Below are 72,089 nucleotides of genomic sequence, written 5' to 3'. Positions count from 1 at the left end.
CGAGGCACTCTGCATGCATTCGCGGTCTTCTTTCACGCTCGAAAAAACAGTTTTATGTACCACGTATTGAGGAACAGTAAGTCGTATTGGAAGCTTTTCATGTAGCTACAATTTTCTCATTAACACTTTTCATCTTATTTGAGAAGTTGATTCATTAATTAAGAATGATTATGTAATTAGGCAGAATGCAAAAAATAGTTTGAGTATTTCCAAGCGACTACAAAAAATTACCTTTGTTCTGTCCAGCAACGTGGCATTTGCATATTTTTAAACTCTGGCTAAAGTTAGCTGGTTCACCCTGTATATACATGATGTTTCGGTTACCACACGTAAGCAGACTGCCAATTAGTCTAATTGTTACTACGGTTGCTGTACATGTTCAAAACTATATAGCATATGCATTTCAACGAAGTTCCGTGAAATGGCCCTAGTGCACTTTGCCCTTTCAGTACCTAACCAGCGGATAATGGGCTGTCATCCTTAACCGTAACTTTTCCGCAGTGCCGGTTTTCGTTATTCCCTCTAATATTCTTAAAATTACGTGCAATCATGTCAAGCTTCCCTTTCCCTTCTTTTGTCAAACCTTCATCGCAGTCTCCCTGTATGGAACATAACTCTTACAAACTCACGGGACAGTCGCCAGATGAGTGAATCTATTTGCAGCGAGTCTCCGTCAAAGGGTTTCGAAATGCTGTGTCTTGGCTCGGGAAGAGCACGTGAGACCACGCCCCGATCTCAAGCATTGCAGGGCACACAGGTTTTTGAGTACAAAAAACATGATACACGAGTCAACTATTATCGTAAAAGAATACACTGAATTCATTACCATTATTAATACTCAATAAGACTTGTGGAAAGCCTGGAGATCGCCATACGCACGTAGTAGGGCTACATCAAGAGCGATAAGTTGTATAATGTTTAATTGTTTATTAATATTTATCACGTGTATGATTATGTTATGATTCTGTTTATCAATGGTTACTCGTTTTGTTTCACCTTTAAGTAACAAAAAATGAAAATGTTTGTTCTTTTCTATGCTTCGCCGACCCGTCGCGACGGCACAGTTGTTACGGCGTTTTCTTTTTAAGCACGAGGTCGCCGGTTCCATTTCTGTCACGGAGGCAGCATCAATGGGAATCGACGCAAAGCCGCTCATGTACGAGATTAGGGTGCCCGAAGAAGAGGCACAAGCGGTCAAAATCATGTTAGAGTCCTCCGCTGCGGCGTCTCTCGTAGACCCTTGTATTGCTTTAATGCCTTAACCTCATCATTTTAATCAACCTCTTTTATTAATTTTTGCGCTATGTAAACAAGATCATATGAAGCAAGATATGAGGCTGAAGTCGGCATTCGAAGCGATTTCTTCAGAACAGTGATTGCTTTGACAGCTTTTGTCCATGTACAGGCCCATTGACAGGCATAGGCCGCAAAAACATCCAGAAACTGCTATCTTCCTTGTCTGATTACCATTGTCTTTAATTCGTAGCGCGGTTGAGTAATTTGCACTCACTTTCCCGAAATTGTGAAAATTCCAGCCCTTAGAGCTCCATTGTCGTTCCAAAGAACAGTGACCGTTTTTTTTCTTCTTTTTTCTCTCTCGCCTTAAAGTAATAGCTTTTCTCCATTGCGGTAGACCCAGAATGTCGCCACAGGAGCAAACAGTTCTGCTTATAGGCCGATAAACATTCACCGAAGATAAATTTTGTTTCCCCACTCAAAGCTGTCTTTCATCCGAGTTGGAGTATTTTGGGTTTTCAGGCAATTAGGTATGCAGGAACATTCGGCCTGCTAACTATGTCTCTGAAGTTTTTTCAGGAATGGAAGAGTACATGTCCCAGATATGCTTGGTAGATGAGATAGGGGAGGTTTTGATGTGAGCGAGTCATTTTTTCTGATGCCATTGTAAATGTTGGCAACTTGTTTCGCCGGCTTCTCCACAAACATTAAATTGTCCAATGAGCAAAGGATGATAACATCAGTTAGAGAGAAAGGATGCCTAGAAAGGCACTGAAGCTAACCAGAGTTGGTTCCGGTTGGCTACCCTGCACGGTGGAAGGAGTAGGGGGATACAAAGACAAAGAGAGCGGAAGGGGGAGGGCGGTTGAATTACGGGGTTATACGCGCCAAAGCCACGATTTGATTGAGGCACGCCGTAGTGGGGTACTCCGAATTAATCTCGACCACCTGGGGTTCTTTAACGTGGACCTCAATCTAAGTACACGGGTGTTTTCGCATTTTGCACCAATCTAAATGCAGCCTCCATGGCAGGCGCGGAGTAGGGAGGCAGAGAAAAAGAGAGACGAGCACAAACAAACCGCGTACACTATAGAGCTTACGTGTAGTGGGCGGGGTCTTTAAAGTCTATCGTGAAACACTGTAGACCGTAGGAATCTTAGAAACGCGAACAAGGCCTTCTGCGCGGAGGTTCTTTGGGAGCAATGGCCTAGAGCCTTTAGTTTTGATAGTGCACGATTGTCCAATTGGTTCAGCACTCTGCACATCACCTCTCGGCGCTGTAGCGCGGGCAGATACAGATAATGTGTGCGAGCGTCTCATCACAGTGGCATGTGTCGCACGTGGCGCTGTTGGCCATTCCAATAAAGAAAGCATAAGAGTTTGTAAATGCTAAGCCCAAGCGGTAGATGTATCTATACCCGCAGGCAAAGTACGTAAACGACACATGGTGAGAACATTCGAGTTCCACTGGGGCAAAGTATATTCAAGGGACATCAATCGCAGCTCAGCCGCAGTGCCTGTTCGGGAAAGCAGAATCAAGACACATTGACCACTTTCATGCGCAGATCCGGTGTATTCGTCGGCGTGGTCCTTACCGCACATGTTGCACTGCCCTGGAAGCCATTGAAAGATTATGTTGTGTCCTTCGTCACGGCTGCGACGGTATACCTGTCGAGTTTCTGAGGCCAGTTGTTCATTGGGTCCGTGGCGCATTGGGCTTCGTATGCACTGAAGGGCTGCCTTGAAATCACTAAAGGCTGTCCATTGTTGCGGTGGTTCCTGATTAATGAAATCAAGTGCAGCACGGAGTGCCGCAAGTTCTGCACCCGTCGATGTGGTCACACACGAAGTTTTTAAATTGATTTCTTCAGATTTCGCCGGGACGATGACTGCAGCAACAGTGCTGTTGAGTTTTACCGAACCATCTGGGTAGACATGTTGCCGGAATCTGTGCACGTTGTGAATGTGCTCCAAAGTTGCTTGCTTCAAAGCTTGCATGGCGCTCCAGCGTTCTTTCTGATCCCTGGAATTTTCAATTGCACTTGCGGCCGGTGCAGACACTACAATGGGTCTGATAATCGTGTAGCAGGCGTGAATTGGTACGGCGAGTAGGACTGTCTTACAATACTTTTGGCAAATGTTGAATGTGGCCTCCTTGCTGGCAAGCGAGCAAGATGGTGTGAGGGAGTCTGAGTCAGGTGTCAGATGTGTGCTCTCAAGACATATGTAGATATATGTAGACTGTGAAAGCAGCGTATCTGGTAATGGCCACTGTCGCAATCGATGACATAGTTTTTGAGAGACCAAGACAGATTCTCAGTGCTTGTGCTTGCACACTCAGGAGTTTGCGGATATTTGCAGTGCAAGTATTTCCTAGTATGGGTAAGCTGTACCGCAGGAAGCCCCAAAACGGGGCTTTATACAGTTGCAACATTGATGGTACTATAAGCACCCCAGGACTTCCAACGAGAAACGCGAGAAACGCTTTGTCATCTACTAGACGTGAGGGCTCCAAGACACGTCTCTATCAATGATGACGCCGAGGAATCGGTGCGTTCACCTGTTTGGTACATTTTGGCCATTAATCCGCAAAGCATACGTGGCCGTAGCTTTGCGAGTAAAAGCAACGAGTGCACACTTCTCAGACAGGTGAAAGCTCCAGGCCTTGCCTTCTTATGTTTGTTGACACGGCGTTGAAGCCTACTGAAGTCGTGCGCGGACTTGTACACGTGTCACTCCTGAATATGATAATGGGAAGGGATATGAAAAACAAACAAGTGGTCCGTCAATAAAGCACATTTCGGAAACATGCTTAGACAGCAAGAACCAATATAGAAAAGAAAATATAGAACAAATCAATGTATAATCCAGGCAGAATGCTGCGACATAATAATAACGCACAAGAACGTACAAAGCGTTAATATATAGATACACTGTAACTTTTAGTACAGAAGAATATTATAGGTTTCAGCGCTGATAGCTGTAATGATCCGTTATTCCATGGCCATGAAGGTCACGGCCTGTGTGAGATGATACAGGTATTAGGGCGCTATCTGGTGAACGTCCCGCAAAGTTGCAAAAGATGTGGCCGGAATTCTTTCCGCCAGTGTTTCCCGTATATTACGTAAGGACCAGTTTACAAGGAACTTTCTACTGAATGACGTGCTTTATTACCCTACCGTGTTTCAATTGCGTAATTGAAGGATAGTCTTATCTACTTCATAAGATCATAAGCTATAAGACTAGCGCCACTTTCCACATGTCCGTTTCCAAAATCTCCTTAAAACTTCATTTGCGTCCCAGTGGTGATCATCCTGAACAACTTGATTCATGCTTTTTAAAAATGGTTAGCTGTACTGCCAATGTATCCCTTAGCATACTTTAAGGTCTGACTGTACCTCAAAAGGCAGGGCACAACGCTTTGTGACAAAAGCAATTTTTAAAGGGTAAAAAAAATAACAGAAATAAAGGCTGGGAAAAGGAGACGTATGCTAAAGGATACTGGGCCACAGACAAAAAAGGCTCCGGCCGAATTTAATAGCTGAATTACGATTAGGCGATGCTGTGGTGGCGATCAAGAGGAATAAAACGAGTTGAGTAGGTAATATAGCGCTTAGGAAAGAGTAACTACCGATCGACTGTGTGAGAAAAATGAATTTCAGAGTAATATAAAAATGCAATCGACGGCGCAGAGAGTCAGAAACTGTGGTGCGCTCTACTGCTGCTGCTGCTGCTTTAATGCTAGGGAAAACGATGTAAGTAGTTTATGAAGTGAAACAGTTTAGCTAATCGGAAGGTTACAGTTTGAGAGTGAATAATAATAATAATAATAATAATAATAATAATAATAATAATAATAATAATAATAATAATAAATTTATTCCCATCCCTGGTTTACATCGTTGATGGAGGAGGAGAGGTTAAAAGTCTTGAAAACCGATTGACTAGCCATCTCCACCTTCTGGATACAAATGAAACAGGAATGTGAAAAAAAAATATTTACAACGCACTCCTAAAATGTACAAAAATAGGTGGGGTAGGTGTAAACGAAAACATAAATGTAGGAACATTCAGGCAATGTATAAACATAATCATATTCTTCGCAGTAATAGGTAGCTGAAGCATTGAAAACATTCAACATCATCATGTAACATGAACATCACGCTGTCCATCATACATCATGTCAAATTTACTATGCTCTCGCTATAAAAAAACAGCAAGGTCACATATTTCGTAGCCATGGAGGCGGGACATGGAGCACAGGTTTCGACAAAAATTAACTGGAAACTAGACGAAAACTTCTTGCATCGGCTTAACAGTTACGCCGCGGTGCTCATAGGTCATATTTATTATATGACCTATGAGTGCCTCTAGGCCGCTGAAAGGTAACCCTAGAGGCACTTGCGGCCCGTGTACACACGCTCACGAGTTTACATAAGCAGAATGAAAACGAAATAGGAGCTTCGGCTGAAATAAATCGCTGGATCACTTTCCGAAAAAAATGAGATATGTAAATTCTTTTGGCAGCCTCGTACACGAAGTCTTCGGAAAATCCAGAATATCGGTGGGTTTTCCAGTATTCTAGCACTCTTTTGTTGTGTTGTGTAGGTTTTTTTCTTTAGTTAATTGACTGAGTCATGCGACAAAATAAGTTGTGTAAAGAATCTTTGGTTATAGAGTTATAATTGTCCTTTACGCACCCCAGTTTTGCTAGCACAGGTCCTACGGGGTAATCGGTTGGGGAGCGGGTAATTATAGGAAGAATTATTTTTTGCGGCCTACTCACCATATGTCAATATTACCCGCTGTTGTCGTACCTCAAGATAGCAGACAATACTTTAATTGTGATAGAAATAGGGAGTCGTAAAGTAACTGCATAACCTTCTTCGGAAGGTACTCTTTATCTCTGTAAAAGATACCAACAACTGACGCAAGCTTTGACCAAATACTATCGAAGTGTTTTTCCCACGACGAACTTTCTACAAAAATTTCGCCGACAGTTTTGAACTCACTCACTAACTAGTTCTACATCGGAGCCACATAACACCACAAAACGCCGTTTTATGCATTCAAGCAAACAGGTAAATGGAACGCCAATGCATTTCCCTGCAAAGTTCGATAATTAATATCCAGAAACTGGTGTCATCATGAGAATTCGTTCCAAGCGGATCCGCCTTGCAAAGTTCACGGCTAGAATTCGTAAATTGCAATATGGGCCCCAGGGTAGTTACTTTAAAAGGTAATTAGTGATTATTTGTTAATTAGTCGATTATGCACTTCCTTTTTTTGTGGAAGTAGTGTCGGCCGCCTCGAGTACGCCACCTCATGAACTGGAATTGTGCTATTTGCCCCAGGCAACCTTTAAGAATTTTTGAAACCGTTCGCTGAAACATCCTGTTGTATGTACTGGTGTCATCTGCGTACATGACTAATTTTGCCTGTTTATCTATATTAATCATGTGATTCAAATATAGTATACTAAATAGAAGTGGCGCCACAATGCCATCCTAAGGCACTCCTGTTTTTATTTTATCTATTTATTTATTTTATTTTATTTTACGCTCTAGGTTTGTACATTACAGAGGGGAAGGGCATATCACATACCGAAATTGTAAAAGAACAGTTCATAAAATAATAATGAGCATGAACAATCTACAAATTAATACAACAATGTACAGCTGCATCTAAGAAAGAGCAGAATAATTTCGCGATCTAAAAGTAAAAACAAACAAACCGTCTAAACAGAAGAACAAAGTCAATAAAAATAATTAAGCAATGTTATGCATGTTATTAACTTAACTCTTAAAGCGCGCTGTACCTGTGATAGCGGTAGCTGCTTCTGACAGCTGATTCCATTCGGAGCTGGTTCGAGGTAAAAATGCATTTGAATAGGTCCCAGTTCTACAACGAGGAATATCAACTTTTTGGAGGTGGTCAATTCTAGATGATCTGAAGGGAGGGGATTTAAGGAACTGCTTACGAAGATGGTTGTTGTGGCAGTAAATTTTATGAAAAAGAGTGAGCCGGGCTGTTTTACGCCGAATGGTAAGTTCTGGAAGGTTAAGCAGTGACTTCCTCATAGTAACGGTGGCTCTGCGGCGATAAGTCGATAAGATGAAGCGAATGGAACGATTCTGCATTCTGCACTCTTTCAAGTTCGTTTATCAGTGTAGTGCCACGGGGATCCTAGATAGATGATGCGTATTCAAATGACGGACGAATGTAAGTGGCGTAGAGTAGCTTTTAAAGTGATGGGAGTGTCATATAGAAGTTTCTTCGAAGGTACCCAAATGAACGGTTAGCTTTGGCGATGAAGTACCTTACATGATTGTTCCATGATATGTTACTGCAAATACGAGCACCTAGATATTTGTAAGATTAAACAGACTCAAGAGACATATTATCAAGACGATAGTGTGGACATGTTAATGAGGTGCGAGATAAGCGCATTGATTTACATTTTGAAATGTTTAATTCCATGTCCCGCGCTTCACACCAGGCTATTATGTTATTTAAATCAATCGGGAGTAAAGCAACGTCGTCTTGGTTAACTATTTTCCTGTGAATTACACAGTCATCCGCCGATAGGCAAACCTTTGATAAATTGTTGTTGGGTAGGTCATTCATGAAAATTAAGAAACGTAAAGGTCCCAATACAGACCCTTGGGGAATACCCAGTAGCACTAGCTGGACTGGGGAATGGACAGTGCAGCCAGAATTAGCAGAAACAAAGTCAATTGATATACTCATGACGCGGCGCCACCTCCTCCCCATTGGCTGCCCCCACACGTGCCCAATGACGCACGCACTAGGCCACACTCAGCCAGTGCCGTGGAGTCGTCGCGGCGTCGGCGAAGCGTGCTCGTGTCGCAACTCGGAGGCCCGGATTCGATCTTCACCGAGACTGAAATCTACAGAATTTTCTTTCGGAAATTATTCATTTGTTTACAGGAACCTCCCTGAGAAATTTGACGCCATTCCGAGCATTTTTATTGCGATTATATGAACACTCCAGGTGCATTTCTACCGTCGCCGTGAGGTTCCGTATAAAGTACAAGGGTGATAAAACTGACGCAGCACGCTGCGTGCTGCATGTTCGAGTGAAAGCGTGCACATACAGCGTCTTGCACATACAGCACATCTCGCGCGCGCAAGCGAGGAAGGCGGGCCGGAAGCGCGCCCTCTTCTGTCGCGCGCAAGGCACGGGGGTTAAGCGAGGAAGCGAGGGCGTTCTTCTCCTGTGGTTGCTGCTCACGACGTGGCCGTTCGTGTGCCCTATCTTGAAAGCGATCTGCGACGTTGCCAAAGTGTGCGCCCGCGTGGACCTTATCTGTAAAGCGACTTGCAATGCATGCAGAGTGCGCGTGGTGCCAGTAGCTTCGTATCCGCTGTGCACTCGACGTTTCGTTCGCGCTGGAGAGATACACGAAGGTGAATTCCATCGCTGCTGCTGCCGCGATTCCTGACTCCACCATTTTGACAACGAGTTTCCGCGCTCATCGAGCGAGATAGTTCATGTTTACCTGTGCGCGCGAGACACCGTGCTTGTTAATTTAAAAGATGTTGGCGGGCTAGTTGGTTTGAATCCATGACAGAATGTGTAAGCGCGACTGTACGAGTACGTATACACAGAGAGCGCTGTGTGTCTGTTTCTTTAGACGGCATCGTTCAGTCGCGCTTACATTTCTATCAGTGTTAATTTATATAGTAAGCGAATCTTTACAAGTTTATATGGCTGATAAAACAACTATCCTTACTTCGTATACATATCTACTCATTTTATATCGCAATCGGTACGTGCTCCGCCTTTCGGGCGAAAGTGCCACTGTTTGTGACGTGTTATTACTCTTCGCACCATTAGCCATTTTTCATACCATCTTTCGGTAACGCCGACGACGCCGACAGATTTTCGCGTAATGGGGCATATAATGCTTTCGCAACTCGATTTGACGACGGCTAGCTAAGCGTCTGGCGCCGTTTTCTGCTTATTATTGTTTTTAATACTTCCGCTATCTCCCGAGTTTTTCGCGGTGCCTAAATATTGCCGAGGTATCCGATAATAATGGGCCATGTCCCCAATCGCGGCAGCGCAATGCATTCGCAATAGCGGCACTGCCACGATTGCGGACGTAAGCTATTATTACCAGTCGGTCGTCTTCAGGCACCGCGAACTAACTCGGGAGATAGTGGAAGTGGTGGAAACTTTTAAAATCCGAAAAGAAAGGTGGCGACGAATGCGTTAGCCATCCATCGTTAAATCTGCTGAAAAATAAAGTTACTTCTACTGAAAAATTAGGATCTTCATCACCGTGATGCTTTTGTGCGCGCCGTGCACAGGCGTCTTATTCCTATTTTGTTTCCTTTTTCGTCATTCTTGTCTATAGTAAGTTTCAGTTCGAAGTCATCGCTCGTCCTGTTTTCACACTGGCTTGTGTCTACGTTGATTCGCACCGTAGCTGCCGTACAGTCCGACAAGTTCACCCAAGTTTACAGAGCACCAATTAAACCGTGAAATTTTTTCCTGAACTGAACCTATTCAGGCTTTCTTGCCATAAACATTAAGGCAGAAAGCGATTATATGAATGGAGAGCTGCTTGAAGTTGTGTTGAACTGCTTTTTGTTTTTTTCTCTCCCTCTCTTTTCTTTCGCAGACGTCCTCCATGCTGCTCCTTGTGACGCTCCTGCCAATTCCTTCAGCCGCAGCCTTGCCGTTTGCTCATGCCGTTAATGGCTTCGCAGCGTTGCCCTGGCCGAAAATGTTGTTCTCGGGATTTGACTACCTGCAAGACTACTCCGAGCTCGTAGATCCGGATGATCACCACCACCTTTCGCCAAGCGCCGCTTACGCTAGTGTTTTACCACTTGGTGTGGACTTCGACTACGAATCCTACGGATTCACCATCCCCCATAGCGACTCCGTGTTATACGACAACTCGTACGTCGCTTTGAACGCTCAGCGTACCAGTGGTGGCCTTGTAAGCCTTGACCCTCTTCGTAGCCCCATGACAGCCAAAAAGGTTGGCTTCACTTCTGATGGAAACCGCAGCAGACCATCTAAAATTTATCGGATAACAAAGCCGGTTAATCAGTACAACAGAGATCGCGTTAATCCTTCATGGAGCATTAGTCATGTAAACCGCGCTTCCTATTCTCATTTAGGCACGCCGGATAAAGCCCCTCACCGACGCAGCAAGGACGACAGCTCGAGCGTAGCGACAAGCGGCCAATCACTTCACGGTTACGGTCCCGTAAAAACGAGGCGTAGAATTCCCGAAGCCATAAATCTACTGCCGGTTACCCAACGTGAATTCGTGTCGGAGCCAACACAGAGGCCTGCAGTACTCCCGTCTAAAGACAAACCAAGTTCCTACGTGAAGCTCACATCCGCGGAAAGCCTTTCGCATCGTCGCTACGGTCAACGGAAACACCGGCAGCGACAGCTGCGTCAACCGCGACCACAAGTTCCAGTGCAGATGCAACGCACAGGAGAGCTTGTTGGCAATCAAACCTCCGAGAGTCGAGCGGTCCTGAAGAGACATGAGCGCGACAGCGGCGAGCAGGATGAAGACTTCATGCCCTCGCAATACGTGATCGACCTCAAGTTTCGCAAGTCAACGAATGGTTTGGCGCCGGATTCGATGCGAAGCAAGGGTTTCACAGAAACCCACCACAGGCTCGTGGAACGTTTCGAAGAGATTCATCATCATGGTGACACCAAGCACGACATGGGCCACAGTGGCAAGAACGAGCGCTACAGCAAACATGGCTATCACGGCTCCAGCGACGACTCACTGGAGGCCGCTAGCAGCAGTGGGAAGCTCTCCAAGATTGCCGACAACGCTGCAGTCACGAATCAAGGCCAGAAGCTACACAGTGATGCCAGTAACCCGAGAGTTGTTGAAACTGCGGCCCCATCTCGCAGAGCCGACAGCGAATTGGTTGAGGAAACTGTACAACCAATAACTCTGGGGAAACCTCCCATTACAGTGCGCACTTTACTAGACGGTACGGGTAGCAGTCGCGGACCACCTCTCACAATTGCGTACAGAGGCCCTCACAGCTCCGATGTCCACCCGCCAATACCTAGCAAATCTTTCAGAGTAAACGATGCTTTTCGACGCTGGGCCACGTCAAAAGTTAGATGGTGAGGAAAGACACACGGAAGTGATATGGATAGCTATTTTTATGCACTCTTGTAGCCAATTTTCATACTCATTTTATGCTCGCGTTCAGGCCGGTACTGGCGTGATCATTACTAAAATCAGAGGGAGAAGTTACCTACAAATGCACTAAACACAGCTCTTGTGTTGTCCAGTGCTGTCCTCGCACCCGTGTGTGTTTTGTTATTATTATTCTTTCCTCTGTCTTTGTTATAACTACGACAAATCTCAAGAGGCAAGGAAACGTCCTTTTTTGCCTTTACTTGTCAAGGGTTCTACAAAATATACCCAGTCTACACCCCGCTTAAAACAAGCTACCGAGAGGGACCACGAGTTTTCTATGTACGAGGTAACCTTTACTTTCATGCTTCTGCAAGATGTCTTTCGCAGAACATTTGGCAGCTACAGACACTATGATCCGCTGGTAGAGAAATCACGAGATACCATGAGCGGTGCTCGGTGGCATACTGTATGCTAGTAACTTCGAAACTGGCACACAGTCCCGGATTCGGTGTCCGGTCTTCGGCGTATTGTATGCTGCGCCGCCTAAAGAATATAAATGCAGTGAAGCAAACTTCACTTCAATGTGCCTTACCACAAGAACAGGTCAGTTCGTCTTTTTTTTTTTTTTTTCAAATGACGTCCTAGCTACGGAAGTGTTGCTGGTAGTAAGACGCTCGTACCATCACGAGGCTGAGCACTTTGTTACTCTAACCAGGGTGAAATCAGAGATGTTACTCTTGTGATCCGCAATGGTTAACTGGCTTCGCCACAATGATATACGTTCTGCGGCATAGTTAATAGCGGGCCAAGAGGCCCTTCTGTACCTGCTGAGAAAGTTCGAAGAGACCTGCGTCAAGCAATGCAGAAAACACCGGACGCGTGCATTCAGGCCTTTCTTTTTACTGTAAACACAATAAACAGTAGAACAGGATGCTTGGAACTGAAGTGCACATAGTGCTTTTAAACGTACAAGCTTCCCGAATTATTTTAACTTAAAGCAAAACATTTAACTCATTATCGTTCCGGCTACTTACACAATCTGAATACACTTGTGTTTACACAATTCCCAGTGAGGTATTAATTTTGCACTCACACCATAAACCTAGGGAAAAAATGGCATACAACAGCGGCAAAGGTGTAACCTATTGTGGCATTAACGAATATAAGCTTCCCCCGAGGTGTTAACGGGTATTGCTACATACAAAATAGAAAATTCTAGGGTTCGACAGACGATAACGTAGCAAGGGGAACAGAAAGTAACTGCAATCATTGCCACTTTTCCACGACCTTTTTTTGTGAAGATTCTGCAGAGAATATGAGAATATTAGCCCCTGCATTGTTATATCAAACCATGAGAATAGTTGTCAGGAAGTTTTGTAGGTACGTGCGCGCAACGAAAAGACAAGCGTGCGTCCCGCTATCTCAGCGACAACTGACTTTATTTTCTTACTGCTGGCGCCTTCTCTGGATGCTGGTTTCTCTTTCCCTCGATCATCGCGCTGGCAGCGCCCCGACTGACTCACAGTGCATTCCGAATTTGGCACAACACTCCCCCCGTAGTGCGAGCACGAACGAAATGAAACGAAGGGCGGCTAGAGAACGAGGCGATTTGGTGGCTTCGTACGTCTGCCACTGCATGTGTGGTAGCTGTCAGTCGCATGAGTTTTTTTCAGACTGGCGAATAATAATGCCGACTCAAATTGTCTTCCTGTGTCCGTTGTGATGATGGACGGCACGCCGGAGCGGTATAGCCAGTGGCTGACGAAATCACCGGGCAACAGTTTCGGCTGTAATGTCGGGAATCTGAATAGCCTCCGCCGAAGACGTAAAACGCTCAACACAGGTCCACACGTATGTTTCGCCTTGGCAGGGTGGTCACGGCCCAACGACGTACACGTGTATGTCGTCGAATCGAGCATCTGGCCCTGAAAACGTATCCAATGGTGTCGCAGTGTGGCGCTGAACCTTGGAGCGCTGGCACGCAAGACACTAATGAGTCCACGGTCGGGCGTTGCGGCTGATACCAGGCCATACAAAACGTGTCGTGAGAAGCTTTTGGGTTGCCCGTATTCCAGAGTGTGAAAGCTCATGTAGCGATGCAAATACTTCACGACGGAGACAAGCGGGCACGAATGGTCAAGGCTTACTGGTAGACGTGCCACAACAAACATCTCCTGTCCCTAGTAAAGGGAACCACTGCAGGTCTAGTGACGTCGATACTTCCTGTAGGTGGTACAATTCGTTATCACCGCGCTGAGCAGCCGTCACCTTTTTTTAGGTATATTTCGGAGGGACAACGGATGACATTGATTGGGTTGCGTGACAGAGCACCGGTGACAGCGTTGCCGACTCCCTTGATGTGGCGAATGTCCGTGGTGAATTCCGAAACGTACGACATCAGCCGAAGTTCGCGGGCAGTGTGGAAGCCACCCTAGGAATTGTGGAAGCGTATGGCGTACGTGAGGGGCTTGTGGTCCGCCATGGCGAAGAATTCAGTTCCTTCCAAGTAGCGACGAAAGTGGCGTATTGCCGCGTATACGTACGGCCAACAGTCCGCGCCCGAAAGTGTTGTAGCGCTGCTCGGTGGGTGTCAGTTTCCGAGAAAAGAAAGAATTGGCCGCCATATACTCCTTTGCTGAGCTGTTAAAGGACGACACCCACAGCTGCATCTGAGGCGTCGACCATGACGCACTGCGGAACTCTCGGTTGCAGGTAGGCGAGGAATGTGACGTCGACAAGGTGTCGTTCGATGGCCTGAAACGTCGCTTGGGCGCTTTCCGTCCAGTGGAGCTCGCTAGCACTATCGTGTATCAACAGCAGAAGGTGGAGAGGCTGTACAATGGCCGTGCACTGGGTACGAAACGGCGGTAGTAGTTCACCCTGGAACTCGCGGAGCTAACGTTTCGTGTTGGGTGAGGTTGAATATCGGAGCTTGAGATGGCATGGCCAAGAAAAGTCAGCTTATAGACACCAAACTCAGACTTCAGCAATATTCCATACTCAGCCAGGCGCTGAAACACGGAGCGCAGATGCGTCTTGTGCTCATTCGGTGAACTGCTTGCGATGAGTAGGTCGTCAAGGTATGCATGACAGAAGTCGAGGTCGTGAAAAACACCGTTGATAAAGCACTGGAATGTCTATCCGGAGTTTTTCAGGCCGAACGGCATGCGAAAGAACTCAAACAGGCTGAAGGACGTCGTTATCGTCGCCTTCGGGATGTTTTCTGGGGCCGTGGGAACAAGGTCAATTTTGGAAAGAGTTGTCGCACTATGTAGGTTTGCTGCGACATCATGAATGTGGGGTACCGGATAACTGTCGGGCACGGTTGCTCGGTTGAGGGCTCGATAGTCGCCGCAGGATCTCCAGTCTCTTGGTGTACACTTATTCACCATGTGCAGTGGAGACGCCCAAGGACTAGCGGACGGGAGGATTATGCCAAGCTCGAGCATGTGGTCGAACTCCTGTTGTGCTACTTGCAGCTTCTAGGGGAAAAGGCGGCATGGGCGTGCGTAAACTGGTGGGCTTGTGGTGATGATGTGGTGGCAGACGTTGTGTTTGACGACACCTCCTGTCTGTGGTGGCCGCACCAGCTGGGGGAACTCGCGGAGGATGGCGGTGAAGCGGGCGGTGCCCGGCGGTGCCACAAGCGTAGGACTGAGGGCGGATGTTTACACGGCTTCACGCGTACTTCTTGTGAGGAGATACTGCACACGCCGGTTGCGTACATCGACAAGGGGTCCGAAGTCGCGTAAAAAGACCGCTCGGAGGATAGCAAATGTCACGTCAACCATGACAAATATCCACCGAAACGTCTTCTTGAGGCCCAGGTCAAGCGAGAGAGAGCGGTGCCCGTGCGTCGGTATTTCCGTGTTGTTGACAGCGTGCAACGGTGATGCACACGGTCGTTTGCGATCAGCTGGCGACGCCGTCACTACGCTGGCTTCTGCCCCAGTGTCGACCAAGAAACGAGTGCCTCTCTAGCGTTCGGTCAGAAAGAACACCGATGGGCGACCTTTTCGTGAGGCGGTAGCACTGGTCGCCTTCAATGCTGGCTCAAGGCGTTTCCCGACTTTTCGCAAGACGGCACACAATTCCGTGCAGCATCGCGAAGCTTGCGGTGGTACCAGCATTTCCACCGCTGTGACGGGGTGCCGCGCTGCCATGTGCGTTGATGCAGCTTGATTGGAGCACCGCGACAGTGTCGGCGAGGCGAGAAGTTTCTTCTCTCACCTCGAGCAGGGCGTGAGCGGCCGGCGTACAACGATGCGACTGTCGTCGCGACAGCGATGAATTTATCAGCAAGCTTCGCCATCTTGGGCAGGTCCGTCTCCCAGGACGCGGGGATACCTATTCCCACATTGACGGGGAATTATTTGCAGAAAAAGTTCCCGTACTAGGCGGCTGTCGACACTTGCTGTGCTGCCGGCCAGTTGCTTCATGTGGCGCAAAAGTTGGCTATGTCGTCGGTCGGCCAGTTTGGCCTCGCGTAGCAGCTGCTGGTAGCACCTACTGGCTCTGAAAAGGTGACCCGTCGAATAAGCGTCTCCTTGAGCATCTGGTAGGCTTTTCTGCGGGGTTCAAGCAGTAGTTCCCGCACCTCGCTGAGTGTCGCGGGCGGAATGCTGGCGACCACGGGATGGTATTTGGTGTTGTCAGCGGTGATGCGGCGAACGGTGACTCGACTTGTAGGAACCAAAGTTGCGGGTCACCAGCCTACAAGGAGGCAGTTTGACGTCCAGCATGGATACCGTAGGCCTGGTGACATCGTCATTTTGCTCAATGTCCGGTCACCAATTGTAGGTACGTACCCTGAACGAAGAGACAAGTGTGCGTACCGGTATCTCGATGACAACTGACTTTATTTTCTTATGCTGGCGCGTTCTCGGGACGCTGGTTTTCCTATCCCTCCATTCTCGCGCTGGCAGCGCTACGGTTGACTCATGGTACGTTCCGAGTTTACCCCAGTTTTCAGAATAGCGATATAAAAAAAGCTAGTGTATTACCCGTACGAAGGTTCATAAATGAAAGTGTCAAAATAAAAAATAATAAGATAAAAGAGGGATTGCGAAGTGGAAGGGATAAAGAAAATAGTGGAAGAAGGAAACCGCCCTGCGATTGGAATTCAGTCATAGGATTCAATATTGAAATGTAAGGTCACTGCACCTGAATGCACAAATAACATCAAAGCCACTGCAAACGGACATTTCACCAGCACATCCATCTCGAGAACCAACGTTACAGTTGCCGCATGGCACTGCCTAACTGCGCAATGATATGCGCGGCGCAACTCTTTAGTGCGCTTTAGTGTCGATGTTACTGGGGGATGCCGAGTGCTTTATGCGGGGGTCACATATCTGCCCAGTGCACGGGAACTATTGGTGGCTTAATTTTCAGCCAGTAATAAAAAGAAACAATGAAGCGGAATGCTCCACCGTCGCTTGACCACGCTTTTGTCAAACCAAGGATGGCTGTCATGGATCTATGTTTTAAATCAATTAGTGAAAAATTCTATAGATCTCCAAGGGTCCTACGAAATGAAAATGAGCCATTTTGAGCGACCAGTCTTCGCCGACCGAATTCTCGACCTGTTGTGACTTGTCGGCCCCGAAGCGACTGATTTCGTTGAGTTTTGGTTGCAAGTTTTACGTGGGCCAATAAGTAAACATGTTGCTATGTGTCTTTTATGTTATCTTACTCATCTATTATACAGTGGGTGCAGGATGCCTCAGAAATGTTGTTGATATTATACTCAGCCAAAGGTAACCACACAAACACCAAGGTATAGTCTATACCTCTCCTTTTTTTACAAAGAAATGACGGCGGCGTCATTTAAGAATGCTGAACTGAACTTTTTTTTTTGCAATGCAGATACGAAAATGTGTCATTTAGTTGACAAATTACTGCATAATTACACTACCTCCATACAAATGTAAAGGTGTTCAGTGTCCTCCAGGAAGAAAACGCCACCTCATCTCTCGCAAAGAAAACTTGTGTTGAGAAGAAGCACTTCAATAAATAAAAATCGCACTATGTGTTCGCGTATAACAGTGTTTTGTACGCCTTAGTACACTGATAACGAATACTCTGCTTAATTAACAGAGTGCTCATACTTCTAAGGATGGAACCGGGCACGGAAAAGAAGCACGAATCGTTTATTCCGCGTTACTGTCGCTCACACTCGTCTGATACGTAAGCAATCCGCTAGAAAATGAAAATATTTCTGCAACATCTTCGAGCTATTGCAGGTTCTGTCGAACTCCAAGGACGTAGCCTAACTGAGGTTCCTCCAAAGCCTCACATCCTAATGAATTGGAGAGCGCTCCTGACCTTCCTGAACTTCGAAGAACCAGGCATGCTACATTAGAAGATTCCTGCTGCAGAACCCGGAGCTCAGATCGGGTGACTCGCTGATCGGCTTAGAAACTACTGACAATGAATTTACGCAAGTTATTTGTATCAGGAAAGCCAACAGAAAACGTAAATGACATACACAATTCCCAATAGAAATAGGAAAAACGGGGCAAGATTTGTACTGATGTCCTGCGTTGTTTGCTAAAAGAAAAGCAATAAAGGCATTTTTTTTTACCTCCTGACGTGCGTGTGTTTTTTTTTTCGCACTTCCCAAGAAATTGCTGGAATAGCAGAAAGGAAACCAGACACAATGGGCTTTGGGCTAGCAGAACCTCACTACAGATGACAATGCAATAAATGAAAAAATGTATGCAATTTGGATTTTCCGGTTACCGGTATAGCAACTCAAGATTACCTTAAAGCTTCAAAGCAAACTAAGAAAGGATGCCACCCAGTAATTGATACGCGAAACCTGCAAGTGCACTTCTCCACACACCTCTTTTGACCTAACCAAGATGGCGTACCTCGGGCTAGAATCGTATCAACATACGGGCCGGTGAAACCATTTCTGCCGTCATCCGTATCCTGCACCGTCCAAGCGTTCAAAACGCGTGTCTCAGCTTTAACAGTGCTACAAGCGGGAACGCGGCCATATTGGCTAGGGAAACTTTGGTATATATGTGTGAAAGCCTGCTCGCATACTTTCGCATATCGTCTATTAGCCTCGATAACGAACTACAGGGGCGCTGCGAGAGCCGCTCGCGTGACGTCAAGGCACGGACTCGTGCCTGTCGTCTGCTGTAGTTCGGGCTGTGTCCGGGCACCTTCTTCAGTCTTACCATTATTTTGCGCTCGTTCCCTCTGCTTGTATACTTATGGCAGTCGTCTCAAACATATTTTTGTGACGTCTCCGATCGCGAAAATTTATTCAAAGAGCTTATTTCTTAGACGACAACACAGTTCTCAAAGGCAACACTACAGTGCCAGCCGAAGGAGCGCAAACCATCCCATTGCGGGGTTTTCGTGTGCGGATTGACAACCGCAAAAACATAGCATATAAGAATCGAGTTATGATATCATACCTGCCGCTGTGCAACAGGTAAGTCACAAACGCTGGCTATATATGACTTCTACAATTTACCTTGATTTTAATCGGCTTAAACAGGTTTGCTGACGACGAGTAGTTCATGGTATAACATTTTTGCATTTCTTCACATAATTGCTTGGCAGTAACAGGAGGACTTAATCAAAACTGCAGTTTAGGTTCTATCAGCACCAGTTGCTTCTTTAACTGCTTCTCAAAATTAGGCGGTTCTTCACGTGTTTAAAGGGACACTAAAGGTTACTATTAAGTCAACGTGGACTGTTGAAATACCATCACAGAAACCTCGAAACGCTTGTTTCGTGCCAAGGAGAGACTTATTTTAAGAGAAAATGCGTTCTGAAGCGTCCGCGTACCTCTAGCGCAGTTCAAATCGCCCGCCCTCCGATCGAGGAGTACTGACATCATGGTCTCATAGTGACGTTGCGCCATCGGTGAGTAGAACGGCGTCCGCAGACGGCGCTACGGCTTTTCTGCGCAAAACGCGAACGCGCGGCCAGAAACAGAGCCAAGACAGAGCCGACAGCAGAGCGAAAGCGGGAGTATGGTGGCTAGCGGAAGGAGAAACGAATTACGTCCCACATTACGTCCCACGGCGCACGGAGAGTCCGTTTTCGTTAAACTATAGGCTGCGGCGAGCTCGCAGCGTGGTCGGCGTGGTCTATGAGAAGCGACGAGCCTTTTCGCACTCGCAACAGGGCATAAAAATGTGCGAATCGACGCAAAACTCGGCCTAGAAACGTGCTTCGCCACAGCCAGGGCTCAATACGACCCAAGCTGGCACGACCCAGATGTCGTTTCCCGCACCGCCACCAGGCGCCGCTACTATACCTCAAACTCCAGCGCAAGACGCCCATAAGCTGGTACTTCATTCTATGACGCTAACTTCGACGCTCGTCGCAATGGACCCTGACACCGACAGATTGGCTCGCGATGGTGGGCTCAACTTCAGCGATTTGAGCAGCGACGAGCGCGACCTGCTGCTGAGGGCTCGCACTGCCGGCGTCGTTGCGTACTACGACGGCGGCCTCGACACCGGCTCTCCGGAGCGGGAAAGCAACGAGGGCTTCCCACGACATCACATGGACATGGCATTCTCGCTGCTTGTTCCGAATGAAAGTTTCGCGAGCCAGCAGAACCCTCACAGCACGACGCGATAACGAAACTACTGAAACTCGAAAGCGTGCGCGGCGCAGAGTCGAGCGCGCAGAGTCGAGCGAAAACGAAACCTTTCGAACACCCATATTACTGAAGGGTAACGTCAAAATGTTATTTTTTCTTAGAAGCGAATAGACGTAGACAAGTAGCATTTTTTTCCGCCTTATAATCGAATGAAATGATATTTTTAATACGAGTAGTTGAGTATTAGTAACACAAATTATGAGGAGTCCTTTCGTCATCGGGCTAGTACCGGAATGTCGCTGGGGGGTCTCAAATCGTGTCATGCATTTACCTCAATTTCTCGGTTACTAAAGCTCTGTTCGCGATTATATTGACGCTTTAGACGTTCTAGAACATTGCTCTACCACTTTAACTTGAGTTTCTGGTAACCTTTAGTGTCCCTTTAATTTAAGTGGCAGTAATTTTAAATAAAGCTAATTGAGGCTAACAGCTGTTTGAACAATACCAAAAGGAATGTATCAATATATACTCCCTTCCTCGTGCTACGCGGAATCACGCGTAGTGCCAAATCAGCGATTCGGAATTACACCAAAGGTTGGGTGTCCGCGGATGTGGCACGCATGCTCAACGCCCGGGCCGGGGACTTCGGATCCGGCACGATTACAAACAAGTCCCTCAAGTGGTTCCCCGCGCACGTCGGGGAGCTTGGCAGTACCAACAACAGCCACGACAATAATGACACCAACAATGCTAACGGCCGAAGACGCAACGACACTCCACCCAACCACAACGAGCGCGCCCACCTCGTCGCGAGGCAGCTTACCCGCCGCGACGCGGTCACCCAGAGGGCAGCCGCTGCCGTTGTTGTGCGGGACCCCAGCGGAGGAGTGACGGCGACGGCGGCTGCCACCCCGTCTGGCGCGGCCGCTATTGTTACCAATACAACACAAGTCGCGGCGGACGGAGCTGGGGATCACGAGGACGCCGACTGCGCTGTCAAGGAGTTTCCGGCAACGTACCGGGAGGTGCTTGGCCACTACAGGAAAGAACGTAGAAAATATCCACAACCCCACGGGCGCCTAGACAGGTCCCAGGCGGTCGACCTGAGACGGTTGCAGACGGGCACTTTCACCAACCCCTACCACCTGCACCGCCTGTGGCCCGCGCTGCACCCGTCGCCCGGCTGCCCGTGGTGCGAGCACGAACGGGCCGATATGGCCCATGTGCTTTGGGAATGCCGACGCCACGTGGAACAAGGACAAAGAGGAAGGGGGAATACAACAGCAGAACCCTCTGAAGCGGGGCGCCTCGCTGAGAGATGGCAAGCCGCCCTCCTCAGCGAGGCACCCGAAGACTAGGAGTGGGCCGTCCAGCGGGCCAGGGCCGTTGCCGAGGATCTCGAAAGATTTTCCTCGGGCGATGGAACTCTGGCAGCCTAGCCCCGGGCACCAACATCAACAACCGTTGGACAAATAAAGTTTATTCCTATCCTTGTTGCTTGAGTAATATACACGACGTATCTCTTTGGCGAACTGACACAGGCTGCTCGGCCCAAATTTTCAGCGATATATGCCTTTTGGACAGTATATCTGCAGCCAGAAAGAAGCTGTCAATCATTAGTAGTATGTGACATATTAAACATATAATTCCCCGATGCAGGGTGAAAAATCAAGTAAATATGTAAAGCTTGTGGTGCCTTCCTTATGAAGGTTTGTGAGGTTCTCCTTTATGTACTGATGACGCGGATAGTTCTCCGTTTGTTTAATTAAACAACGCTGGATCGAGACATGGTGAGGCGGAAGGTGCTTGAATTTTCCTTTTCTAGGCGCCGTAAGCTGCGCTGTAGTACCTAGAGTATACTTTAGGCATTGCAATTGGCACTGTAAAAAACTGCTTCATGGTTTGAAATCGAAGTTGTAGTGAACTAATGTATTTCGCGAATAATGTATGCCTCGTCATAACGACAGCCGGCTACCGTTGCGTGAGGGGTGTGCCATATTGTCGATAAAAGCTACTCAGGGCCACCATGAAACATTTTATCGCTTGCAATTGATTGACTCTCGATCTTAATCATGAAACTTTTGTTTCGGGTGATTGCTACTATGGTATTTGTGAATTAACTATGTAAATACTCTACATGACGCGCCGTCTTGTTAGCAGCCATGAACAATTCGTTTTATGGGGAGCTTGTTTCAGAGAGCAGTGAAAGTAGCAGCAAACTTATTCATACGAAATGCGCGCCGCCTAACTCTTTATTTTGCGCTTTAATAAAGTGGCCATATTTGACTGGAACAACTCACCAGAGTAATAAGAATCATGATGACAGCTTCTCTGGGCAGTGTCTTTTTAACACGGATAACATGTTCGCACCAAATACCAAGATTTCCACGTAAGATGCAATGTAGCTCATAGCTAAGTACTAAGGGAATGGCAAGTGTTTAGCAAAGGAGCATACACAACTTCGCGTCATGAATTCGCAGACATTCCTTTTATGCAAAATTTAGGGGCAGGCACGGCGCATATACGCATTGCAAAACCAGTAGACCCCTTCGATGCTACATAGCTTGCTATATCCAAGCCGCAAATTTTCTCAACTCACGCACTTTTGAAGAAGGCACTGCCGTTGAGGCATGACAGCAGAAACAATCCAAAATACCGTTCAGTAAGTACGCTTCGAGCCGCCAATACCCCAAGCATACACGAAGGGAACGAGCGCAGCCGAGCGAGCTAGAGCGAGCGGCGTCCTGGCCGTGACGTCACTCGCGAGAGGGCGCCACTCCAAGTTCTCGCCGCTAATTACACGGGTGCTGCGTACATGCGGCCAGCGCAAGCTAACCAACATCATTTGCGTCTTGGTACGCAGCCCAGCAAAGTTACTCTGGGCTTAATCCGCCGCAGTGGCTCACGGCGAGGGCATTCTGCTGCTCAGCCCGAAGTTGAGCGTTCGCTCGCTGACCGCAGCGGCCACATTTCGAGTGGCGAAATAAAAAAAAAAAATACTCGTTTAATGTGCTTTTAGTTCATATTGAAGAACTCCGTGCTGACGAAATTCATTTGCCTTTGCTTCTCGAAATTTGCTATTTGCCTAGGTACTACGGAGGACGACGCGCTCGCTCAGATGTCTTAGCACCCAGCTGTCGCTGTCGCTCTCGTCACCCACGCATGCGCGCGACGACCGGACAAATGCGAGAAAGAAGCTCTCGTATGTTCTGCCGTGTCTATAACTAACACCCTTACAACCTAACAAAGAGGCATTTCCACAAATCAACAAGTCATGGCAGTAGGCCCATTGCTTAGAAGTCATGCATGAACGTGCATGACGAGCATGCACGCACTTGCACGAATAGCAAGGTCCATTGCGGCCCCTTGCTATTCCAGTGAATAATCACCACGCTTAATCGGACCAACCACCGTTGTGAACATGAATAAAGATAGCCCCGCTGATGGAAAGTTCATGTCTCGCATTGATTGAAACGAGCGCTGATTCACTTCTTAAACGAGGATTTATATTTGTTGTTCTTCAGAACAAATCACGACAAATGAACTTTGCCGGACTCGTGCAGCAAAAACATGACAAGCAATAGGATACTCCCATCTCGTGACCTTCTATTACTGTACCCGGCTCTTCAGCCTTTCTTTTAATATTGAAATGCAATACATTTTTATAATAGTTCTTTTTTTTTTGAACTCCCAAAGCACAGCTAAATTTGCGATTCCTATGAGTATAGAAAATAGGCACCATGGCTTCAGAAATCGGGTGGCACGCTGAAGTCCACTTCAGGAGGCAACACTGGTGTTGTGAGAACTTGCGCTCACAACAAAAAGAGGGAACCACATTGCCATTATCTAGCACTAGGATTTGCAGCCGCCACTGCTGTAGCAACTAATTACAGCAGCATCTTATTTTTGGAAGGGGTGAAAGAAAACTGCGGATATTTAATGAACGTTGCGCTCACTACTGAGAAAGATACCCATCGTTCTGCTTTCCCAATTTGCCTCACTCTTGCTTCTCAGTGTTGTTGGCGTCGGGTCCCCTATTTATAATTTATAGAGACTGTTCAGATCGAAAGATTCTGCTTACAAAATGTCAATGTGCTTTTGGTAGTAACCGCTGCAAGTATAAACTTACCGAGGATGAGTGTTTTGCTTCGCCATAAGAAATGGGGCTCTTAAAAATCGGTTTCCAGTCCTTTTAAACTTTAAACTGAGTAATGTTTATCCCTCATGCATGGTAGGAAGGGCGCCACCCTCTCAAAAACCAACACGGCCGACGACGGGCAAGCGAAGCTTTCGATCATTCTCGGCATTCTCGGCATGGGATCATTCTCGGCATCGAAACGCCGTGCGCGTTGTTGTACCCTTAGTGTACGTTGCTGATATAGGCAAAAAAAAAACACCCATTAAGGTTTCTTTAGCGAATGCAGGGCAAGTACTACAGACATCTTACGTAAACGTAAGGAGCCTTCATACACACAATGTATTGTTCATACACTCAACGTAAACATAGCGCTTAGCGCCACCTGATTCACATTATGATACGGCGACAGCCACAAGACAGCGCCCCCAATGGCACTCTGACGTACGAACAAATCCTATATAAACAACAGAGAAATCTCAATGTAGCCTTATGGCGGAACATACACACGCACGGCGCATTAGCGTACAAAAACTGCTCGCGCTATCTACCGCATGGACGCGAAGGCCACCACTGGAAATGTAATTAAATTCTAGGTTTTCACGTGCCAAAATAACCTATGTCATTGTGAAGCACACCGTAGTGGGGGACTCGGGATTAATTTTGACCATTTGGGGTTCTTTAACGCGCACTCAGTGCCAGGTACACGGGATCTTTTTTTTTTTTTTTTTCATTTCGCCCCTACGAAATGTGTCCAGCACCACCAGGATTTGATCTCGCGCAATCGGGCTTAGCAGCGCAACGCCAAAGCCACTATCCCACCACGGCAGGTACCACTGTAGGTGACGGCGCTGCAATCATTCTTACATCGCGAGTCTAATCACATGACATCGCTTCGCTGAGACGAGAGCGCTCGCGGCGAATTTAGGATGTTTATTTTACTTTCATCGTTAGTAAACTTTGCCCGTTCTAGTTGAATATTACTGGCTGCCGTACTATACCGGAAAAAAGTTGCTCGCGGCTGCCCCCTCCCCCCCCCCCTTTCCGAATGCTTTTGAACACGCTCATTATCCAGTATATAAGGCCAGATTTTGTTCTTGCTTTGCTGCTGTCTTCCGTGAGTGTTTTTTTTCCTTATATATTCAGTAACTGGTGCTCTTAGTGGCACCAAAAGTTCGTAATCTATCCTTTGTGATCCCAGCAGATATAATAGACTGCTTACCCAGCGAAGTGGTAAAGCAAGACTGCCGTAACCACTAGCTTACGGACACAGACGGTCACTGGTCCTTACATTCCATACGTAAATATATTCTGTCATTCAAACGCATCTTTTTCTTAACGCGAAGCTTCTTGGCGGACCCTCCCGGACTTTGCTGACCGTGGCTGCTGGGTGCTACTGCCATCTTGCCAGAACAGCTCATACTTAAAGAAATATGTATTACGAAAAAAAAGAAAAAAACAAGAACGCAGGATTCGAGCCTAGGCACCCCAACAAAGCAGCCCGATGCTTTAATCATTACGCCACAATCGCACGCATACTCCCACACTACCAACGCCAGCTAGCTCTTGCAGATGATCACCGCCTGTGTCAGATTGTGTAGCACGGGTGTGCGAAAGCACATGCGCGCGCGCCAGTTTCCTTTATGCCAAAAACGCAAGATTATAATGGGCAAATTTATAGCATTAGGGGGGGGGGGGGGGATAACTGCTTCACACAGATTCCAAGATATGCATCGGATCTGCACAATTTTTTTTTCTCGATGAATCGACTCGGATTAGAGTATCTGCTGGTCAACCTACGCTGTCCTATTCGGAAGATCATTTCGCAAGCAGTGGAGAGAATGCTGCAGGACCCCAAGACCTTCACCGGGAGCGGAAAGTCTAAAAGAAGAAAAAGAAAGCGCCGATGAAACCAGGAATCCGTTAAACCTACGCGCAACCTTTGGCTCGTCTTACGCATATTTCCTGCGTTTTCATAAGTATATTCTTTCTCAAGCGCAGTAACAAAAGCTGCGCAGACAATAAGAACACATCGAGTTTCCGTTTCATCCGCAGCGTGCTCATTCGTGCTCATTCAAAATTTTAGTTTTCTCTGCGATTAAATATTGCTAAATTTAACACACTGAGTAATATTGGTTGGTTTTCTACTTAGATATAATCGCCGACAGTGATATTATTACCATCTTTCTATTTTGAGAGTATTGGCGAAGCAAGCCATTCTTTCAATAGGCAACGCATCTAGGATTACTTTAAACTCAGCATTACTGTGCGTTTTAATTCATAGGAACTTTGAAAGAACCATTCTCCATCACAATGCACTACATATTACGGAACTATTAGATCTTTACTTTGTCGGACCTTTCGGGACCTGTACCTCCATCCATTATAGGAAAAAAAGAACACGCAATATGGTTAGGCCGTCCAGAGGGCCCTCGACGTCGCGGAGAGTCACCATCTCCCTGTCCCGTCGTGGGCGGAGCCACCAACTTGATCGTGGAGCCTTCGGTTCCCCCCAGTCATGATCCTCAGGACACTCTAATAAAGTTCTTGTCACTGTCACGCAATATGGTGGATCGTGCTTGGCATGAAGCTTTTCGCCATAATGCGCCATGGAGTTGAGGAGGGGAAGAAAATAAAGACTGAACCGCCCAGTGCGTAGCAAGCAAGCGCTTCATAGTTCAAACGCTCGTTGAAGTACGTGGCTGAATAAAAGAAGAGAAAAGCCTTATGGGTACAACAGTAATAGAGAGACTATATGAAATCTTAAAATTAGTTCTTTATGGCGGCTGATTGCTTTTGGCATGCCCTTGTAGCACGTGAACTCGTTTAAAGCTCGCTGGGGTTGGTGCATAGCGTCGCGAATTTATGCGACTGGTTTCACGTTTCACACTTGTTTCGGGCGTACTTGTTTCACTGCTCGAATCACTTATTTCACGTCGATGAACTGGCGCGTGCTCCCGCACAGTGAGCGGAAAGAAATTGACGGCAAATCTGAAAGCTGAATTCTTCAGAGCCAAAGCGTATAGTGATGTTGATGGCTCCCTCTGTGCGACGCGTATACTCTCCCGAGTTGATGGCGTTCCACTTTAGGAGGGAAAACGCCGCTATGATAAACGCACGGAGAGCGTGGTGGCGTTATGTTTAACTTGCTTTGTTGTTCTGCGAGCAACCAGAGGACGATTCCTCTTTGCTGTCTACTGCTCATTTTCTCTCCTGTCGTCAGAATTTGTCCTTTACTATTGTTCCTCCTTGCCCCATTGCAGGCCGCTGTTCGGGTGTCAGTCGTAAGTATGGACAGTTACAAGGCTGTAAGCATCAATTTCCTTTTTTTTCCTGTTTTTTACTATTGGTGAGATAAGCAGCCGGGTACTCCAACTACGTGGCAAACTTTGCAATTCGCGCGCTTTGTTTCTCGTACTGACTTGCGCTCCTTGCAATGGCAGACAAATGAGAGACAAAAGAAATGCAAAATGCAGGTTTGTAATGGTACTTTTCTGCAGATGCCTTTCGTGATCACGCTAAAAAAATTTCAATTTGCTATGGTAAGTTTCAGGTGAGTGCATCTTTGCTTGCTATGTAAATAGTTCCATCGTGTCGTGGTGTACAAGGTTTCTCGCTTGACTCTCCAATCAATTATACATAAACGAATTCCGGCTTTTCTTTAGGTCTTTTTTTTATTTTAAATGGATCTGTGTTTGTTTATTGTATGGCTAAACGAAATAGAATAGACAGCATCACCCGTGAAGCCATTGTCTCATACGTACGCACAATAACAACATCAACAACAGCAATAATAATAATAATAATAATAATAATAATAATAATAATAATAATAATAATAATAATAATATTAATTATTATTATTATTATTATTATTATTATTATTATTATTATTATTATTATTATTATTATTATTATTATTATTATTATTATTATTATTATTATTATTATTATTATTATTATTATTATTATTATTATTATTATTATTATTATTATTATGATCACGAACGCCGTAAGAATCAATGTTATGCGAAACAATTTGCAGGTACCTGGCTATCTAGCATCCTTTGTGGTATACCCCCAAAGTGTTACAGCTGGACCAACGTGTTTGTGTAAGGCGAGCAGTTGCGTGTATGACGCGAGCATGCGTGTGACAACCGCATCAAGATGACGACGAGGGTGTCAGCGATCGTATGACGGCCATGGCATGGTTTCTACTCCGGTCGTTCGACGCGACTTTACGACATGCCAATTGTTGGGTTCTACATTGGGCAGCGGAAGGGCGTAAGCGAAAGAAACACGCATAGTGACGTCATCTTCCACTAAGTTTTATGCCTTTATAGGCACCTATGTCTATGTCATGCGGTCTATGTTAAAATAACGATGACATTAATTGTACAACGGCGAAGAAACCTTAAACCCTCTTCGATCTGGGCTGACCACGAAGGCGGTAGAATGTCGCACGGTTCTACGTGGCGTCAGCTGCTACACGGAAAGGACTGGGGAATGTGGGCCGATCCCAAAGGCTGGTGTTGTCCACACCGTATTTATAAATGCATCTAACTTGAAGCCTTGGCTTCACTTGATTTAAATGACGCCTGTCGTGAAGCAATGAGCGTCTTGGCAACGTCCATGCAAGGCGTCGTAAATATCAAGTCAAGCATGGGCTTCAACTTTAGATGCGTTTCTGAATACGGGGGTAACACACCATCTCAAAGCGCTAGCTGCCATATGGGAAGAGTGCGAGAAAGCGGCACGTGACACAAGCGTCAAACGTCTCAAAGTGCTATAGTTGGCTTCGGCAGTAGCACGCGTGCGACTGCGCGTTGGGCTGGAGGCACTAGAGGTTCGGTACCACCTTCGGTCACGCATTTTTATTTCTTTTTTTTTTATCGAGGAGGCCCGACCTGAGGCGACACGGGAACTTGCCTACCTGCAGCAAAGTGCCTGGAATGACGCAAAAAATGCTTCGCATTAAGGGGAAGCTTTAGCTCGGGCAGAATCCCGATTCACCTATTCAAATACATGTAAAACGCAGAATTGCTTTTATGTCATAATTACTGGCCCGACTTCAAGGAAGTTTGTTGCATTTGAGGGAGGAAGTTATGTTCTAATTCTGCTGGCAAAAAATTTTTTAATATAGGGTTTGCACTTTTTTCAAACGAAATCGGTAAGATTAAAAAAAAGAGTGGTGCAGGAAGTTCGAAGGTCTGTAACCCTGCACCAAAATTGATATTGATGTTCTGTAAGCTGTATCTTTTACGAAATCTAAAGCGGATGAACGTAATATATGAATTCACACTTTAGGTCTAATTCTTAAAACGTTTCGACGGTTTTTCAATATGCCTACTCAAAAATTATTGGTATATTCAGAGCGATGTATAATACATAGATTTTGTCTGCTTTAGATGTCTTATAGGTGCCGTATACAGAATTGAGATCAACTATTACTGAGTTACAGAGTTCAGAACTTTGTACTTTAGTTTTTGTCAACTTTGCACATTTCAACAATTTTTGTAATACACAGCCCAAATAAGAATCTCCTTCCCATACAGTCACCAGATTTTTTTCACTTCTTGGAAATGCAACAAACATAATCAAAGTGAGGGATGTGGTTGACGAGAAAAACTATTTCTTCGTTCCCGTGTATTTGTATGGGAGTTTCCACGTAAGATGATGGTGATAATGATGAACACATGTCTATTACGATAACCTCCCGGTAGCCGGTTGTATCCAGCTCGATCGTCTCGGAGTAAGCTTAAGATATCTCCACTGAGAAGCGCCCCATTGTACGAAGAAACGCGCTCGTTTCTTCAGTCATATGCGCTGTGAATTGCTTCCCAGAAGTTGTCGGCTTGCCGTCGTACTTTGCGTGCTTGTGTCACCGGGTTGCCCTTCTCTGATCAGTCAGCGCTGTATGTGCACTCGCTTCGTGGGCACGCCGGACAGTCATGGCTTTGAGCAAACGCGGCCAGTTCATGCCATCAGAGGTGCCATTCGTTTGCAGCCGGAAGTAAAATTAGGCGGGGAAATTTCAGCGAGAGGCTACCAGCAGCCTTTCGCTCGGTAGATGGGAGGACGGATTGCCTTCGTGCGAATAATCGTTGTCTCCTTTTGCTCGCACCGAACCAGCTGCACTCAAGCCCCCCATCCCGGCTCTTCCTTAGGCTTTCGGTATACGCGGTACGTGGCATCCTTGCTAACGTGCTCGCTAACATGTTCGTCAACATGACACGCACACTGGCGACAGACGCGAAAGAGAGTGAGGATATAGAAGAAAATTGGGCGGTCAAGTACCGGCAAAGGACTATCTTTCGGAGGTACCAAAAATAGGCTTGGCGAACCAAAAGAGATGGAGTGTTCGTATCATCGGTGTAACAGTGCTCTGATTGCGAAAATTCTGCAGCCCACCTTTTTCTTCACACAGATGAGTGCCAACGGCGTTAGATGTATTGCTACAGCGATAGATGCAAGGTGCCTAGAAATATTATTTATTACGTTGTGCTTGCTTAAGGCCAAATGTTCGCACTTTCGCACAGCCCATGTATTGGAAAAGACGGGGAACGGAAGAAACCTGACCGATAGTTTGCGAAAACTGTAGTCTTTTCCAATTCGAACGATTGCTGCGCGCTAGAGGAAATCCTCCACACAGGCGTTATCATTTTGAACCGCCCAAAATTGTGAAATGAGGCTTCGCTCAATCGAAAATCTATAGGGCTTCCAAGTGAGGCAACGATTCGCGAGCGAGTTCCGATAAGGTTTCAAGACCTACTAAATATACGGATCCACCCAAGAACAATGCGTGCAATTCCGCACGTCGGATGAAGGCTCAATATTGCAGGCTCTTGAGTAACGTTACGTCAGTATTGTTGAACAAAGAAAGCCAGAAAAAGCAGACCTGCCCCTTGTAATTATGCACTTTCTTTCACGATTATATTTCGCAAAGGTACATTCGATAGGTAAATTTTAATAATGAAAGATAATAGACGTGACGTCCTTATGAAAAATACTTCAAGTAATTAAAATTATACACCGAAAGAGTATGCGAAGTTTACCACTGGAAAAAGCACTGCGTTAAAAAAAAAAGCAAGAACAAGCCACCACTCCGCTATCTGTGTGCACATCATACTCGCACTACTGCACATCATGTATCGGTGTGACATTGCAAAAACAAATCTGCATCGTCAGAATGGGTCTTTGTTGCACAGCGATGTAAACTGTAACCTTCACTGTACAGTGCACGGCGTTATGTTGGCGCAGGCTCCGTTTGAAAAACCGGGGGGGGGGGGGGGGAGGCATAAATAGTGGCGTATCACCACGAGCCGGGAGCGTAGGGTAGACGCGGCAGACTCACTGCGTAATAAGGCAATGAGGATGTCTAAGGTTGAGCTCATTTTATAAGAATTCTACAAAGTGGGTTCTGTGCGTAAGCTCATAGAGTCATTGCCTTTGACTGCTTAACGTTGACAACAGCCGCAGTGTTCCTGATTTTGCAATTAATTTTTTCACAGGGATAATTAATTACAGGAATACATATGCGAAACGGTGTTGATGGCTGTCTGCTAAAGCTATAATGTTGCATGACTAAACCTACTGTAGCGTGCTGTGATTACTTGAAGAGGACTGCATTACGCCACGCTTAATATTCGCTGTTTTGCGCACCAACCACCAGGAGGTGAGAGAGTGGGTTTGGATTTTAAGCGACAAAGTGTTTATGCGTTATATGCTGCGCAAATTTCTATAATGGCAAGCTGAATCCCAGTGCCTTAGTACTTAAAGCAGTCATTGCCTCAGCGTACAACGCGGCGCAATATTTCTCAAAGTGTGGAAAATATTCTGCAAAGCAAGTATATTCTTTCTTTTTTCCTCTCTTGCAAGTACCAACTTGCTTAATCAAAGATCACGCTGATTAAACAAGAAGAAAAACAGCAAGGACGGGCAAACTGCTCAAGTTCGAACGATCGATTGCCTCCTCGTAGTGCACAGTATTTCTACGTCTAATGAACGCCGCTTAACTAACATGATCGCACGCATTCTAAAGATGTCCAAGGGTGCCCCGCTATACGTTGTCGAGCCTTGTGACAGCTCACACAAAAATAGCAATCATGGAAACACATCATGCGAAAGAAGCCGGTCGTAATTTTCTTCGGTGGTCGTCACCGCACGGCAATCATCCACTGCGAAGCAATCGTCTTCAGAGACGGTTAATAGTCCGCGAGGCAGTGGAAGCGCTGCAGGATTTAAGTTTACAATAATACTACTCTCCGAATCCGGATTTGAACAGAAGTCCTTGGCAGCTAATTACGGCTATTCTGTGAGGTTATAAGTTCCAGGTCTTGGAACGAAGTCGTCAACGCAACCGCAGTAGACAGCCCAAATTTATTAGTCCGCTAAATATGACCAACTTAAAGGAGGGTTACACAGAGTTACACAGGGTTATTTACAGATGGATCTATTACACGCGCCAGCTCGACGGCATGTGTTTTTAATTCTCGAAAGTGGTATAAGGCACAGAGTTTCGAGCAACAGGCTGCGCTTTGTGTACTGCCTGACTTTAATTTCGATACTACAACGTGCTTCTTTAAACCACCAACAATAAAGAAAATAGCTGACATTTTGTTACTTATAATCGCATTGGCAATTACGCTGCAAATGCTGCTGTCCACCGCTGTTAAGGAGATTGGTTAGAAAAAAATTATCATTTTCTATGGAATCCCATATTTTCAATAATCTCAGAGTAGTCGTAGGAACGCGCAATGATTTCACTACCAAGCGGACAAACATCTATGGCAAGTTCCTGTTCTTAGCTACCTCTGTACTTCGTGCCTTGGTGTTGTGTCATATCCATCTTCTAACCCAGTGTAGCAACTGTGGGCTGTTGCTGGTTTCATTGCAATTGGCCATCGCTTATCGCCGTAGAGAGAAAGAAAATTAAAGGCCGGGAGATTAATCAGATTGCATCTGGTTTGCAACCGTACAGTGAGGTAGGAGAAAGCGTGAAAAAAAAAAGGGGGGGGGGGAGAATAGAAAAGGGAAAAGGAAAGGCATAAGCGATGCATGCGCGGAAGCAAGAACGGCGTTCACAGTGCGTTAAAAAGCGGTCGCACAGCCCAGCCGTCCTCAAAAAGTGCAGCAAGGCTCTGGTGGCTTTCTGTGCGGACAACAGTCGCATTCATTGTCCGAATATAATTTCTTCGGTGATGGCGTTGATTGCGTCGCTATCCCGCCGTCCAGAACCGACGCAGCGGGAAAGCTCCGTGCGCTTGCTTCCAATGGAATTCCAATGGTTACTTCCAATGCTTCCAATGGTCCGATGGAATTCGGCAGACTCTAAAAACCAGCGCCCTTATTTCCTCGATCCTCATCTGAAGCTCCGTCTTCCACATGGCTTACCACCACGGGAGGTAACTCTCATTTGTCGTCTGTAGCTTGGAGTAGCCTTTACTAATACGTACTCCTACCTCATCCAAACGGCCACAAGTCGGTAGCGCACCGATATGTGTGCTTGTTGTCATTTCGCTGCACAATGAAAAGTCCTCAGCACCACGCTCGGCAAGATTTACAACCACCCCCTTACGGAAGCCAGAATTTTTGGACCCCCTCCCAGCTGACGTCGGCCAGAATTGCATTAAAAGCGCTAGTGTGCTTTTTTTAAAAGAAAGGGGACTCAATGAAAAACTATTAAATGTGCGAACTGCAGTGTTCCTTTTTTAAAATGTTCTTTTGTTATCTTTTTTTTTTCTGCTCCTTACCCTATCCCCTGTGCAGACTAGCCAACCAGACACTTAATCTGGTTAACCTCTTTGCCTTGCACCTACTGTTTACCCTCCACCCCCTCCTTCAGTGAGTGCTGTGTCATCCAGTCGGCTCAAAGCAGCGCGCAAAGTCCGTCTTTCATCGTGAAAATAAAGGCAGTAGATCAGGATATTTACTAAGTGTCGTAGCAATTACAAAGGTTGCACGGGGCATACACTGTCCATGATGCCGATCCAAATGCACTCAGAATACTGCATCTGTAGTAGACTTCTCAATCATTATTCTACACTGCTGGGATCCAATACTTATTTTTGTTTGGTATAGTCCTCTTTCTAGTGCTGAAGGTCTGCATGGTGAGTGACATGAGCTTGTTTTCTCTCCATTTCTCGTCGTACTGAATTCCGGCTTTCTCTCTTCTAGGAGGGGAGGGTTATGCTTTCTCTCCATTGATCTGTAACCTCTTCTTTTTGAGAAGTCGTCAAGAAGCCTCATAGCTTTCATACACTGGTACTTAATCTGGCGTACTTAATCTGTGAGTTGATATTTCCAAATTCCCTGAGTTTTCCAGGCATTCCCCGAGTGCCATTGCAAAATTCCCTGAGTGGCACAGAGCTTTGTTTTATGTCAAGACGGGCTGACACCATGTCCCCCGATGCTGTCACTCCCTAGCGAGTATGTTAAAAAGTAAAAAAAAATAACTCATTCGAGTCTGTATAATAAGGAGTAGCGTTTATTTTATTGAAAAAGAACACAGAAGGGAGGCGTTAGTAAAATGTGCAGCGAACACAATATCTTTAAAAAAGAATGTTAAAACCCTTTGCAAATCGAGCCGAGCATTCTCAAATAGGCTAAAAGGTTGATGCATACAGAAGCAAATATTTTCGAATATGAGCTATTTCTATCAGTTTATAGCAAGCTCACTGGTATGAAGCCCGAACTTTGTCACAAGCGACATTCTCATTGTGACAAAGCGTAAGTCAACGTCAACTGTCCTGAGATGTTGTCAGCCCGCGCACTACGCCTAAGTGTTGCATTTCACTGCTTTAAAAAGTTTATTTTGATTTGGATGAGGGACACCTGTATCTCAGCGTCAGCAGACACTGTATTTTGAGCTCAAGCTCCTTTAAAGAAGCGGTGGCACCCTTCCTTTTCTGTTCCTTCCACACTGTGCAGGTCCTTTCTGTTCTCGTCCTCCTTCCGCCGCGCGTTCGCCCCATGGACTATTTGAAGCATCCTTTTGGCCAGTTGTACAGTCAACGTCCAATTTTTCGGACTGCCTAGAGCCGCGAGAACGCCTGAAAAATCGGGCAGTTCAAAAAAATAAATGTCTTTTAGTGACCTTAAGGGCTCAAATCGCCACAGGCACATCCGAAAAAGCTCTGAAGGCCTGCCGGTGCACTTATTAGGCATATTGGTGCTTGTACTGCGAGAGGAAATGGCGGGAGCAAGCGTGTATAATTAGGGATGACACATTGTTTCCGGTGGCAATTGCCCCTTCACACGCTTGTTATGCTTCACCGCAATAATTATGTGCATGCTTCACCGCGTAAAACTGCTGTACTGAGGCAAAGCTCACTTTTGAGAACCGGCATTAAGAGCATTGCACGGGACTGGACGGCCCGCGAGCCGAACTCGGGTCAGGTAAGCTATATATATTCCGGGCCCGAGCCGGGCTCGGGCCAAAGAGGTTCGAGCTCGCGTCGCGCCCGGGCCTCGGTCAGGTCCGTAATAAGCCCGCTTCTCCGTCAGTCCCGAAATAGGCCGGGTATGTTATTGGTGACTTTTGAAAACTGCTTACTATAGGTAGGAAAAACTTTATTTCGTCAGCATTAGGTGGGGTGGTTAGGCGTGGTTTCTTCAGGCGGGGCAGATGGCCGTCAATCGATGTTTGATGACGACCTCTTCAGCACGTTCTATGGCCTAGAGTTGGGTGTCCAGGCTAGAACTGCCTAGCACCGCCTCCCATGCTTGAGGTGAGAGAGAGCCCGTCAGGTTAGGAGGAGGCTTGTCCTCCTCGCAGTCTTATAGTATGTGATTCAGTGTTGCTAGTTCCCCACAGCATCTGCAGAGTGGGTTCAGCCACTTGGGCAGTGATGCACCGCCTGTGCTGCGGCCGAGGAAGAGAAACGCACTTCCCTCTTCCTCCCTCCCCCTAGCGCGCGCCTGAATTTGTCCCCCGCTCATGCTCTAGCTATCTTTTGATCACGTGACCTCCAACATCGGGCACGCTGGAGGACGGCACAACTATTTGGCAAATGCAGCACAGGCTTTCATGTCGCACGTTAACGCACGAGTATAATGGGTTGAATATATAATGTTTCTTTCCATTTTACCTGTTCATTTATCAGCAACAACGCCAGACTCAGTCCTCACACAGTCAAAATTACCTCAAGAAATTGTCGTATGCCGCGGATGGTATCTTCACAATTACCAAGAATTGAACCATGCTTCGCTTAGGCTCAAGGGCTAATAGGCCGAACCGGGATGGGCCGGGTACGGGTCAGGTTTGAAGCTATCGAATCGGGCTCAGGAGGGCCACCGCATAGCACTTTCGGGCTCGGGCCAGGCTCGGGCCGGGCCCTGGCATGAAAACAATGGCCCGTGCAGTGCTCTACCGGCATTATGCAACACACCGTGCTTTCCAAGCTTCCAAGCCATCGGCGAGGATTACAAAGGCGGAGTCAGCAGCGAGATCTTTCAATGAAAAACCCGGCACAGAAAGGCAAGAAGCTTAATGACGAACATCGAAGCATCTAGGCCTAGCGTTGCCGCGGTAATAGCTACGGCTGCCAGCGGATCGGCGTGCGAGAGCGCCGGTTCGAAGCGCCGAGGTAATCAAAATGGCGGCGGTGGTGGCTTTGATTAATGCCGTTTTGAATCTGCGGTCACGACAAGGAATCCGGAAAATCGGACAGCGAAGGGTTTGCTACGTCCAAAATTTCAGACGTTTTGATACATTGACAATGGGGTACGTGGTGGTGACGCGAAACCGTCTGAATTATCGGGCATCCGGAAGATCGATCGTTGACTGTGCACTGGTAACTCCTCCAGCTGACTACACGGCGTCAACGACGATTCGTTACGCTTCCTCTCTGTTACTAGAGCCAGCATTACTGCAACTTTCGTTCCCTTTCAATGAAATCACAGCTAATTTTCCCTGGTAGAAGCACAAATTCCCTGAATTTTCCCTTAGTATTTCCAGACCATTCAAAAAGCCTGAGAATTACCGGTTTTCCCGGTTTTCCTGGTTGGTAGACATCCTGAGTCTAGAGCACTGGCCACGACTACTCCATACTCACGACCTGCTGCATAAGTCCTGCATTAGGAGGTCCATCCTGGAGATATATTTATTTTTCCTCCATACTGCACGCTTTTAGAAAGTAATCCTTCTACTTATTTTGCACTTTATACGAACTTCCAAATACCCTCTTATCAGTCCCGTCGCGTCGCTTAACGTGTGCGACTACCTTTGTTACGTTGGCCCAGCGTTCCAGCGGCTTCATTCATTTTCTTATTAACATTACTTGTTTTTAGATTGTCGTACACGATATGCAGCAAATACTTGTGTACACAGCACAGCACACAAAACAAATAATTATTGAGCGGACGGGAGCGCACTGCACAGCACCCACCGCGAACTCCAAAGCAATGACCGCTGCGCTCAGCGTACAGCTGAGCATACTGAAGACGACAGGGATATGTAGCAACGACGTATGAACGCTTTTTTGTTTACTTGGGTAAAACCGCAGCAACAATCGCTCCTTTTCATTTTGGAGAATCCCAACGAGCAGAATGTCCTAGGAAGCGATAACAAGACAGCAGCAGTCACTGCATGGAAACTCCCTTCACAAAGCCACAATACCTTTCAAGAACGCGCGACTCATTTCTATGTGCTCTCGTCTGTTGAGTCGTCCACTGAAGCAACGACCTGTGCGCGGCCTGTGGCTGCCGCTTCCGCGCCCCCCTGCACGAACGCGGTAAAGAAAAAAGCGCAGCGCGAGCGGCGAGAGACTCTGCCGAGCCTCAAGAGATGGCAGCTCAGTTTCTGAGCGCACAAGCAGCCGGCGCCAGCAGGCCAGCATACACGAATGCAGGCAAGTAGACAGACACGCGTCCCATTAACGCGGCACGCCATCACGAGCCGCGCGTGGCAAGGTCGGCCGTTGCACGTCGCGATTTGCGGCCGGCGCTCATCAGGCAGTAGCCAAGAGCGGGCAATTCAATCCCCCACCACCGCAGGCCGCATCGTCGGTTTACAGCCGCGTATTTACCGGCCGGCGGCTGCCCATGAGACAAAGAAGTAATGCTAGGCTAATAAAACAGAGCGTTGACGGTGCAAAGTGTCACGTTGATGAGGCGCGACAGTAGAAACAAGGCGTTGCAGTAGTAAAAATAGCGAGGTTCCCATGAGAGGGAGGCGAGAACGTATTAACGAAATAACGGAAAGAGCAGGAAAAGCAGTAACACCTCCTCCCTCCCCCCTCCCCCTAGAAAGGAAATGGTAAACAAGAAAGTCTGAGTGGAGTATACTTGATTACACTCGTAAGATACGACACTGTTTAGTTGTTTTTGCTACTTCGCCATCAGCCGACCTTCGAGACGCGATTCGCTAAAATGCTTGGCCCACCCCAGCTCGCAGGAAGCAACATGCACAAAGCACGCAACGGTGCGCACTCTAATTAGCCACCTCCATGTTTAGACGAAAATGAACGCCTGCGTGAACCATGAAATAATAAAGAGGAAAGGAAAGAGCTGTGATTTTACCCGTAAACCACTGCAACTTGGAAAGCTTTCTGTCTAAGCAAATTTGCTTATTTATACCCTTGTTACGCTGCTAATCCCAGCTATTAGAGTTGGCTACTGTCGTCAATAACCTTTTTTCCCTTATACAGGCTGGGTTAAGGCGGCAGGCGCATCCAATGCTTCCTTCACACATAAGCACCAAACCCCAGGCCGCACCGATGGCCCAATCGGCATGCCGTCGGGCGGGCAATTCATCCTGACGCACCTACACGAACCTCTTTCATGGATGCTGTCTAGATTGTCTTTTTTTTTATTATTTCCTTTCATGGGGGGAGAGGGGCAGGGGGGGGGGGGCTAAATTAGTGAGCATGTCGTGCAGTTTTTCGCGTAGTTAGCCGTTTGATTACTGTTTTTGCTGCCATGTAGCAGCGCCTAACGGCGGTAGGCCCGTAAGTAAAGTAGTCGTTCGCTCATCCACGGTTAGGTTATTCGCGTAACAAGGGCTGAAACAATGTTTGTTCAGGAGATGCACGCTCATGTGTGTATATCGCACTTGACCGATGACCAGAATGCAGTTGCAGTGCAGAACTTTGAACGACTGCAAGTAGGCGTCCTCTTCCTTCCCCTGTAGACAATACAAACAATTCTTACGTATAATACCGGGAATGCGCTTACTAATCCAGCTAATCCAGCTAATCCCAGCTATTAGAGTTGGCTACTGTCGTCAATAACCTTTTTTCCCTTATACAGGCTGGGTTAAGGCGGCAGGCGCATCCAATGCTTCCTTCACACATAAGCACCAAACCCCAGGCCGCACCGATGGCCCAATCGGCATGCCGTCGGGCGGGCAATTCATCCTGACGCACCTACACGAACCTCTTTCATGGACGCTGTCTAGATTGTCTTTTTTTTATTATTTCCTTTCATGGGGGGACAGGGGCAGTAGGGGGGGCCTAAATTAGTGAGCATGTCATGCAGTTTTTGGCGTAGTTAGCCGTTTGATTACTGTTTTTGCTGCCATGTAGCAGCGCCTAACGGCGGTAGGCCCGTAAGTAAAGTAGTCGTTCGCTCATCCACGGTTAGGTTATTCGCGTAACAAGGGCTGAAACTATGTTTGTTCAGGAGATGCACGCTCATGTGTGCATATCGCACTTGACCGATGACCAGAATGCAGTTGCAGTGCAGAACTTTGAACGACTGCAAGTAGGCGTCCTCTTCCTTCCCCTGTAGACAATACAAACAATTCTTACGTATAATACCGGGAATGCGCTTGCAGCACGATATTCGACATTTTCTATAAAGGCAGTCGTGTCGTCATGTCGTGGCCAGCAATGACTTTGGTGGGATGTTGAGAAGCAGCACCTGATTTCCTTGCAACAAACTGAAGTTCATAGTCACGCATCATTAACCCTCTTCCTACAGGGAACGAGCCTGGCTAGTCGTTGAAATACGTAGCACCCCTACCGAGGACAAGCTCGGCTCGTCGATACTAAAACCGGCAAACACAAGTTCGGCTTCACTGCTTATAAGTTAGCTACGACAGATGTTCAACGGGTGTTCATTGAAATGACAATATTACTCAATTTTAGTGCAATGAAAACGCCATCTCAGAAATACACAGTTTTCACACTCTTCAGTGATTTTCTTTTTTTTTTAAGCGAAACTTTCTTTGCCTCTTCTCTCTACTTTCCGGGCGCTGCTGCTGCTGTTATAGTCTTGCTCCCACGTGCCGCTGGGTTTCTTGCAACACCCCGAGATGGCGCTCGCCTCCGCGGATCCCGGCTCCGTTTTTACAGTTGCTAGTAGGTACAGCGGGGCGGGGCGTTTCTCACGGCGCTCGACGTTTCTGCGCAGGCGGGAGTAAGAGCAGGTGCGAGAGAGAAAATCTGGGGGCATTTGCTCCTTGAGTATGTGAGTCTGCCTACGCACTACAGAGGAGGTTCCTTAAAGCGTGTTGCATGCGTTTGTCCCTACGCATGCCGGCATTGCGGAATGTGGTCCAGTTTGTTTACGCTGCGCCGCTGGCTGCCCGCGCGAAGAAGCAGTGAGCACGGACGCCCCATTTGGCGATCGCTGTGTCTGGAGGGGCAAGGTTCTGACTGGTGTTGTATAAGTCGCGGATCGTTTTTTTAGTCGCGACGATAGATTGCATTTTTGACAAGCCCTGCTCTAGGAGGGCACATGTAACCGGCCAACAGAGGCCTCAGGAGAGCCCCTGAGGTTATATTAAAGCAGGCGGCGCAGGATATCCAGGGTACCCAAGCGGTAGCGGGGGCATCAAAGCTGGAAGCAGGGCGGCCCGCAGGTTGGGGCCGCGGCGGACGAAGCGTTTCGATGGCCATCATCAGTGGCGGGTGCCCACAAATGCCGGCCATTGAAAAAAACGCTCTCACGTAAGAGTGGTTTTGTGAATACGAGCCCTGGGTTTTCTCAACCGATGCCGCTGCCTCAGAGCAGCAGTTAAAACTTGCGTTTTACTCGCTCTCAGTTTTTGACGAATGCCTCACAGGGCAGCAGCAGATTCGGGGGTTTGAGAAACTCCATACCCTGGTGAACAACCCCACCGTCTTAGGTGGTAGGTGCTACAACTGACAAGCCGCGCTACGGCAAGCGGTCGCTCTTAACACTAAGCAATGGGCGCGAATGGAAGCCAGCGAAGAAAGAACGTTTACTCGGTAGATGCTCGCGTGTGCATAGCGTACTGACTGATAATCAAAATTGCTAAAAGGGGGTCATTTCAGCCGTCATTCGTGCCCTTGGTGTTTGCGCATGCTCTTGCAGTTCGAGCAAGTATTTCACCATAAAGCCATGAATCCATGGCTGCGAAAATTCCCGCAATAGCCACACACGGTGAAGCCGCGAGTAAAATTTAAAGAATTATCATTGTTATTACAGACTGAGGACAGCCTGAAAGTAATGGCCATATTTTTTTTTTCATATACAGCACATGAACATATAACATCAGCCGCTGATGACACATGACGTCGAGCTCCGGGTACACCGGTACATGCACTTTACCTTGAGGGGGAAAACGAGCCTAAGGTGATTTGCTAGCATGATCACATGAGTGTATGTTTAGAGAAAGTTCCACAAAATCACTTCGGCAATCTCCCACTGTTCAGACACTATCTCTGGTGTGAGGAAAGAAATAAAGCACCAGCACACTTGCACATTGAGCGCGAGAACGGAGCACGGCAGATAGCATTTGCGCTTTCTAGTTCAATATAGTTAGCGGAAACAGCGCTTGTTTAGCAACATACCGCGTGTTTTTTTTTTCTTTAATATATATTTTTTTTTTGCTAACGTTCGAATCCAAGAGCGAATGCGTTGCTACAACTTCGGTATTCCGCAACACACTAGTATAATGAAGCTATATCATTCGCACTTCTAGTGATGGGCATGTGTGGTTTAGAAATATATATATATATATATATATATATATATATATATATATATATATATATATATATATATATATATATATATATATATATATATATATATATATATATATTGGCTGTGGCGTTGCGCTGCTGAGCTCCAGGTCGCGGGTTCAATCCCGGCCATGGAGGCTGCATTTCGATAAGAGCTAAAGGCAAGAACGTTCATTTATTTAGATTTAGGTGCAAGTTAAAAATTTTTGGGTAGCCAAAATTAATCCGGAGTTCCTTTCTACAGCGAGCCTCTTTATCATATCGCGGTTTTGTCGTGCATATATAACCCCAGACTGATTAAAACACCGCGGTAGATAAGCCGGTTTGCTGGCAATTGGATTATCTGAAGCACGAGCAAAGTGTCGGGTAAAGCTCTAATGCACTGCGATAGCATTATAGCCGACCGTCACCCGCTTTGGCGGTATCTTACAAAAAATGCACTGCTATGCTGTGCTCCATCTTACCGTACTTCACGCATTTTTTATAGCATTATAGGAGGACCTCACCCTCTTGGGAGGTATCTGACCGAAAACTCTAGGTGCGTGTTTTTTTTTTTTTTTTTTTTAGCAAGCGCAGCACCATGCGCACGAAATCACTTGTTCGTAAGAAATACGAGGTATAGAAACGTAACGTTGAGAAATGGGAGTGTGCAAGGTCACCTGCGACTCAGGCTCCCACAGCTGTCGAGATGTCACAGTCATCACAATCTAAGTAGTCTATGCCATACTTAGCACCGCTAACTGTCTAAGGATGCAAGAGCAGTGCTAAATTCCGGCCTATAGCTTTTCATCAGCCTTATGTCTAGGGCGAAAATGATGATTAGGACGCGGCCTGACGACGATAGGTTAAAGACGGCTGTCGTCATCGGCGGCGTAACTGATAGAAGGGACACGTGCAAACCATGTTTAAAGTATTTAACTGCTGTCGCAGTAAAATGTGCGTCTATAGACGAATCTGTAGGGAATCAGTTGTACGTATAATTTCTTTGTAGGTACAAAGATTTCGGTTAGAGCAGTTTTCGTTCACGCAATGGTTATTATCTTGACATGGTGCGGCGAAGGCGCCCGAAATTATATTCAAACGCAGAATCGCATTTAAGAGAACATTAATGTGAATGGCTATTTACCTGTTTTTGGAGCAACAATCACTGTTCCAAAGTAAACTTGGAGAAATTTATGTTTACACTATGCAGCTTTTATTAACCTGGAACACAAGGAAATTAGCACAACATTGAACTTTTCGAAACATTGCACAGCTTTTGGAAGTTCCGAAGGCGGGCTTCCCCACATGATAACCACGAACGCGTTCGGTGCGCTGTGAAGGCTTTCGTCTGCCTAGCGAATAAGCTAGTCAATCACAATGCGGCTCATTAATGCTCGCTCATTGCATGAAGCGCGAGGTTAAGAATTTTCGCTCCGTCGATCGAGATGCCTGTGCGGTGCCTTATATGCAATGCATTGCAACGCATGTATAGCTTCGCTGCATTCTTTTTGTTCAATAAGACAAGGAAACCAAGATATTCGAAGTAGTCCATGGCGACTGTAATGATCAGTATTAGTTAATCAGTAGATAAATTTGAGGATAAGCTCACCAGAGACCAAAGTCCGCCTCGCCACCCCCCCGATTGCGGAAAATCCTTTCATAAAACGGACTCGGAAATGTTTTTCAGGGCCTCCAAGCTAAAACCGGAAACATGTGAAATGGCGCGGAACAGGCGTGCAAATGTTAATCTAGGCACCGGCAAAAGGGTGGGAAGGGGCGGAGAGGGGGAGACATCGCGGTTTTAGAGCACTCACCAAAAATATTCAAAGCAGATGCTTACGTGCATATACGTTGAGTCAAGATAATACAGAAAGAAACACGAGAAGGCAGATTGAAATAAACTGATCTAACCGTTTGCTATCTCACGCGCCGCTAAGAATAATTGGAGTATCTCTGTCGACCAAGTTGACGTGTCGTCTGCTTTCTCGCAATTTGTATTTAAAGTTATTCGTCCTCGTGTCTATATACAAAGGCTGTCGTTCTCGAATATTCTGTGAATGTTATGCGGCTCGCAGCTTATTTATCTCGCACAAGCTTAAGCATTCTTGATCGTAATCGACTACGAGGCGCATACATACGAGCCTTATGTGTGCCACCTAAAGCGCCGATGAGGCTATAATTTATCTCGGGCTGCGCTTACTAGCAGTCTTTGGAGATTGGTAGAAATAAGAAAGTAAAGTTCAATATTGCATGACGTTCGCGCTCTTGTATGTCAATTACGTTCCGTGGAGCTGGCTCATGCATGGTATTGCAGGGACGTAGTTCCACACAACGAGAGTAGTTACATTTGGTCTAAAATAGGCAAGGCGTGGCAACGAATTACCTCTTGCCAAAAAAGTGACGGGGCTCAACTAACGCTATTTTTCATACGCAAATCCGCAGACTTCCATCCGAGGCTGCTATAGTTACAACTCCGTTGTATATAGAGTCTTAGTTGCCGAAGAATCCGTCTCCTTTGAAGTCTCCTCGCAGGGTATATTCTTCGCAGAAGGCCTTTCCCGTAAAGCAGACATGTCAGTGTATAAGGAACTATCGCCGAAAAGACGGCTAACCGCGGTTATGCAAAGCAGCTGGGCGGGCAAAAAGAAAAATGTATGCACGAGAAAGCATGCAAGACGAACACGGTCGTTCGCGTCCACGTTTTGATTTTCGAAAGAGAAACGTTGTAGCATACATGCTCTTCAACGCGTACGCTGAAAATATGATAGCCAAATAGCAGCAAGAAGGCCAGAAACATACATGCCACACTCGAGTGGTTAAGAAAAATTCGAGCCGAGAACAGTCTGGTGTATTTATTATTTTTATTAAAAAAACAGGCTCGAAAGCCAGTCGGGTCGTTCTGCTTGTGCTGTTGCCGAACGTTTAGAAGGAAAACTGTCAGGAAAGTAAGTAAAGGGCTTGTGAAGGAAATTTGGTTACTTGGAAACTAGCAGCGAGCGATATAACCCCAGATCTTCTGGCGCCCATGGAAGGAAATCTGAAAGCCACCTAAAGTATCGGAAAAGAAGATACAAGAAATAATATATCGAATGGGATAAACGCCACTCCATGACGTACAGAGCTCAGACTTGTCAGGTACCATGTAAACAGAACTCGCCTCAAAATTTCATATTGCGTGACATCTTTTTTTTTTGTTGTTCTATTTAAAACCCTTATCTATACCGCATTTTGAGACGTGCCGTAGACACATATACACATCAGTGTCGGAGAAGGCGGCAAATGCAATAGTGTGTCGCACTGGGACGCAAAACCGTTATACAACTTCACAATGCGCGGAACGCCAGCGGAGGATAACCACGTACAACATAATAAAAATATACAATTGCAAATACAAGTTCATGTTGAAATAACTAAATGTTCCATCCATAATAAATTTAAATAAAGGAATAAACCATGACAATTCCGTCCCACGTAATCACATCTAGGGCATATTAAAACCGCTAAACAAGTTCGTCATTAATACCCTTTTGATAACAACTGATAAATGAAAGGTTCGTTCATGAAGTAATAATAAGTCTTTGTTTATAAAGTTGAAATCTCAAAGGATAATGTGCAAGTGCCGTAGTTAATGCGGGTGCGTGGAGTTACAATCGTTTTTTGCCTAATACTCAAAAGCAAACTTAAGCTAAATATTATCAAAACCAAAGTCATTATTTTAGCGAAATATAAATTGATGCCAGGAATCTTCAGACAAACATTTAAAACGTAGATCTTTTCTACTTAATTCCTCAGGATAATCTTCTGGTTTCCTTAAGGGAATGTATTCAGTATAATGATGTGGCCTACTTTCTGAACTCAGGCGGCCTGAGTGGACAATATTTAAGTTTACGTGAGCTTTATTTCAGTGTAACCTATAATTTTCTTAAGGATCAGCCATACCTGCAACGCAGGGAAGTGTGCATAGGCTCACGTGCCGCTCCGATTTTATGTTTTTTTTTTTTTCTCTTTTATTGATACCTCTTTGGAGCATGTTTTTATTGGGGGGAGGGGGGCAAGTTTCAATCAATCAATATCAATCAAAAGAACGTTTATTATTTACAAGGGTCGTGCATACTGAGTTTAATATACAGATGGAGGTCCCATAGCTCAAGGCTGCAAGGGAACTTCCTGTTTTCAGGTACATGAAAAGGAGTAAGCAGCATTGATTATACATTAGCAACGACTATAGTCAAATGCAACTTTAGAAAAAAGGGTGCGTTTACTCCTCCAAGGCGGAGGCACACGAGCACCCACCAATGGGCGCGCACTCTGGACTAACGTCATCAGCCGGACGGCGGGTGAGGCCGCCGACGGAGAAGATTGCCGCCCGCGCTTCGAACTGGGCGAGGTCGCGTCAGCTGTGTGCTTCAGCCCCTCGTCAGAGTGAATTCCAGAACTGTTTGTAGTGGTCTGTCATGCCGGAAATATTACTACGAGCTTACGATGCGGCATTTGTGCCGCCTGTGTTTATTCTGAGCTGTGATCCGGCGAAGGAACATTGCAGCGAGCATTGCTGGCGCTGCGCTACGCTTTGCCTGAAAACAGGATCCCGCGGCGACCGCTACGAACACCCATCCTGCGTGTTCGTTCCATGTTGTTTTATTTCGCTCCCGAGTGACGATACGACGAGAAACGTTTTCCAAAGACTGGTGCCTGCTGTTACCGGCGGGTGTGTTCGTGTACTCTGTCGCTGCGTTTTTCGTCGGACGGTGTGATTAAGTGATGGAGCAAAACCATATTCAGGATAAATCAGAAAAGTGTGCGCGCATGAAACAAACCTACGAGTGCCTCAACAGAAAATATTTGCAGAAGAAGCCTTCAACGCAAAGATTTGTCACCGTCAACTTAGCGTGAACGATCATTGTCAGCAGTAAGATAGCCGAGCGTCTAGCGACGGTGTTCGAGCGTTGTGTAGCACCGTCGATTGATTGCTGTCCACCAGTGCTCACTGCACGCGCTAGCTGTAGAATGCGTGCTGTGAAATTGTGAAAAGAAAACAAAAAAATATAAATCTTATGCTATTCAAAACCAAGAGTACTTATTTAAAACGATGAATGAAGCATTTTTGTACCTTCCTGCCTCGACTGTATTCTCGCCTGTAATGGTTGCGATAAATACATTGTTTTATATAAGTACTTTTTCAATAGCAGCTGATTCATTTTAAGCTTGGAAAACGAGTAGTAGATACGCCGTGTACATGTAAACCAGCGCAAAAGCCATGCAGAGCTGCTCTTTCTACTTTTGTCACTTGCAATGAAGCCAAAGAGCAGACGACGGGCAGCGTTGTAGAAGGCACGGGGTTATTTTTCAGTCGCTATCCGGCATGTCCTGTAGTACATGAGAGCTCTACTAAACCAGTCATCAAAATACAAAAGTCTTTATTTATACCGAGAATTACGCGTTTCAGAAGCACGATTTTTTGAGCGGGACTATTTTAGTCGCGGAGGCAATCGGCGGTCGCGCTTCGGTCATCTGGGCGGGGCCTCCCCTTTCTTCTAAAGTTGTATCCGACTATAGTAAGCAGAACTATTAAACATAATTACCATACAAGAAAACAGTACTAGTAAACATGGGACTAACGAAGGACAAGGCCTAGTTTTTACGCATGAATTCCCTGACGCCTCAGGCCTGCATTTCTTGGGTTAAACGCTGTGTTTCGGCGTTGATCCGGTCTGCTGGGCTTACCAACCGCGCGCCTTGATAGAGTTAGTTACTGCCTTATAATTCTTCACATTCTAAGGTGGTGAAGCGAGCAGCAGGCATGCCGTGCTTGGAATCGGCTCTCCACAAATCGTGCACGGACCAAATGCGGTCTAGTTTTTCAAACCAGGTAGGCCGCCTATTGGCAGCTGGTTTCCCTTTGACAGTCGTCGACGCTGTAGCCAAGTCCCTGCTGCAAAAAGTGAAGTTTGGAGTACGAAGGGCTAGAGCAGAGATTCAACGACCGAAGTTAATGGCGGAGGTTATACCATGTGAGCACAAAGTGTCCCACAGCCTTAAAGAGGTTGTAAACCATCATGGTATACCTGTTCTTTTTTTCTGCGCACAAAAAACTTTCAATGCTCGCGCCCGCGAGTTTGCTGTGAAAGCAGACGGCGCTACCGCATTAGGCATGAGAAGTCCTTTGTTAAGTGCTCTTGAGGGGTTGTTGCCATACCCTCGTCTTGTGCGCAGTTGTATATTGGCCAAACCGAACGTCGCCTGAACGACCGCTTAAGGGAACATGCGCAAAAAATAAATAAGAAAGAGGATAAGGTCGCACATATGGTGGCCCATGTTACCGCGTGTAGGTGTGACGCTCGTTTTTTGGAGACGACCATTCTAGGCGGGAGCGGTAGCGCTTCTTCCATACTTGCACTGGAGGCCTTCTATATCAAGAAGAACGGACATCGGTATGTGAGTGAGCCGTCTATCGAATTACTTCATCCTGAATTCGACTTCTTGGACCACCGCCTTTGATGTACACATGCCCGATCATATTGTTCTGTATGCGCATGCGTGACTAGACGATATATATGTAGAAAGCTCTTGTCTGTGTCTTTGTCTATCGCGCTAATTCACCTGTACACCTATGCAAAACCAACTAGCCCAACAATTGACCTGCTGCAAGAAAATGAGCCGATTTTATTTCGAACATTACTTACTTACTGTCCTTGAGCGATCATTCTTTTATCCATTTCAACATCAACATTCCACAATAAAAACTAGAAAAAAAAAAGATCAAGACCATTCGTGACTATAACAGAGCTGATTGTCAATCAATTAACAATGAGCTCTGTACTTTTCTTGACACTTTCCTGACTGATTTCGATGACCGCAGTGGGCAATCCGATTGGGATATGTTTATTTCTAAAATCAGTGAATTAACGGACAAATGTATACCTACCTACACTCTTTCCCATAATGAGAACGCTCCTTGGTACAACACTCACATTAAGTGCCTGTCTAACAAAAAGAAAGGTTTGTACAGACCAGCTAGCATACGTGCTAACAGTAAAAGATGGGCACCCTACAAACGCGCTACATATGACTACATAACAGCGCTTAAGCAAGCTAAATATAACTTTTTAAAGAGCACATTGCCAGCCATGCTAACTACTGATACAAAAAAGTTCTGGTGCACTGTTTATTAATCCAAAGCATGACGACACCATAACCCTCATTGATAGCGCTGATAACACCATTCCCCCTGCCGACTGGGCGTCCATTTTCAATGAAATTTTTACGCGCAACTTTTCTAAACGCGCTCACGAAACACGTCCAACGACGCAATCTTACGACTACACCGCAATGTACCCTTTAATTGCACCCGTCGGCGTATAAAAAGTAATCGCATCACTGAAACTATTATCTGATCTTCGCTGTGGCTTAATTAATGCAAAGTTTCTAAAAAAACAGTAACACATATTGTTCTGTATTTCTTACAAAGATTTGCCAGAAATCACTTGACAAAGGTTCTCTGCCTGCTGATTGGAAGGTGGCGAAAGCGATTCCACTCTACAAAACAGTACTCAACATTCCGCACTTAACTATCGGCCTATTTCTTTAACCAGTAGGCCGTGCAAAATTTTCGAGCATATTCTCTTTTCCCATATAGCCAGCTTCTTAGACGCAAACTGTTTCCTTTTTTTCTGAATTTCGACACGATTTCGGCAAAACATATTCAAGTGACACCCAACTAGTATAGTTGACGCATAAACTGAACCTAATACTTGACCACTTTTCAGTAGTAGGCTGAACTTTTTTTAGACTTTGCAAAAAGACGTACGATAAAATGCGTCATCGTTTATTAATCTACAAACTGTACCAATTAAACCTTGATCCCAAAATTCTGTATTGGCTTGAGGTTTTCCTCACTAACCGCCCGCGGTTTGTTTCAGCTAACGAGGCAACCTCTGATCTGAGTCCAGTTTGTTCGGGTGTACCACAAGGCTCCGTGCTTGAAGCTCTCCTATTTCGCATCTATATTAACGACTTACTTTCCTGTGTTTAATCCCAAATTACACAGACCGCTACACTACACATCCTACTACACAGACCGCTAACCCGTTCATCCTGATCATACAGGTTTTCGCCCGTATCATCGCCCAGCTGCTCATGTCTGCCCTACTGGCAGCCTTGCCTGCCACTCCGGGAAGCTACTTGCCTGCTACCAATGAAGGCGAACTTTGTGTTTGCCCCCTCCCTGTCGCCCATGCTTCAGGACATCCGGCAGCGCCTCCCCACCCGCCGTGGATCGTCGTGAAAAATCCAGCTGCCCTATCGCCGTCGGCAACATCTTCTGCGCCGCCTATAAAGAAGCAACCACCTTTCAGCGCGCACTGTGGGCTTCGCGGCTATGCCGCTATACAGACCGCTAACACGTTCATCCTGATTATGCAGGTTGGTAGCTCGTATCATGCGCCTACTAAAAAATCAAGTGATAACTGTTTGGTGCAGCTGCCGAACCCACAGTGCTAGTATTTACGTGTTACTGAATGTTTTAGTGTCAGCGCGCGCCTCGATAATGCTATCAGGGGACGTAGAGACAAACACTGGTCCTGACAAAGTTATCCTGGACGAGTTGAAAAAGTTATCCGCCGGCCAGTCGACACTAATATCTGAGCTGCAAGGTCTTAAAGCCCAGCTAACGATCACAAACCAAACGATCACTAATTTTAGTGCGCGCATTGCTGATTTAGAAAATCATTGTCAAAATCTTCTAACCCACCGAACAGAAGTAGAAACCATAAACACTAAGACCGTTCAGTTAACTCACCAAGTGTGTGACGTAGAAGAGCGTCTTGACGATCTCGAGAACCGCACCCGCCGTAACAATCTAATATTTTACGGTCTTCCGACACTAATCCCAAGGAAACATACGCTCCGTCAGAACAAATAATATTTCACTACTGCCATAAACGCCTTGGTCTTATAATCAAACCAAAACATATAGAACGTGCGCACCGCCTAGGGCGGCACACTACACGCCGCAGACGACCCATAATAGTCAAACTTTCATCGTTCAAAACTACAGAATCTACGCTTTCAAACGGCCCGAAACTAAAAAGTTCGTGGTTACACTTTTCCTCTCTTGTGTCCGTGTGTGCACGCCTTACCCATTCTTTGCGTTATAAAAGGTACTAACCTCAGCATTGGCGAAGATTTCACTCGTCCCGTTGAAGCTACACGAAAGCAGCTCGTTACCTTTGCCAGGAGCAAATATGTACCATTTTCTTTGCGTTTCAAGACTTTGCACATTGGATCTCAGCGATACATATTTGACGACGCAGCAAGAATTGTCAGATAGGTATCGTAGGGATCAGTACCCCGTCAGCAAGCGCGGCAACAGCCTCGTAAAAACGCTAGATCAAATTTTTCGTTTTCTCTACTTTATGCTAACATATGTAGTTTTATTCCTGAGCGCGTGCTCCTGTCTAATCTATTGCAGTCATCTGGCAGTAGTATACTAATATTGATTGAAGCGTGGCTTACTGGCGATATTTCCGATACAGAGGCCCTGGCTGACTTGCCGAACTTTAATATTTTTCGTCATGACCGCAGAAACGCACGTGGCGCGGGGCGTACTCATCGCGACTAACAAAGAGCTACCGTGCTCTCTTATCAACATTACTTCGCAAATTGAATCACTATGGGCAATCTGCCGTGCCCCACCCGAAACAGCAATACTTCGCGTATGCTACAGGCCCCCTCGTAGTGATCCAGATTTCGCCCGTGAACTTAATGAAATATTATCTCAGCTTACTAATAAACACCCCACCGCACATATTATCCTCTATGGCAATCTTAACTTCCCTAACATTGACTGGCTGAATCAAACATCCCCAATTACTGGAAATAGTGAAGCAAGGGAATTTGTCGATGTTTACCTGAACTTCAACTTTAGTCAACAGGTAGCCGAACTAACACACATCACTAATGATTCTTCGAACATTTTAGACCTAGCTAATACTTGCAAATAACCGTAAAAGGTTCAAATCTATCGCATACTTACATGAAATTAGTGATCACAAAGTAATTCATACTACATTCAATTTCGTCCCCAAAACACGCCACATCTTCAGCAAAACAATTTATTTGTACGATAAGGTCGATTACGACGCAATTGCTAACGAACTACGTCATTTCCTGCCTGAGCTTGAATCCAGTCTCGATTCCCGGAGTCTTAATAACAACTGGCTAACTTTTAACGACAAGATAATTGAGCTAACTAATAAATTCATTCCCAAGGTAAATTTCCTTGCCAATAAAAACAAACCATGGTTTTCAAAAAGCTTAAAAACACAAGAAAACGAAAAGAAACGTCTCTTTCGTATAGTGAAACTTAATGGAAGTGCGTGCGCATGGGATAGGTAATATGCAGCAGAAGACGCGTATTATACTGCAATCCGAAATGCTAAAGAGACGTTTGATCACTGTGACTTACCTCAATTCTAACAAGTAAACCTAGAAAATTCTGGGAAGTCATAAACCCGCAACCGCCACAATACGAGGTCTGTTAGAAAAGTATCCGACCTTTGGCTGAAGAAAAAAAGACTGGCATAACTGGAGCGTTGGAAACCTAATCACCATCAATGTAGTCTCCTTGGGACTACACACACTTCTCCCAGCGGTGCTGCCATTGTTGGAAGCATTCCGAAAAGGCATCTTTCGGAATGGAGTTTAGCTCAGCTGTCGTTGCAGCCATGATGTCCTCTCTTGTCTGAAATCGCGCTCCTTTCAATGGTATCTTGATTTTGAGAAACAGCCAGAAGTCTCAGGGGGCCATATCAGGAGAGGAGCCTGTTGAACTTCAGGAGTCTGGTTCTTCTCCAAGAAAGTCTGAATCAAGTGCGAGGAATGTGCAGGAGCATTGTCGTGATGGATGCGCCAATTTCCTGTTGACCACAACTCCGGTCTCAATCTGGCGCCGCACAGCATCACGTAGGCGACGGAGGACATCACTGTAGTGCTCTTTGGTGATTGTTTGACCCTGTGGTGCGTACTCGTGGTGTACCACACCGCGGGAGTCAAAGAAAGCAGTCAGCATCACTTTGCCATTACTGCGCACTTTGCGGGCCTTCTTTGGTCTTGGTGACGTGGAATGCTTCCACTGTGACGACTGGGATTTGGTTTCCGAGTCGTACCGGTACATCCAAGACACGTCACCAGTGATTAAGGTGTTCATGAAGTTGGAGTCACTGTTCGCGGAATCGAGCATGTCGATCCTGTGAAAGTTCAACACGAAGTTGCTTTTGCTCCACCGTGAACAGCTTCGGCACGAATTTCGCCGCAACTCTCTTCATGTTCAAATCTTCGGTCACAATAGAATGTGCAGAAAAAGTGTTGATGTTCACCTCTTCCGCACTTTCTCGGATAGTCACACGACGGTGCAGCATCACCACAGTGTTCACTTCGGCAATGACCTGGTCATTTCGGCATGTTGACGGCCGACAGGAGCGTGGCTCACTCTCCACCGATGTGCGGCCGTCTTTAAACCGGTTGTACCACTCCTTAATCTGTGTGCTGCTCATAGCACCGTCATCGAAAGCCATCTGAATCTTCGTAATGGTTACCACTTGGCTGTCGCCCAGTTTCTGGCAAAATTTGATGCAGTAGCGCTGCTCGAGTCGCTCCACCATTTTCCTTGCAATAAAAAACCGACGAGAGCACTGCGCACTATCGCACTCAAACGCTGCGTCTCGGCGACTGACGCTATCGGTAGGCGCGAAATAATTCACGCATGCGCACGAAGGTTCAAGGTCGGCTGATGCCAGCGCGCTTGTTTCATATCCATCAAGTGTTTGCAAAAAAAAAAAATAAGGTCGGATACTTTTCTAAGAGACCTCGTACATTACACTTACGAACGATAATTTCGAGGAGATGAGCGACGCGCATTGTGTTGAAGTACTTAACATCGCGTTCTCATCCGTTTTTACTGAAGAAGCCGATTTACGATTTCCTACGCCACCTGCTACATTACCAGTGATAGCCCCAGTGACATTCTCTGTTGCTGGACTTCGCTAAAGCACTCGACAAAGTGCCATATAAACGCCTGTTACTAAAACTTGCCCAGTTGAACCTGCACATTCTCGGATGGATTTCAGAATTTCTTATTAACCGTTCTCAGCTCGCCTCTATTTAAAAAAAACGTTCTAGTTCCCTCAGTAACATCGGGCGTCCCCCAAGGGTCTGTCCTCGCACCCCTTCTGTTCCTAATATATATTAACGACCTACCCAACCATGCATCTTCTCATATCTGTATGCTTGCCGACGATTGCGTCATCTATCGCACAATTACTAACCTTTCTGATCAAAATGCGCTCCAAAATGACCTTAACCGTGTACAGGAGTGGTGCGATCTTTGGCTAATGACGCTTAATCTCACTAAATGCATACTCGTTTTATTTCAACACCAGCGTAATCCTTTGCTTTTTTTTACATAATCTCTTACACCACTATTGAACAAGTCCAATCTTATAAGTACCTTGGCGTCACCTTGTCCTGCGATCTTTCCGGGCGCACACATGTCACCAATGTCACATCATAAGCGAACAGATCTCTCAGTTTTTTAAAGCATCATTTGCGTCACGCCCCACAGGACCTAAAACTTCACGCGTATAAATCTCTAACCAGATCTAAACTAGAATATGCGGCGTCCATCTGGAGTCTGCACCAGGTATACTTAATCAACGAATTAGAATCTGTGCAAAGTTGTGCAACTATATATATCAAAACGTTTATTTAAAAAAAAAAGTGCAGAAAGCGAGTGGGTGGAGCCCCTAGTCCAGGGCCCCACTGGCTTGTGCGGTTCGCCGTGCCTGGTCGAGGAGCGCTAGTTGCATCTCCCGATCCTCGCTGGCGAGCCAAGTCTCCCACTTCTCCCTTCTGGAAAGTTTGCCGGTTATTATTGGCGTATTAATTTTGGGTGGGCTGCTCTGGCAATACCACGTAATGTGGGCGAGAGTTGGCCGGCCTCCGCACCAAGGACAGCGAGTGCTGTACAGCGTTGGGTGAATGGCATGTTTCAAATAAAGGTTTGGAAATGTGTGCGTCTGTATTCGGCGCCAGTCATAAGAGTCCCGCCTGGATAGGTCAGGGTGTGGTGGACTGTACTTTCTTGGTGCTGTGTGGTAGCCTCCCGGTGAGGAAGAGTCTACATGCGACTTGGGAATCTGTAAGAGTTATCGACGATTGTCCCAGAGCGTCCTTAGTTTTAATAGCTAGCGCGATGGCTGAAGCTTCTGCGGTATTCGCAGATGCAACTCCAGCCGTGGCGCAAGTCACAAGCCCTTCATCTGCGGCCGCTCCTATACTACTGCGAGGGCGTACTTGTAAGCACCACATCGAGCAAAATCTGTGTATACTGCATCCGGGTTTCCACCGAATTATTGCATTAACTTTCGCGCTCGAGCACTTCTACGACCACGGTGGTATTTCGGACTCATGTTCTTAGGGATTGGGGCTACTACGATCCTTTCACGAAGGACTTTGGGCAGATATTCGAGTTCTCCCGCATACTGTAGACGAGTAGGGTAACCTACGCGGCAAAGTAATTTTTTGCCAGAGGAGGTTAAGCTAAGCCTCCCCCGTTGAGATATGAGCGTCGCTGCCCGTAGCTCCTCGTAGTTATTGTGAATCCCGAGGGTCAGCAGGCGTTCAGTAGAGGTTCCCTGAGGTAGGCCGCGAGCCGCTTTGTACGATGTTCTGATCAACGCATCTAGGGCCTTTAATTCTGTTTTCGTGAGGTCCTGGAAAGGGAGGCTATATGTGAGACGGCTTAGCACAAAAGCCTGAACGAGCCGGATCGTCTCTGTTTCCTTGAAACCTTTTCGGTGATAAGTTACACTGCGAATCATACGGGAGATCTGTTTCACCGTAGTCCTAAGGGTTTTAATGGTGTGGTCTATTCGTTTGTTGCTTTGCAGCCACAGTCCGAGGACTCGCATTTTCTGGACGTCCCTTATCTGGCTGTCTCCTAGAAAGAGGTTGACCGGCTCGTGAGTTTGACAGCCTCGACCTCGGATCTTGATAAATTCTGATCTATCGGGAGCGCAGCTCATTCCGCTGCGGCGAGCGAAGGTTTCAACAACGGTCGCTGCTTCTTGCAGGATTTGTTCTTTTTTTCCTCACGAGCCGCTGGTTGCCCATAGGGTAATATCGTCTGCATATAACGCGTACCCCAGCCCGGGTATGACGTCGAGTGTTTTGGCTAAGCGTCTCATGCCGATATTGAAAAGAAGGCGGGAGAGTATCGCCCCTTGCGGTGTACCTCTGTTGGGCATGGGAAAAGGGTCTGAGCGCGTAGTACCGATGCCTATTGTCGCGATGCGTAGCGGGCGAAGCGGTGCGAAGCGGTGCGAAGCGATGCGAAGGGCGGGCGTAGTCATAGATTCTTTGTTCACAACCGATTTCATTTAGCTCAGATAAGATAAGTTCATGTGAAATAGTGTCGAATGCGCTTTTCAAATCAAGAGCTAGGACGAGATGTTCTGCACCAACCGTGGTGTTGCAAAGAACTTCTTCGCGAAGTCGCAGGAAAACATCTTGTGTCGACAAATGTTGGCGAAATCCGAATAGGTTTGTGAGAAATAGGTTGCCGTCTTCAATGTAATTATTATTCGCCAAGGTACAAAATACATTAATTCCCCTTTAATTTCTTTTGTTTCAGCGGCTTCATCGTTATTGGGAAATTGAAGCGAGCTCTCCGTACAAGCCAGATCAACTTAGAAGCGTGAATTGCTGGGCTGGTTGGTTGACGTTGTAAGCGAAAAAAGGAATGGGCGAAACCCAAGACGCAGGACCAGAAGGAGGCTCGCCCACACACGCAGTCACCGGCGTGTGTGTGTGCCTCCTTCCCGTCCTGCGTCTAGGCTTTCGCTGGTTCCTTTTTTCGCTTAAAGCCACGTCAACTCTTCGATCTGGAAAAATGCGATTACCCGCAGGCATCAGAGCGCGCGAAATCGAAACTGGGAGGCTGCAGCGAGTGCAAAGCCCCTCGGGGCGACGTCCTGCTTACGTCACCCAGCAGCGGGCAGCCATCGCGCTGGGGCTGCGGGCTCCTCGCAGTTTACATGAGCCATCCATATGCGCATGCGAACAAAACTGACCGCACCCTGCTCATTGTTCCTCCATGGCATGTACTGCCATTCACATTCAACCTGCCAAAACAATGCCGTTTCAAATTTGTTGGCATTAAAGATTTCCAAATATGGGGGGGGGGGGAGGCGAGAATTCAATCGATTTACTTTAGAATGTGATTTTCAAGGGTACATTACAACTGTTCGAAATAAACAATAATTCGATATATGCGAGTTTGATGTATCCAGGACCGACGTACTAAAATTTGTATTTGCAACTTGCTAGCTGACGCATGATGAAAGGCCAAAGCACACTGCAGTGTCCCTTCTCAAGTTGATTTATGGTCAGCAAGCCACATCTATTACCCAAGATATATAGCCGATTCAGAAGCTGCCTGTCAGCTATACGGGCAGATCACTTAATTTTTTTCCGGAATTGTCAAAAATCGCCTATTGCAGATAAAATACTTCTAATCCTTAAGCTGGATTGTTCAGAGAGGCGGACATAACTTGCAAGAGAAATCAAAACACATATTCAAATATTTTTTTAATTTCACTAATTAACTTCTTAATGATTACCCTACGGCACGCATTGCAATTTACAAATTGTAGGTGGTGTGCTTGCAAGGTGTATCCACTTGGAATGAATTTCCAGAATTACAGCAGTTTGGAGATATGCGCCATAAAACATGCCAAAAAATGCACTGTTGTTCTACTTGCTTTTTTTAGCAAAAAGATCTTTTATGCATTCAAGCACAAAAGTAACTGGAACGCGCATGTATTTCATTCCACACTTAGGGAAATATCTCGAAACTGGTGTCATCCTGGATATTCATTTCAAGTAGATAGGTCTTGCAGACTGTCCGGCTACAATCCGTGCATTGCACGTGCCGTAAAGCACTTAATTTGTAAATTACTTCATAAGTGTTTGTTAATTAGCTGAATATGTATTATAATTTCTCGCGCTAGCAAATTCCTCCCTTCGAATAATCCAACTCATAGAAAATAATTATGCTATCTGCCACAGGTGATTATGGAAAAATTTCGAAAACAAAAAAATCATCGTCCCGTCTAGTGTGGTCAAGATGGTAAGGGGAATAAATATAGGCGGGATCCACAAGTTGTTGCGGAAAAATCTTCAACAGCAAGCCTATACGGCAACAAGAATTTTACAGGTAGTAGGTGATGTTTTACAAATTGTGATGTTCAATTGAGAAAAGGCAACTTGCAAATTGGCCATTTAACTCTTTTCCTGAGCTTTAGCTCAAAGTTAGTTTTAGCAGTCCCCCCATACAAGGAAACGATATTGCACGTGAGAGTGAACCACAATATGATATAGCACTACTTATTAATGAATGCTGGAGCATGACTGGATCACGTTCATTATCCCAGTCGTCTTCCGAAGACCTTTCCAAATAGCTTCAATGCGAACGGACCGGATTAAGTTTTGATGAAACCAAATTCTTTAAAAAATAACGTCGTTCTATTCGTCAAGAGCTGCGGCCGAATTGACAAAGCTTTGAGTTCGTAAATGTTGGTTTTTATGGGCCGATCTGTTCGCTAATAATATGTCCTATTGGCTGGCACGAACGCTTTTAGCGTAAGAAAGTTTTGTGAATACGGGCCCTGGTTCTTGCATGTTTGCCTCAAGCTTCTTGGTAGCAATTTATTTCTGCTATGATCGACCTACGTTTTCCAAGAAGCCATCGTCTACCACATCTGTCGACGGGGGTATGCCCCACCAGCAACACGCAGCTGTCACGGTTGATGTTCACGCCTCATCATTCACTTCTCTTCAAGACAGCAACGTCGTCCTCCTGACCGTCACGAAGCGGCCACTTATCAGTGAAAGGGCCTTCGTGGAGAACTCCGGGGAGAAAGCATCGATGACCGGCGGCTGCCTCCTATTGTGCCACGTTGGAGACAGGTGCGCCACGTTAGAGCGCAAGGAGCAGCGCATGGAAGACAGGAGCACAACGAGCAGCATGTACAAGACATGAGCACCAGGAGCAGCACAGTGGATACCAGTGAGGGGCGACAGAGGTGGTGAACGATTCGGTGTTTGTGACTGGCCAGTGGATTCCCTCAACGAGGGAAAGAGGGGTTATTTAAGGCCCTCCTGGTCCCCGCGTTAGATCGCAACCACTTGAGACGTGGATAAGAGTCACAACCACGTACCAACGAAGTGGAAAAATTCTTTTCTGTTTTTTTTTTATCATCACTATGCCCGGCTTCGTCGTCGTTTCCTGATTCTTGCGGTGAAGGCACACCTCACCCGGTCGAGAGTGCATCACTTTCTCGGTGTACAAATAAGATATTTTGCTTTGTCAATAATTTGCTAAAGTTCGTTCGCTTGCAGCCAATGGTCCAAATCTTTCAGACAATTGTTCGCACACATGAAAACTTGTCCAAGGTTCTGGCCGCACCCGTCGGGGTAGCCCAGTGGCTAGGGCGTTGCGCTGCTAAGCTTGACGACACGCGTTCGATGCCGGCCGCCGCAGCCGCATTTTGATGGGGGCGAAATGCATGATAAGCAGGTGTACGTACTTTGATTTAGGTTAAAAAGTCCCAGGAGGTCAAAATTATTCCAGAGTTGCCAACTACGCGCGCCTCGTAATCACAACGTGGTTTTGGCATGCAATACTCGAGAATATAATTTAACTTATACAGCTACAAAACAACACGGAAGCAGCATACGCGTATAATGCAATCGCATTTGCCATGAAAACACTCTCGGGTCCTGCAACTACACTTAAAAGGTATCATAGTTGCGTTCACGATAATCTTTAGTAGCATCATGCAGAGAGACAGAGGATGTGGAAAGAAAGAGAGGAGGCAGGGATGTTAACCGGAAATGCCTCTGGTTGGCTGCCCTACGCTGGGGGAAGGGAAACGGGAAATGAAGATGACAGAGAGGTGAGACGGGGAGGAAAGGAGCGGTGAGTTCGCGCATGTGCGTGGAAGGTACCACTAAGTCAAAGGCGTTCATACAAACCAGCCACTCTGAACCAACACAGAAGTGGCTTCACAGCCTTGCGGGCCGACGAGCGATGGGGACGGAACTCGAGTAGCGCCTGCACGGACAACAACCGATCGTCCAGTCGTTGCAATGCGATAGAGAGTGTTTGTCTCTGTGACTCAAATAGATGACAGTGGCACAATAAGTGATCGAAGTTCTATTTTCTGCCGCAGACGTCGCATGCAGCACTGTCAGTCCTTCCAATCAATGTCGTGTAAGCCCTCGTGAAGGCCACTCCCAGCCACAGACAGTATGGAAGCGATGCCTCATGTCGATGACGCCTGGGTGGAGGTCGTAGCTCGAGCGAAGGGTTCAGTTTGTGTAACGTGCATGGTGCACTTTGGGGCGTTGCAGCCTGCTAAAGAGAGCCTGCGTGTCAGCTGACGTAGCTGCCTTGCAGCGTCTGTCCTGCAAAAGGGAATGGGAACGATGTGTCTGTCCTTAATGTAACTCTCGGGTAGCTTTGTCTGCGTGAGCCTTTTCACTAATCCCGCAGTGGACAGGTAACCACTGGAAAATAATTTCGTGGCCTTTTTGCTTGACGTCGCGGTGAAGCCTGTCGATTTCGTACGCCACCTGTTCGTGAGATCCACGTCGGGGAACTGACAGCACACATTGTAAAGCCGGTCTTGAGCCGAAAAACACGGTCGATTTACAGGGATTTTCTGTGTCAATAAATGGAAGTGCACTGCGCAGAGCCGTGAGTTCTACAGCCGTAGACGCCGTGACATGTAACGTCTTGAATCGCAGTGTTACGGTATAAACACAGCACCACCAGAACTGTTCGATGTAGTCGATACATCACGATAGATGTGTGCGTGGTTTCTATCATTTTCGCACCACAGGAGTAAGCTGAGTTGCTTTAGTGCTGAATGTGGGTGATATGACTTTTTTCTGAAGAAGTACTTCAGAACGGCACAAACACCACGTAGGAAACCCTGGCCTGGCTACAGATGCGTATTCCGATGTAAGCGAGACACGATATGCACAGACAGTTGCACTATATGTCGTGCAGGGCCGTTCCACAGTGAAGTTGGCGAGGTGGTGGGAAGGGGTCCGGGCGAAGTGCCTGACGCGTGCGCACATTGTCTCGACGCCTATGTGCGTCGTGAATGAATGATCTTGAGCAATGGCAATAGTTTCAGCCGTTGACACACTGCGTGCTATTCCATGGCATATCCTATAAGAGTTTGGGCCAGATTGATCTGAATTTACGCAAGTTAGTTTTGTAGGCGTTGAATATGAAAGGTAGAGTGCAGCGCAGGACTTCAACAAACAGCCTTTACAGCTGTAACATGGAGTGTGTGTCGGACACCCCCGTTCTTTCCTGCAGGAATCTTGAACAGATGACAAATGACAATCAGTCCCTTTTTCACGTGATTCCCGTGCGGAGTCCCCCAGTACTCGTCTTTCAGTCACACCTCCCAAGAACCCTGCGACTTCTGCTGGACGATAGTACTTGTCGGTTGATTGATATGACGTATGCATAAGTTGGCTTTCGGGTAAATGCCACCAATGCGCACTTCTCCCACGACACCACCAGTTCTTGTTTACGAGGGTACCATGATGTCAAGGAGGCCCCTTCCTGCAGCCGTGCGCCACGCTGAAGCCGTGTCACAGCCGCCGTCCAAATACAGATGCCGTCGGTGTAGACAGAAAGTCGAACGGAACATGGTAGGTTTCCGACAATCTGCCGAGGTCGACGGAGAGTGTGACCGAGGCGCCGACACGAAGGGGAAAAACGCTGTCGCCGACAGTCGTCAGACCAAAACTGGTGTCGGGTCGGCCTAGTGTGAGTGAGACTTAACGGAGTGTGCGATGAAGCTTGAATGATGGTTTGACACGGCAAATACTGATACTGCACGCCCTGGCAGATGCTTTCCCAGGCAAAACGTGCCATATCAGTGCCTGTCGCGGCTGGCCGCGACGTTCAGTTTCAAATTTCGTTACTCTTTTCGTTACGGGCGTTTCCGTCTGATGTGATAGCGAGGCCGCCTTTTCTGCGCTCTCGGCGCGCTCGGTGTCAATATGCATGCGTTGAGCGTTGATATTTCTTAATGAATTTCTCGAATTAGATGCGATTTTCGAGAATAAAACAATAAATTTGTGGTGCATTAAAAGATGACAACAGCCCCAAGGTTCTAATAAAAAAAAAAGTTAGTCAACAATCTTTTCGTTAATTATTCCTCTGAAACTCACATTACTATAGCGATAAAGTATGTCCGCCTCGCCGAGGAACTTACCTGCAAAAACGCCATGTTAGCTACACTCGTAACCTTTTTACCAAAAAAAATTGTATGGCCCAAGAGAAAATATCGTGTATATGTGCTAACATTACATGCTAACATCGCTCAACAGCCGAAAATGTATGGCCTGCACGTCACGTTACGTTATCGAGTCGCTTTAGACTCTTGGTGACGGGCATTACACCGCCTATGAGATCTGCTTAAGGCAAGTTGTTTAAGTTCACTAAGTCGCTTTCCTGCGGCCTCAAGAATCCTATCTAACCATGCTAACCATGATGTAAGAACTATAATCAAGACTTTAGTAACTAAAGTCAATGAAGAAAGAACTCCACTCTTTAAATATTATTATTCCCGATTTAAGGCTACTCACATGCCATCGAGTCAGTAGATTATATCTGATAAATGGGATAAGGTGACTCATGGAATGGAAAAGAAAGCAGCTTAACTAAAGCCAACTGCATTATTACTTCACTGTTTTTTTACATGTCGATCAAGAATGATTGCGTAAGTCCCCTTGATGCAGACAACTTCAGTAACGCCGACAGGAAAATGTTGATGAACCTGACATTAAGGCTCATCTTTGGCGTTAAGATTTCACCGAAGGATTGTCATTACAGAACCTTCGACGTTATTTGCACTTTTAATCGATCGTTTCTTCGGGGTGTCGCACTTGAACTTTGTATATAATTCCAGGGTCTCGGGATCGAATCCCGGCCATGGCGGCCGCATTTAGACACCTGTGTACTTAGATTTAGGTACACGTGAAATAACCCCAATTGTTCTAAATTATTCCAGAGTTCCCCACTACCGCGTGCCTCATAATCAGACCATGCTTTTGACACGTAAAACCCCATAATTAAAACTGCGGAAATCCGGTCCTCCGTATGTTATAGAGTACGGAGTGTGTTGCTCTAGGAATGAACGCAGACTTTGCGAGCTGGTTTGTTGCTATGTTCTTAGGACTCGCTTAAGTATATACTGGATAATTCACGAATATTAGTTGTACAGCAACGTCACGAAAGACATGAGCACATGTAACTTGCTTGATCCAAGGGCACTATAACGTAAAACTATTCAAACTTTTCTATTCCAGTTCTGCAATCAGCCCTCCGCGATTGGTAAAAACTTTTTTGGGCCAGCCGCACTTCACCTAGCTGTCTGTCATGAGACGCCACAAAAACCGCGATAGCTCACCATCTGATATCACGTGTACACAATGGTTATGCATGATTTGACCGAATAAATGAGAAATAGTTATTTCTGATTCGACGCCTTTTTGCCATTAGCCCTCAGTCATTGGTCAAAAGTTTACGGGCTGCACCCAATTCACCTGCCTGTCACGCGACGTCTCAAAACCGCAAAAACTCACCGCGTCAAAGCGAAGTGTACGCGTCAAAGGTGCATTAATATGCCGAAAGAAACTGAATTTTCTTCTAAATAGCCGCAGGTGGCCCCGTTCCGAAAATAATAAAAGATGGCTGCCGCCGGTCGCTGATGCACTGGCTACTTGCACCTGTCGGAGAGCATGGGTTTATTTGCGTATAATAAAATTTTTGCGTGACAGTGTAACGTTTTCGAGCACTTTAGGAACGTTTACGACCTCGTTTTGCCAACTCTTCTTTGCTGAGGATCCGTTTTAGGGTAATTCTTAAGCTTCCATTGCTTGCCGCCGCGATTTTCGACCAGCCACCAACAGCTAAGTAAGGGAAAGCGGACCAATCGAAGACGCCGGCACCACCCTCTTCATCCGGTTATCGATATTCAGTGCAGTGGCTCGGCCCCACCGAATCCCTCTCCACTTGAGCGTGCTCCTCGCCTCTTGTCAGCCAATTAGATAAGACAAGCCGTTCAGTGCAGGCAATGTTATTCGTGTTTCAAGCAAACAAAAGTGACCTCCTATGAACGAGGAGAGCGTTTGATTGGTCTGTTCATAGAACCCTGCGGGTCACTGCCCGATGCTTGCGTCGGCGGTTACGCAAATTTGACGTAAGGAGATTGCAATAAAATATATTGGAATAGCTTTACGTTACAGGGCCCGAAATGCGTGTTCGGGGGGTACCGTGCATGGCTCGAGCACGCCTAGATGTTCAGTGAGAGTGCGTGACGTTGGACAGGACTGTTTGCTAAGTTTTCGATGTAAGCGTTCCAGTAAGTTTTCAATGTTGTTTCCTTAGTTAACAAGCTCATAACGTACGTTATTTTAATTTCGATCTCCAAGTAGTTGCATAGCTCAGAGCGCACCGTTATTTACGGTCTCACTACATTGTGGTGAACAGAGCAACACTTGTTTGTTGTCATGACACACCCGGCGTATCTCAATGATAAGTATTGGGCACTTTGTTTTCATGAACTTGTATATAGCATAACACTTCAGCAATTATACGATCGCTAATAAGGTTATTTGATGACGACGCAGCAGGTGTACTGCAAATAAGAGATAGCATCAAAGATTCAGGTACCGTGCAGCATCTGGTACTTCAAATTGAGAATACAAACAAACCTATAATAAAGGATTCACGTGCGCTTTACGAATAACAAAAGCTTATGAACGCCGATTTCAGAAGTGCGTAATTTTCTGTCTGAATCTGTCCCAATATTTAATTACTTAGGCATCTTTCTTGTGCCATCGACACGTTTATTTATTTATTTATTTATTTATTTATTTATTTATTTATTTATTACACACGAAGATTGAGCTCAAAGCTTTCTAAAAGGTTTGTCACAGTACGAATCTGGTATCCGCCGACAAGCGTTGAGAAATGCAAAATTGCAAATACACAAAATACGCCAGCACTCTCGTTGTGCAATATTGTACCAAACAAACATTACTATGAGGACTTCTAGAAGCGCAAATCTTACATTTCAACTTCTCACGTAATATCGTTCCTGCTCAAGCAGGCAGAGTCCAGAAGGCATAGTGAATGCTTGCGTTATACAGGGTGCAGGGTGTTTTCCTTAACTTGAGCTAAACATTAAAAAAACATTCGAATGCTACGTAACTAGAGATAACCAAAGTAACGTTGTTTGTCGTCGCTTGGAGATACTCAGATTATATTTTGCATTACGCCTAATTAAATAATTAGGCTTAGTTAATTAATAAACTGCTCAACTATTATAAGTAGATGAAAAGTGCAAATGAGAAAATTGTAGTACAACAAGTTGCCGTGCGACTGGCCGCTCAAGGCACTTTGCGTGTATTCGAGAGCGTCTTTCACGCTCGGAAAAACATTTTTATGTATAGCTAGTATAGAGCAACAGAAAGCTGTATCGGGAGCTTTTCATGTTTCTCTACAATTTTCTGATTGACACCTTTAATCTAATTGTAAGAGTTGAGAAGTTGATTAATTATTTAAGACTAATTTTCTAATTAGGCGGAATGCCATAAATAACGTGAGTATCTCCAAGCGACGGCAAGCAACATTAGGCCATATAACGTAAAACTATTCCAAAACGTTTTTATTCCAATCCCCTGACGTCAGAATTGCGTAACCGCCGACGCAAGCATCGGGCGGTCACCCGCAGGGTTGTCTGAACAGACCAATCAAACTATCTCCTCGTTCATAGGAAGTCACTTTTGTTTGCTTCAAAAACGAATAACAGTGCCTACGCTGAGCGGCTTGTCTTATCTATTGGCTGACAAGAGGCGAGGAGCACGCTCAAGTGGAGAGGGATTCGATAGGGCCGAGCCACTACACTCAAAATCGATAACCGGACCAAAAGGGTGGTGCCGGCGTCTCCGACTGGACCACTTTCCCTTATTTAACTGGCGAATGCTGGTCGAAAATCGCGGCGGCATGCAACGGAAGCTTAAGAATGACGCTAAAATGGATCCTCAGTAAAGAACAGTTGGCAGAACGAGGTCGGAAATGTGCCGAAAGTGCTCGAAAACGTTACGCGGCCACGCAAATAGTTTTATACGCTAATAAACGCATGCTTTCCGGTAGGTGCGAGTAGCCAGTGCCTGGGACATCGGCGGCAGCCATCTTTCATTCCTTTCGGAAGAAAACTCAGTTTTCTTCGGCATATTAATGCATCTTTAACGCGTACACGTCACATTGATGCGGTGAGTTTTTGTGGTTTTGTGACGTCGCGTGACAGGCAGGTGAAGTGGGTGCAGCCCGAAAGACTTTGACCAATAGCCGAGGGCTAATGGCGAAAAGGCGTCGAATCGGAAATAACTATTTTGCTTTTGTTCGGTCAAATCATGCATAATCAGCCTGCACACGTCATATCAGATGGGGAGCCATCGCGGTTTTCGTGACGTCTCGTGACAGGCCGGCGAAGTGGGGGTGGTCCAAAAATGGTTTTAACCAATCGCGTACGGCTGATTGCAGAATTGGAATAGAAAAGCTTGAAATAGTCTTACATTATAGCGCCCATTATCTTGGTTCGATCCAGCTACATGGCATTTGCATATTTTAAAGGTTTGGCTTAAGTTACATGAAACACCCACTATGTAAAAACTAAGAAAGCATGAGCGCGCAGTGCGCGAAAAATAAAGAAACCTTCCACGAATGAATTCATGACGAACCATTTAAAGGCTACTACTGTAAATCTACAGGATAGCTAGCAGTTTGACATGGCAGTGTGCTGCTATTTCGTGTTGACTAACCGCTCCAGTGGTGGCTCCCCAGATATGGAATCCTCTTGCTCGTCACAAGGCCCAGAAGTTTGATTACGGCCGTAGCAGGCACATTCCAGGGGGGTCGGAATGTGAAAATTACATTTAGGAGCCCGCGAAATAATTACGTGTAGTTAAAATTATTCCACCAGCGCCGCTAGCGCGTCTCTGAAAGCCGACGACGATAAACTTGGGGCGACACATGTAAACACGGTGCAGCGGTGCCGTAGAGGTAGAACACCCGCCTGGCGTGCAAGAGGTCCGTGGTTCGAATCCCGGTGCCGCGTAATTTTCCACCGGATTAAAAAAAATCCGCGTGTTGATAAAATTGCATAAACAGGCCTGGAGTGTGGCCTGATCCCGGTGACGAAAACATGTAACGCACTTCCTCACCAGAGCAGGATTGGCCACCCTGGTTCAGTACTTGGCCACAACTTCCTATATGAACACAAGACTCAAACCCCGGCCCTCAGTCCCCAGCAGCTGCGAAGCAACTGACCACGGCGGCGGTCAGACCTGCGACGCAGCAGAGGGTGCTAAGAATCCCTGGCTCCGGACAGGCCGCCATTGGAATATGAACCTGGCAACATTTAACGCTAGAACGCTATCTAGTGAGGCGAGTCTAGCAGTACCATTGGAGGAATTGAGGGCAGTAAATGGGATATAATAGGGCTCAGTGAAGTTAGGAGGCCAAGAGAAGCATATGCAGTGCTAAAAAGCGGGCACGTCCTGCGCTACCGGGGCTTAGCGGAGAGACGAGAACTAGGAGTCGGATTCCTGATTAATATAGCTGGTAACATACAGGAATTCTATAGCAATAACCAGAGGGTGGCAGGTCTTGTTGTGAAACTTAATAAGAGGTACAAAATGAAGGTTTTACAGGGGTACGCTCCTACATCCAGTGATGATGACCAGGAAGTCGAAAGCTTCTATGAAGACGTGGAATCGGCGATGGGTAAAGTCAAAATACACTATACTGATGGGGGACGCTGCAGTGACCATAGGATGGTAAGGACTCCAATTAGCCTAGACTTGAGGAGGGAACGGAAGAAACTTGTCCATAAGAAGCCGATCAATGAGCTAGCGGCAAGAGGGAAAATAGAGGAATTCCGGATCAAGCTATAGAACAGGTACTCGGCTTTAATTCAGGAAGAGGACCTTAGTGTTCAAGCAATGAAAGACAATCTTGTGGGCATCATTAACGATTGTGCAATAGAAGACGGTGGTAACTCCGTTAGACAGGATACCAGTAAGCTTTTGCAGGAGACGAAAGATCTGATCAAGAAACGCCAATGTATGAAAGCCTCTAACCCTACAGCAAGAATAGAACTGGCAGAACTTTCGAAGTTAATCAACAAGCGTAAGACAGCTGACATAGGGAACTATAATATGAATCGAATTGAACATGCTCTCGGGAACGGAGGAAGCCTAAAAGCAGTGAAGAAGAAACTAGGAATAGGCAAGAATCAGATGTGTGCGTTAAGAGACAAAGCCGACAATATCGTTACTAATATGGATGAGATAGTTCAAGTGGCTGAGGAGTTCTATAGAGATTTATACAGTACCAGTGGCACCCACGACGATAGTGGAAGAGAGAATAGTCTAGAGGAATTGGATATCTCACTGGTAACGCCGGGAGAAGTAAAGAAAGCCTTGGGAGCTATGCAAAGGGGGAAGGCAGCTGAGGAGGATCAGGTAACAGCAGATTTGTTGAAGGATGGTGGGCAGATTGTTCTAGAGAAACTGGCCACCCTGTATTCGCAATGCCTCATGACTTCCAACGTACCGGAATCTTGGGAAAACGCTAAGATAATCCTAATCCATAAGAAAGGGGACGCCAAAGACTTAAATTATAGACCGATCAGCTTACTGTCCGTTGCCTACAAAGTATCTACTAAGGTAATTGCAAATAGAATCAGGAACACCTTAGACTTCCGTCAACCAAAGGACCAGGCAGGATTCCGTACAGGCTACTCAACAATAGACCATATTCACACTATCAATCAGGTGATAGAAAAATGTGCGGAGCATAAGCAACCTTTATTTATAGCTTTCATTGATTACGAGAAAGCGTTTGATTCAGTCGAAACCTCAGCAGTCATGGAGGCATTGCGGAATCAGGGTGTAGACGAGCTGTATGTAAAAATACTGAAAGATATCTATAGCGGCTCCACAGCCACCGTAGTCCTCCATAAAGAAAGCAACAAAATCCCAATAAAGAAAGGCGTCAGGCCTGGAGATACGATCTCTCCAATGCTATTCACAGCCTGTTTACAGGAGGTATTCAGAGACTTGGATTGGGAATAATTGGGGATAAGAGTTAATGGAGAATACCTTAGTAACTCAGGGGATCAACTGCAATGCATGCTCACTGACCTGGAGAGGCAAAGCCGGAGGGCGGGTCTAAAAATTAATCTGCAGAAAACTAAAGTAATGTTTAACAGTCTCGGAAGAGAACAGCAGTTTACGATAGGTAGTGAGGCACTGGAAATGGTAAGGGAATACATCTACTTAGGGCAGGTAGTGAAGGCGGATCCGGATCATGAGACTGAAATAATCAGAAGAATAAGAATGGGCTGCGGTGCGTTTGGCAGGCATTCTCAGATCATGAATAGCAGGTTGCCATTATCCCTCAAGAGAAACGTTTATAACCCAGCTGTGTCTTACCAGTATTCACGTACGGGGAGAAACCTGGCGGCTTACGAAAAGGGTTCTACGTAAATTGAGGACGACGCAACGAGCTATGGAAAGAAGAATGATAGGTGTAACGTTAAGGGACAAGAAAAGAGCAGATTGGGTGAGGGAACACGCGCGAGTTAATGATATCTTAGTTGAAATCAAGAAAAAGAAATGGGACATGGGCAGGACACGTAATGAGGAGGGAAAATAACCGATGGTCATTAAGAGTTACGGAATGGATTCCAAGGGAAGGGAAGCGTAGCAGAGGGCGGGAGAAAGTTAGGTGGGCGGATGAGATTAAAAAGTTTGCAGGGACAACATGACCACAATTTGTACATGACCGGGGTAGTTGGAGAAGTATGGGAGAGGCATTTGTCCTGCAGTGGGCGTAACCAGGCTGATGATCATGATGATGATTATATAAACACCATCAATCAAGCAATCACTTGCGTTTCTCTCTTGTATTATTTCGTGTTTTTTTGTGTGTGCGTAAGTAGTGAACGATGTATAGGCCGCACTTGTGCCTTCATTCTTCTTATGTGCGTAACACTCCCCCTCCCTGCGCTCCCCATCCCTTTCTTTTTTATTTTGAATACCAGCGGGACGCTGCGGGCAGAGATGTATATAATTGATAATCGTAACCCACTCAGGAAAACCTCAACACGACCGACAATATATACAAATGTGCATGCACTGGTTCGTTCTTTGTATCTATATACCGCCTATGTTAGAGTGCGTGTCCTCGCAAGGGATGCAGGTGCATTTCAAAACACTAAAAAATACAGGACGCACTTCACTTGCACGTACAACAACACGCATTTTTTGTTCGAGTAAAACAGAGTCCTTATTCTTTGTATTCCAAAGCTGCGATGCTGTGACTGGCGGTAACAGTTGATGAATGTAAAAGCAGCTACATACATCAGTGGCGGTTCCCAGCGCTACAACATGACACTCATTCATCCACTCATCACCTACATTTAAAGACCAGCCTTCCCCCTACAAATATGGCAACGCGCGTGATCTCCGTTTTGTTTTACTTTCTCGGGTGCTCCGTTGCTTCTGTGTGCAACCGGTGCTCTGCGTGAGGCCACGCTGCGACTTCCTTCAAGCGACTTCCACGCACGGGCCCGCTTTTCTTCCCCGTCCTGGCGCGAAAAATCTTACAACGCCACCGTTTCGCTCGACGCGTGGTTGTTCGCATCCCGGGAAGCTGGCTGCTTCCTGCAGCGGGCCCCCCTGAATGACGTGAATAGGGTCATTCCACTGTGGTGGCTCAGGAGTCGTCAGTTATAGGCTTCACTCGGGGAGAATACGTGAGACATTAGTTAGAAACGGGTCTTGCGTTAGTAAAGACGTTAGTACCGACGGCAAATTCGTCGAGAGAACCTCAATGCATACTTATTCAGCTTCGAAGATACAGGCGTTGTAGCCAACCGTTCGTCGTTTGCCGCCTTCTGTTACGAGTTACGGCGAAATAGTGGTGAATCTATCGTAGTTATATATTTCCGTCAAATCTTGGTGCAGGCTCGAAAGAAAAAAAATTGGTTCAGTTAGTTAACTATATGCGTCATATGTGGAAAATTTTGATTTTGCAAGTCGCGAGCAGGTCACTCTCGTTGGCTAGCACTCCTAGGGCTGGGTTTACTGTGCATGTTATACAGGGAGGGAGAAAATAACACATGAAAGGCAGATAGGTTAACAAGAGTAACTGTCCGGTCGGGTACACTGCATTTTGTGGAAGGGAAAACGGTATAGAAAAGATGAGGAGAAAAGAATAGAGCATATGGAAAAGAACGTGTCCGCACAAGCACGAGGAAGGTTACAGAAATTTCGAGCCCTTAAGGCTATCTTATCGCGTTTATCACTGACCCCCTTACATCCACAGAAAAGGGTGTTTCGGTGAACTAACACACCCACATTAAACACTGTTTTGTTGTAATTACACCCTTTTGTCCCGTACGTTTCCCTTTTTAGTGCAGTATCTGTTATGCTCTCGCCCTCGTAGTCGATTGCATGTCCAGTACTGGCGCCCGCGTCCATCACACTAATCCCAAAGTGCTTTACGAGAGGTTTACAAAAGAATTAAGAAAAACAATTATGCGGTCCCTGTCTAGCAAACGGAAGTTTTAGCTGCAATCCACTTATTTACATGTAAGCCGCCTATATCTTATTTTTCGATTCCACTGCGGAGAAGAATACTTCGACAAGAGAGTGGGGTCGCGCCTCCTATTACTATGATATGTGGACGCCACGTTGTGCAGCTTATCTACAAACCAGCAGCAAGGTGAAAGAATTTAAAAGAAGCCAGTGGCAGAAACAGAAAAGCAGGATAGGCAAGACGAGGCAGAAATAGTTGTGCCTTCCCCAGTTCACGACTGCGGAACGCCACCTCTCCATTGGAC

The sequence above is a fragment of the Dermacentor variabilis genome, chromosome 1 (genome assembly GCF_050947875.1).
Source record: "Dermacentor variabilis isolate Ectoservices chromosome 1, ASM5094787v1, whole genome shotgun sequence".
Taxonomy (NCBI): Eukaryota; Metazoa; Arthropoda; class Arachnida; order Ixodida; family Ixodidae; genus Dermacentor; species Dermacentor variabilis.
Note: the sequence above shows the minus strand (reverse complement) of the source record.